The 71,221-nt window shown below is 38.4% G+C and overlaps 4 protein-coding genes across 9 annotated transcripts; 1 reads left to right on the forward strand and 3 right to left on the reverse strand.

Annotated features, from left to right (window-relative positions):
- Positions 1-279: 279 nt before the first annotated feature.
- LOC148063751 (serine/threonine-protein kinase tousled-like 1-B) lies at positions 280-14,551 on the forward strand. 4 transcript variants are annotated; one of them, XM_087810601.1, is made up of 22 exons: positions 280-759; positions 3,748-3,869; positions 4,643-4,711; positions 4,901-4,939; positions 5,055-5,130; positions 5,212-5,255; positions 5,351-5,434; positions 5,562-5,642; positions 5,780-5,872; positions 5,970-6,080; positions 6,171-6,307; positions 7,177-7,368; positions 7,476-7,542; positions 7,623-7,720; positions 7,798-7,879; positions 8,814-8,905; positions 8,984-9,073; positions 9,496-9,665; positions 10,667-10,802; positions 10,884-10,995; positions 11,070-11,177; positions 13,615-14,551. In XM_087810601.1, the coding sequence occupies exons 1-22, from the start codon at positions 636-638 to the stop codon at positions 13,762-13,764; spliced, it is 2,277 nt and encodes a 758-aa protein (XP_087666727.1). In that variant the 5' UTR covers positions 280-635; the 3' UTR covers positions 13,765-14,551. The 4 variants fall into 4 exon arrangements, with proteins under 4 accessions (XP_087666727.1, XP_087666729.1, XP_087666726.1 ...); XM_087810600.1 differs by having other exon boundaries at positions 281-759; positions 5,345-5,434; XM_087810603.1 differs by lacking the exon at positions 4,901-4,939.
- Positions 14,552-16,037: 1,486 nt separating this feature from the next.
- gorasp2 (golgi reassembly stacking protein 2) lies at positions 16,038-22,677 on the reverse strand. Its single transcript, XM_087811581.1, has 10 exons — positions 22,364-22,677; positions 21,885-21,965; positions 20,202-20,405; positions 19,561-19,647; positions 19,371-19,501; positions 19,169-19,304; positions 18,102-18,225; positions 17,925-18,032; positions 16,762-16,857; positions 16,038-16,693 (listed from the first exon to the last, which is right to left on the reverse strand). Exons 1-10 carry the CDS (start codon positions 22,424-22,426, stop codon positions 16,428-16,430), a joined length of 1,296 nt encoding a protein of 431 aa, XP_087667707.1. The 5' UTR covers positions 22,427-22,677; the 3' UTR covers positions 16,038-16,427.
- Positions 22,678-27,202: 4,525 nt separating this feature from the next.
- On the reverse strand, positions 27,203-45,888 carry LOC148063753 (glutamate decarboxylase 1-like). Of its 3 annotated transcripts, none has more exons than XM_087810341.1 (17): positions 45,556-45,888; positions 44,917-45,019; positions 43,419-43,475; positions 41,548-41,685; positions 40,134-40,376; positions 38,590-38,680; positions 33,587-33,699; positions 32,505-32,620; positions 32,324-32,403; positions 32,199-32,253; positions 31,996-32,112; positions 31,859-31,923; positions 30,673-30,751; positions 30,459-30,608; positions 30,269-30,376; positions 30,106-30,195; positions 27,203-28,589 (listed from the first exon to the last, which is right to left on the reverse strand). In XM_087810341.1, exons 2-17 carry the CDS (start codon positions 44,990-44,992, stop codon positions 28,416-28,418), a joined length of 1,752 nt encoding a protein of 583 aa, XP_087666467.1. In that variant the 5' UTR covers positions 44,993-45,019; positions 45,556-45,888; the 3' UTR covers positions 27,203-28,415. The 3 variants fall into 3 exon arrangements, with proteins under 3 accessions (XP_087666467.1, XP_087666465.1, XP_087666468.1); XM_087810339.1 differs by having other exon boundaries at positions 44,917-45,036; XM_087810342.1 differs by lacking the exon at positions 43,419-43,475 and having other exon boundaries at positions 44,917-45,036.
- Positions 45,889-47,697: 1,809 nt separating this feature from the next.
- Positions 47,698-50,618, reverse strand: erich2 (glutamate-rich 2). The gene is made up of 6 exons (XM_087811409.1): positions 50,477-50,618; positions 48,526-48,593; positions 48,345-48,460; positions 48,233-48,290; positions 48,094-48,165; positions 47,698-48,032 (listed from the first exon to the last, which is right to left on the reverse strand). Exons 2-6 carry the CDS (start codon positions 48,569-48,571, stop codon positions 47,932-47,934), a joined length of 393 nt encoding a protein of 130 aa, XP_087667535.1. The 5' UTR covers positions 48,572-48,593; positions 50,477-50,618; the 3' UTR covers positions 47,698-47,931.
- Positions 50,619-71,221: the final 20,603 nt, after the last annotated feature.

Here is a 71,221-nt window from a genome sequence, read left to right on the forward strand (position 1 = left end):
AATGTATATAAAAAAGGTGACCTTGAGTGTCTAGAATTATGAGATCAAATTAATTATTATTATAATTTAAAATGATATGTAAATCGAGTCAAAAATATGAAAATGTATTTTCTTAGACTATTAATAATAATAAAAAAATAAAAATAATAATAAACGTGTAATTGAGTCTATTGTTAAGGGGGGGGGGTTGGTTGTCTTCTTCTTCTTCTTCTCGGGCTCGGGAGGGCTGGTCTGCGGTCACCGCCGAGTCGACAGTTCCGGTTGCGCGTACAGCAGGTTGCAGGTGGTGAACTGATCGCGGATCAGCGTCTGTGTCACAACCAACAAAAAAAAAAAAAGAAAAAAACCACCCTGGTGTCCTCGCGATAGCCTCGCCTACCCGAGAGGATCAGCGCCTCTGCTCGCGGATGCTGGTCATCATCATCATCATGCGAAGGTTCCGCTGGACCGACGAGAGAAGACAGCACCGGTGCTGCTGCCGCCCCGCAGGACCCGCGGCCGGCGACGTCTGCTCCTAAAAAAGAAGACTGAAACTAGGAACTTTAACAAAAAAAAAAACGGGAAATGGACGCAGGTTCGGCGGTTCCGCCGTCAGCAGCAACGCGGAGGGCTTCTCTCGGCGGCAAAGTGGCTCCATGAGTGTCCAAAGTAACAGTGGAAGTGGTGGAAGTTTGGAGGCGACGCCATCTTGGTCGCTGCTCTCCTCGTCCCCGACGATCTCGCAACAACATATAACGGCGACCGCAAAGGGCAAGGAAGGTACGGCGAGCTCGCCCCGGGTCCAAAAACTGCGTGTTTGTCACATTTTTATTTTAAAACATTTTTGTTGTTTTTTTATAAGTTGGAAGTGAGAGAAATAAATGTGAAGTTCAGGGATGAAAGAAAAAAAAAAGCGTCAGCTGTCACCGGGAGTTGACGGGAGTAGCAGCGAAGCTATCATGTTCGCACAGCTAGCTTGTTCAACTTTCACTCCTTTTTCACTCCTTTTTCACGCTTTTTCACTCCTTTTTTTAACTCGTTTTCGTGACATTCTCGCCGCGGCGTCAGATATCCTTCCGTGATAGTTGCTGTGAACTTGAGGCTTGAGGAGGGTTTTGACTGAGACAAGAGAAAATAGTGCAGCCGGTTTGTTGATGCGAGAGCTTTAGTGACATGTTGGTCATGTTGTTACAATGTTATGACGCTCTTGGAGGCTCTGGTGGCGCATTTTTAGCGTGATTTCTATCCTGTTACGTAAACAAATAGATACATTGAACTTACTATAGGTGTTTGTATAATATTTTAAGTATTATTTATATTAAGTCAGTATAATTAGACAGGTATTGTTAAGATCATTTTACTGTGATAAATAACAAAAAGTTTTGGATTATTAAAACATATTTTATGGTCAACCTCCTCAATGCTAAGTCAATATATTAGGGATAACATAAGGGATACCACAAACACATTTGTTCGGGTCACCTTGACCCCTGAGATAACACAAGGGTTACATCAAACTTTCAAAATGTCATAACTTGCTTATTATTTACCCAATTTGAAAAAAAGGAGGTTGATATCATTAGAAAGCTTTCAAAACAAAGAAACTTTTATTATGTAATAATGATGTTAATAATCTTAATGTGAATTATTTGTGTAAACATGAACATTTGCTCTCAAAATATGCATTGAAAAATAGTCCAGATTACAAGTATAAAACAAGTGATAAGTTGTTTATATATACAATATTTGAAATAATAAAGTTATCTTTGTACTTTTATTGATTATATTCACAAGTCTAGCAAAGTGAAATAGAGCCAGATTACAAGCGACAAAAGACAAAATAAACTGGAAATCAATCAATTTAAAAGATGTATGGCAGACTCAGATACATGTATAATGTATAATATTACAGGGATTTCAAAGAATATTTTAATTGCCTTAATTTTTTTGCTAGGGAATTATGTCGAGTAAGATCTTGTTGTCAGAGATTTGTCGTGCTTGTACTTGGTCAATTCCAAAAATGTGATATTCTTAATACACTAGGATATGTGTTTTAAGTCATCGTTGTTGTTGTATAATGGGGTCGTTAACACTGTCAAACGGGGAATACAGCTGCTGGAGTCGACTGTATCCTCTCGTCCTCAGTCATTGCTGGGAATTCACAGGATTTCACTCTGCTTCCATCTTGTGACCGGACATTGTTATTCCCAAAATATGATTATTATCATGTTAAATTAAAAAAAAGCAATGTATACACATAACTTACTTACTTACTTACATTTTATTGAAATATAACCCATAAAATAAATGAATGATACAAATTAAATTGACTTAAGGAAACTTAAAGGTAGCACAAAAAAGAATAAAGTGGCATGTTAAATTGTACCGCATAATACAGACCTGAGAACTGATCCCACAGAAGGTCAAAATAATACTAAAAGAACTGAGCATGTAAAAATACTCTGATGGCTAGCTAAACATTTAATTACTTGTTAAACTCCAGATATTACTTGTTTAAGATCTTTGTTTGAGAACCTTTATTCTTTCTTCTCTTATTTGTCCTTTCTATGGGTAATGTTTTGGTGCTTTTATACCACATTTTAAAATTGAATATAAATAAAATACGACACAACCCTTTTTTATACCACGACTGAGGACGAGAGGATACAGCCTCCTCCAGCTGCTTTTAGCTGATGTTTGGACATATGTTTTACTTTCAGTTGTATTCATTCAAACAAAAAAGAGTGGAACAATCACAACATTTCACTAAAATTCAGCGTCCCCTGAAATATTTCCAGTATTGTGCAAATATTTTGAAAATATATCGTATCGAATCATTTCGTTGACCTGTGAGAAAATGTAACTGTGGCATAATGCATACATAAGTCAAAAAAATAATACAAAGGAAAAACGAATGTAATTTATATATTACATGTAAGAGAAAACTGACTTAAAATAGATGCAAACTTCCATATAATAAATTTGCAAAAACTAAAATATAGCACACACAAGAAAAGAGTGCAACAAGAAGGCAAAGCCCAACTATGTGTAGGGATGGCTTTTTAGATTAAAGAAATAACAAGCGAAAGAATGTTGCCTTTGTGTGGTTCTGTGTTTTCCTAGCTTAAGTGCTTTTAAATGTTCTACCTCGGCTTTTCAGGGCATGGCCCCTCTGTCGGAAACACATGTACAGACGACGGCCATTAAATGTCGAACAAGGAAACAAATGCAAGTAGCAACAGTCTGCAGGGAATGTTTGTCTCACTCCCTTGATATTTGGCTTCACAAAACAAGCTACGTATCCTCCTGTGAGTGAGCGAACATTTTGTAACTGATACACGATTTACTTTATCCACTAAGATGACGTGTGTTCGAAACGATAGGAATGTATGATATGATGACAGGTGTGTTTATCTCGGCCGCCAAATAGTCGGAGGCTGGTTTGCGTCGAGGCCGCCGTCTAATTAGAGAGCGATGCTTATTTTCGTGTAACTTGTATACACAGCCAAAAACTCCTCTCCCCCTCCTGCACTCTAGTGATAAGATGACCTTCTTCCTGCAGGAGGAACAACAATTACACAAGAGAATATTACACTGTAGAATAAAATGTGTATTATTTATGGTCAGATATTGAAGATCGCGACACTTTGCATCTACACTTCTTCATCTAGTGACTCAGCAATGTGTTTCTGGAGTCAGCGTATGGTTGTGTGTGTGTTGATTGCAAATGAACGTTTAACCTTGGATGTGCTTCATGCTCTTGTCCAGGCCCCATGGAAGAGCTGCACAGCCTGGATCCCAGGAGACAGGAGCTGCTGGAAGCCCGGTTCACCGGAGCCGTCAGTGGCAACACAGTGGGCAGCACCGGCAGCATGAGCGGAGGTGCCAAGGTAACGCATCTGTCGCCCTGAGTCTGAGCTCATCTTGGACAGGATTTAACATGTTGTTTAATTAAAAAATATAGTGCGGCTTTGAAGTATTACCAACGTTCTGGCAGATATTTAGCACCGGGTTACACATAATATTGTTTCTAGATCAATGAGTAAAACGAGAATGAATACAAAAGACTTAAGACTTTTTAATTTAAAAAAAAATCCTTTCATTTTTAAGTTACGTTATTCATCTAAGATGATGTTGGCTTTAATTAAGTACCTATTAAAAGTGGGTCTACAACAATAAATCATTTTATTTCTGATAACTGCTGGAAGGGCTTTGCTGTAATAGGTTTAGGAGGTGTTTGAATGGAGAGACTCGATTATACATGTCAAATAAATTGTAAACATTGACACAAACATTATATTAGCAGATTTTATTTTACAAATTTCTTTTATATCTTGGGGGGAGGGACTTTTAATTGCTTAAACTTATATTACATTTTCATCAAAAGTATGAATCCTCATTTCCGACTGATTTGTTTCCCAGGATGTTCATTAATAAACATTTGCTTGACTCAGCTGCAAGTCTCAGTTTACGCCTTTTAGAAATGACTTGCTTCCAAGAAGTAGGCTGCTGAAAAGAATGTAGGTTTTGTGGTTGGGAATCTGGGTTAACTGAACTCCAGAACCTCAGGTATTAATACGACCAAACCGGTTTTTGGCCGCTTTTCCAAGTATCTTAAATCAGAGAACCAATGCAAGTTGCTTTTTTTTCGTCTTTCGTGCAGGGTTTGGCCAATGATTCGTCAAACCACAGCTACGGAAGTCTCGGCTCGTCCAGTGACAAGGAGTCAGAGGTAAACCACTTCTGCAAGTTTGCATCAGTATCTCACCTCAAAACCAAGAGACAACATTACTTTCCCATCAACAGTAGAAAGTAATTACACACATAAAAAAAAAAAAAGGTTTTCCTGTCTGCCTTCAACGTCCTTCGTCTGCTGTGTGTCTCCAACTACTTTCCAACTCTCCTTCTTCTCTGTTCCTAGAGCTCTGACTTGAAAAGAGGGAGCTCCCCTGCCTACTCAGTATGTACTCTTCCTTCATGTTGCTGTTCTTTGTTGCTCATAGACACCACCAAATTGTTGTTCAGCAAAAATAATACTACACATCCACCTTATCCTCCTCCGTTTCCACCAACAGACTCCTGAGAAGAAGCATTCCGAAACATCACGGGGGAGGAAAAGGAAAGCTGACACTTACTCTGAAAGTAGTCAAGGTATTAAAGCTACTTTTATAGTTGCATGCATGATGATGATAGCACTGATGATGTAACTTCATTATTTCTCTTTTCTCTCAGGGAAAACACCCACCCGTGGACCCAAGATAAGCGACTATTTCGACGTGAGTTGTTAATCTCTCCGGTTTTGTGTTGTTCGGGTTCATCGTCAAGAACAAGAACAATCAGGCTGAACATGTTTGTCTTTGCAAAGTTCCAGGGTGGAAATGGCTCCAGTCCAGGTAGAGGCCTCCCGTCAGCTCGCCGATCTCCTCAGAACTCACACTCTGCTCCAGGCTCCATCGTGAGTATTTTGGCAGCCAGATAATAAAAAATGCAAAAAAAAAACGCCGGGAGTTCCTGAACTGTTTGTGCAGGTTGTGAGTCTTTGTATGTTATCACAAGGTGTAACTGAATCACTGTTTCTGCAGATCCGGCAGAACAGCTCCTCTCCCACAAGTCTGTGCTTCGGGGAACAGAATGCCAAATCGTCCTCCAGTAAATGTGTCCAGGTAACATGACACTCGAAGAAAACACTTTCCACAAGTGAATGAATCTTAACTTGAAGTTTGTGCAATGCTTCAATCTCGTAAAGATAATTCTAATTGGAATTTGTAAATCCAACGCATGCGTTTATGGACATTCACAGACGGACCTAACGGGTCTGAAGCTTGCTGCCCTTGAGAGCAACAAGAGTCTGGACTTGGAGAAGAAGGAGGGACGGATAGATGACCTGCTCAGGGTAAGTTGGCTTCTCAAAGTAGGAAAACTATATTCAAATAATTGAAAATATTAACCTGTAATATCTTAATTATTAATGCGATTCTTCCGCTCTGTAGGCTAACTGCGATCTCCGAAGGCAGATCGATGAACAGCAGAAACTTCTGGAGAAGTATAAAGAGAGGCTCAACAAGTGCATCACTATGAGCAAGAAGCTCCTCATAGAAAAGGTACCAGCATCAGGGTTTATTATTATGACCTCCATACTCAGGTTAAAGTCATGGAAATAAACCAGTTGCTTTTCCGGGTTTCCATTCAAGAGCACCCAGGAGAAGCAGTCCTGCCGTGAGAAGAGCATGCAGGACCGTCTCCGCCTCGGTCACTTCACCACTGTCAGGCACGGAGCGTCCTACACAGAGCAGTGGACTGACGGATATGCATTCCAGAACCTAATCAAGTAAGTCTGCTTTTGAGCTACATTCCAGTGGTTGTGTTAATGTTATTAAGGGTTATGTATTGGCAAAAATCTGGCGATACGATCTGTATCACAGTACAGGAGCAACGATACAATATGTTTTGATACTGCAAGATATATTTGTAGTATTCTCCATTTTTTAAAATAATATATCTTGGAAAATTGGTATCAAAAAAAGGTGTTATTCAGAAATCTGTATCTAAAATGAAGGCATCAGTATGGGTACTGAACATTTTCGATCGATAAACAGCCCTTTCCAAACATTTGCTTTGAAAGCTGCTGGATTTGACTGCATCCTCTTGTCCTCAGTCATCGCCAGGGGTTTCATCTTAAAGACTGCTGCCATCCAGCGGCCGGAAGTTTACAAACGCTACAAATATTTGCAAGTAAATACTTAATTTAGTTTGTATACTTAATACAAACTATATTTTAATATAGACTATAAAATAAATGTAATAAATACAAAATATAATTTGAAATGTATATATCCCTCAATCACAATCAGAAAACTTTTATTGCCACAACTCTGAAATTTGGTAGCATTACAGAATATAAAAAATGAAATATTAAGAAGGAAATAAAACATAATAAGTTATAATAAAATAAGAGACATTACCAAGATTCATATTCATATTTTACCTTTTATTTATTTACCCCAAAAGCTAATGCACTTTACAAGTACCTTCTCACCACAATTACCAAAAAACAATGTTGTAAATTGCTGCACAGCACAATGTCATTTTGCATTTAGCACCAAGAAACTGATACTCATGACTGAAATCTTGTATTTGTCATTAACGCTTTGGTAGATTAAGTGTCAACAAGCTTATATCTTATATAAATGCACACAGGCAACAAGAAGGCATTAACCAGCAGCGCGAGGACATAGAGCGGCAGAGGAAGCTCCTCGCCAAGAGGAAGCCTCCCAATCCAGCCTCGCCGTCGGTCTCTGTGGCTTCCACCTCCGAGCCCAAGCAGAGAAAAACCAAAGTTGTAAATGGCAATGATTCAGACCCCTTCCTCAAGCCCTCCCTGCCTCAGCTGTGAGTATCATGAAGAGTGGTGACACATTCTTCAACAAGTGTCACTTATATCTTGTTAAAAATAAAGTGTCTTAATAAAGGAAATCATGCTATTTTCATGCTGGCAGACTGACTTTAGCGGAGTACCACGAGCAGGAGGAAATCTTCAAGCTTCGCCTCGGTCATCTTAAGAAGGTCAGCGAGACAAACCAAACACTTGGATCACAAACTGTGTAAATAGAATAAGTTTCACATCTGTTTTTGGTTTTCATCAGGAGGAAGCTGAGATCCAGGCGGAGCTGGAGCGGTTGGAGCGGGTGAGGAACCTTCACATCAGAGAGCTGAAGAGGATAAACAACGAGGACAGCTCGGCGTAAGACACCATCACTGCTTCGTACAGCCATTTTGTTTTGGTTCTCCAACAATTTGACAATATGTCTGATGTGGCAGGTTCAAAGATCACCCCACCCTGAATGAACGGTACCTGCTGCTGCACCTGCTGGGCAGAGGAGGCTTCAGTGAAGTCTATAAGGTAAATCAAATGTCTGCTTCCATCTTTTACCTTCTCGTTTTTAAAATATCTTTATTTTTTATAATGAAAAGAAAGAATAAGGTCCTCTGTTTCTTTTTGTCAATGATATTTTGGATATTTTCTGAACTTTATAGCATTGAGCTCTTACTTATCATGTTTTGTGTTCAAATAAATACAGTATATAAAACGACATTTTTAACATTATTGACCTTTTTCTTGTAGAAAGAAGAAAATTCAACTTAAAATCATGATAAAGTTAGAGACACTGCATTGTTCCGTTGTCAAAATCTTCCATTCTTGTTTTGTTTCAAAAAAAATCTTTCAGATATTTCTTAAATACATCAAACTATGAAGTTATGTGGATTGATACGATTTAAAAAATTTATATTCCAAAAGAATCCTGCGACATTTAAAAGCCATTAATTAACTTTAATTAAAGCATTCAATGGCATTATAAAAACATTATTAAAAATGATAAATAGATAAAAATAATAATAAAAACAGTGATACAAAACATAAAAATAATTAATCATAATAGAATAATAAAATAAAATCACAATAATAAATATAATTATGCTAAATATATCAACAACTAAAAAAAATAACCGGTAGTAAAAGTAAACACATATGCTACAAAATAGTGAATATTGAAATGAATGACACTTTCCTCTAAATTACATTAATATCAAGTAAGAAATTAAATTTAAATTAAAAAAAGGAACCATCTTCCAGACTTTCTCCATGTTTGATAATTAAACTTCAAAATAAACATTTACTCTAGTGACTCACAATTGTTTAGTAAATAAAAATAACATTAGAAACCAAACACTAGACAAGAGTTCCGGTCACCAGACTAGACTGTATGACATTGAGACTGAAATCAACATTTGAAGGAGCTCAGGGATGATTCTCAGATGTTTTTTTTCTTTTCCAGGCGTTCGACCTGTTCGAGCAGCGCTACGCCGCCGTGAAAATCCACCAACTTAATAAGAACTGGAGAGAAGAAAAGAAGGAGAATTACCGCAAGTACGTGTCAATCTCTAAAGTGAAACTGCTTTCTTTTTTTTTCTTTTTTTAAACACACTGATTCTTCTTTATTGCTAGGCATGCATGTAGGGAGTACCGGATACACAAGCAGCTTGACCATCCCAGAATAGTCAAACTTTATGACTATTTCTCCCTGGACACTGACACGTGAGTGACCTTTCACCTCGACCATCTGTTCAGTTATATCCTCATGTGGTTTATCGTTCAGCAGTGGGCTAGTTTTGTTGTTGTTTATTTTACCCCAGCAATACAGTTTTAGCTTTTACCCCTGCTTCAAATAAAGCATGAGTTCTTTGTACTGAAGTGTCTACGTCAAGACTGTGCAAACACTCAAGTGTGTGTCATAAAATCAACAACAAGAACAATGGATAATGAGCTGACGCATTCCATTTAAATCATATCTGTACCGAACAACCTGTGATCATGTCAGTGGACTAAAAATAAAGTTGAAGATTATCAAGATTATCTTATTTATTGAGGGTTTAAAGAAAAAAAAACAATATTCATCTATACTTTCTGTATTGATAAGAGGGCAAACAAAAGTCCAAATGATCTGTGTTTCAAATCAGGTTCTGCACAGTGTTGGAGTTTTGTGAAGGAAACGACTTGGACTTCTACCTGAAACAAAACAAGCTGATGTCGGAGAAGGAGGCTCGCTCCATTGTCATGCAGATAGTCAGCGCCCTGCGTTACCTGAATGAGATCAAACCTCCCATCATCCACTACGACCTCAAGCCTGGTGAGTGAGCTGCGGCTCTGCAGTGTTTCCTATTCAATGATGTTCAGTGTATTTCCTGAACCGCCTCAGCTTGATAATCCCTGGGAAATAACAGTTTCTAATATAGCGTGTGTGTTTGAAAATCTGCTGATACCATACGTATCATGATACAGGGGGAAACGATGAGCAATACTGTAGTAACAAGGATATATTTGTAATATTGTCGAGTACTTGACTCTGGGGTTGCAGAATTTACTGACCACATGACTCTTGATGAAGTCGTAACTACTTTCATTTTTTTTTTAAACCAAAATATGTCCAAACATCAGCTTTAAAAGCCACTGGATTCAACTGTATCCTCTTGTCCTCAGTCATCGCCTGGATGTATGTAACAGTATTTAATTATCCCTTTAGCTGCAGAGGACCTAATGACTGCTGCACGAAAATAAACAAACATTGTGAATATTTGCACGTTTATTGTAAACTTGTTTTATTGTAATATTGTTATCAATACAATCAATAAGGCTGGTTATGTAAACTAGGTTTCTTCAGTGGCACAAACCGAAATGGTTCACTGGTACCGAGTATGGAAAAATGCTTCGTCTTTTGGCTCCAAGTTACGGTAACCATGAGAGATAATGCATGAAGAAAAAGGCATAAGTGACAAGGACCGGGAACATCAGATTGATTTGTCAGTGGTTAGAAAGTGGGTTTTTTTTGCACTGAAAAATGATTTATTGACTCTTGAAAGAAAAGAGCTTGGAGTGGAAAGGTACCAAAGCTGAAAAGGTTACTCGAGATTTGTGTCATGCGTGATTTCATTTTCCTTTTGTAAGAATTGATCTTAGAATTTATTAATGGAAAAGAGAATCATTCAGGAACCGTATCAAGTGAAGGTACCAGTATTGAAAATGTTCTTTTGATACAATACAGTATCGAGAAAAATAAATATTGCGATATATACTTCGTATCAACATTTTCTAAACCCCTAGTTTCTTACGACGTCCCTCTGATGCGCACAGGTAACATCTTATTGGTGGACGGAACGGCTTGTGGAGAAATCAAGATCACAGACTTCGGCTTGTCCAAAATCATGGACGACGACAACTACGGCGTCGATGGGATGGACCTCACGTCACAAGGAGCTGGAACCTACTGGTAATAAAAAAAGACTTGATTTGATCTGATTAATTGTCTGATAATGTACAAATAGTCGACTTAAAATGTGCTTGTGTTCAGGTACCTCCCACCAGAGTGTTTCGTGGTGGGTAAGGAGCCGCCGAAGATCTCCAACAAAGTAGATGTTTGGTCTGTCGGAGTGATTTTCTTCCAGTGCCTCTACGGGCGCAAGGTAAGTTCCTCATATCAAGGCTTTAAACCTTTATTTATTCGAGTTCTAGTGAGTGATTTTTCGTTTGTTTTCAGCCATTCGGTCATAACCAGTCCCAGCAGGACATCCTACAGGAGAACACCATCCTAAAAGCCACTGAGGTCCAATTCCCAGCTAAACCTCAGGCCAGCACAGAGGCAAAGGTACACACTTCTACTCCTGCCTTAAACTTGATGTCGCTACATCCCTTTTAAGAAAAGCGTAGGTTTAAAAACCCTCTGACCAAGTTTGAGTTGAGCACAGGCAGATAAAGACCAGAGGGACAAGTGGGGATGAGGGAGGACGAGTAAGATGGATTGAGTCGGAGGAGACTGACTTGCTGTGGCAACCCTTCATGGGAATTTCAAAAAGTCATCAGACGATTTGTTGGATATACCTTAACATAGTAACTTAGTATGGGTTTCAGGAAATATAGATGTACCTAATTATAAATCTATATTTTTTTCACAATACTCTATAGGTATTCAACAGCACTGTATCGGTTTTCTTCTCCTTTTTTTGGCCTTCAAATCATATTTTCTTTTTATCATAGTTATTTTAAGGTTTAAATTTTAACAAAGTGTGTAAAATAATTACATTTTTTAAATTACAATTATCATGCAAATATTCACAGCCTTTCTTAATTTCTGTGCAGCAATTAAACTTAGATGGCAGCAGTCATTACTGAGGACGAGAGGATACAGTCGTCTCCAGCAGATTTTAAAGCTTATGTTTGGACATATTTTAGTTACAAAAAAAAAAAAAATTAGTTAAGACTTCATCGAGAGTCATGTGGTCTGTAAATACTGCAACACCAGAGTCAAGTACTCGGACAATACTAAAAAAAATTCTATAATATCGCAATATGTTGTATCTTGTATTGCGATACGTATCGTTTTGCCACATTCTTGATAATACACCTACAGAGGGATCAAAAAAAGGTAATCTATCTACTGCTAAGTTGTTGAACCAAACATGTACCTGATTGAACCCTAGTATTCACCAATATTGATTGATAGAACTGTGTTTGTTTATTGGGAGATTAGTATCCAGTCATCACAGAGCAGGCGACAGAAGAACCAATTATTTGAAGGTTCTCCTCCCAGGCTTCTGTTTGACCTCGATGTAAAATGTGAAAGCTGTAAAACCGTCACTCATGGAATCACCTGATGTTACACAACTAGTAGGAGTCACCCTTGCGTAGTGTCGTGCGATCGCACAGACTCACACAAAAACGCAGCACACAGGAAATAAAGCTCCAGTGGTTTGGCAATCAAGTTTCATGTTGCTACAAGTTTTTCGATCGCAATGATTAATATAAAAACTATATCAGTTGAACTAGAGGGTCATAAGTAATGAACGCCAGATACAAGTTTCCTAAATAACAACTTTTTTACATGATAGTCTCTATTCTTTTTGCAGTAGAAATTGATTTCTATCTCTGAAAAAATGTAGTTTTTAGTGCCAGTACAGAGATGGTTTCCTCATTCAGACATACCTTGTATCCAAAGCTAGATGTTGTACATATAGTTGATTTTAAACACAAGGTACCAAATCCAGAATTAAACTGATGCCTTGGCATAAAGCTAGATAGTGTATTAACAATACATGAGCAATGATACGATAAATTGTGATATTATAGTATACTGTATATTAGTAGTATTGTCCAAGTACTTGACTCTGGTGTTGCAGAATTCACAGACCACATGACTCTTAACGAAGTCGTAACTGCTTTTATTTGTTTTGAAACAAAAAATATTTCCAAACATCAGCTTTAAAAGCTGCTGGAGTGGACTGTATCCTCTCGTCCTCAGTCATTGCCAGTGTAAGTATCATTTCAGTTCGCAACTTCCTTTTTAATCAGTTTTCAAGACTTCGACTCAATGATTTCAGGCATTTTTTACCATACAAAACATTTATACCAACAAAACAACACCCCAAAGGAATGTGCCCAGGCTACCTGTCGACGCCGCTGATTGGCTGAACCGTGTCCCAGTTTAATCAATACTTTTCCAAAAATCAATACAGCTTTTTATTTAGTGATCCCTTAAAATCGCTTAAAGGGTTTGTATTGCAGTGAACATTTACAAGTGAATTATTTTAAGAAAAACATTTCAGCCAATCAGCAGCGCCGTCACATGTAGCCCAGCCAGTCACGTGCGTCGTCAGACCAGGAAGTGACAAAATGAATAGATGCTTAGAAAACTTAAAAGACTTTTGTTGATACAAATGTTTTGTGCTTGAGTCGAAGTTTTTGTTCAGTCATAAAATAGGCAATAAAAAGATGTCATTACGTAGGGAGTGTCTGGACTGAAATGGTGTCTTTAGTTGCGGAAGCATGTAATGACTGCTGCCATCTAGCGGCCAGGAGTTTTATTGCAACGCAAAAAAATGAACAAATTGTACATTTAAATATGTTTTTGAAATATTAACAATTAAAATCAAATTTGAAAATTAAAAAAAACAATACAAAAATATTAATTTAAAACTGTGCAAATGGATGTTGGTTGTGAACCAGGTCGTCTCAGACATAAACACATCTTTAAGGAAACACGACTCAAAAGACGAGAAGATCAACATCATCTCCCTCTGACTCTGCAGGGCTTCATCCGTCGATGTCTGGCCTACAGAAAGGAGGACCGCTTCGACGTCCACCAGCTGTGCTCGGACTCGTACCTCCTGCCTCACATGAGACGCTCCAACTCCTCGGGCTCGCTGCAGCCCTCCACCACCTCTCTGCCCATCTTCTGACTGGCCCGAGGGTAGTCCACACCTCCAGCTTCTCCACGGGTTTCCTGCAAGAGCGAATGGACACTGGATTAAAGGAAACGATGAAGAAAAAAGGAAGTCAAATGATGAAATGAAAAACGAGATAGTTTGTGGATTTGGTGGATGGACTTGAACTCAAACGAGGCCTGTAGAAGAGCAGAGAAGGAGGGATTCATCATATGAAAGAAGCAAGAATGGGTTGGTTTTTTTTCTCCTCCTTCACGTGATCTTTCCCCTCCTCGCACGTCCCAGGACTTCACGGTGATGATCTGAACAACGTCCAGACGGAAGTTCTGGAGTCGATTTGCACTTCTCCAGATTAAGTGTTGACGAAACTGATGCGCTTCAAGACGGACTCGATCACTTCCTGTTACGATAAAGTTATTTTCATAGTCTTCCACCTGAGCGACAGGACCTGGACCTGCTTTTTTCTCCCCCCTATGTTTGGAGCCCACCTGGAGGTTTTACTCAGTTTGCTGCTATAATTGTTGTTTTTAAGTGTGAATGCTGACTTGAATCCTGGTTAGAGAGACGCCACCACCGCCCCCCCCCCCCCCCGCTGACTGAAACCTTCACCTCGGTTCTCCTGTCGCGTGGTCCTTCACGAGCGAGCGCACAAGTCCTCGACCTTCTCCGCCTGGATCTCCCGAGTGGACACGTCATGAATGCGTCGCCCTGTAAATAAAACGACATGTACATGTATGCGTTAATATTTAAGCTGATCACAGGAGTCGCCGGTGACGCATTAAAACAGCAGCAAGAAAACAAAGAGTCTGATGGTTGAGAGGAACGTGTGGAGCCTGGAGATGGATTTGAAATGTGAAAATAACCTTCGTGTGATTCATTGGCTCTTGGTCGCTGGTTATCACCCCGGATAACTGGGACGCAATCATAGCCTAACGAACTTTCTTGAGCAAATGAGTTTGCTGTTGAAGACGTGCACGATGATCCTTTGGGTTTATTACAAGGGAAAAGTAAATCCATATTTATCTAGTGAGACACGAGGGACACCCTGGAAAGGTGGCCTATTTGAGCATTGTGGAAAAGAGAGAAAAACATCAAATCGAAAGATTATTTTTTAGTCAAAGAAAGTGTTGCTCCAGTTAAAAAAAAAAAAAAAGAAAACTTTTTTTAAGAATAATAAATAAACGGATCTATACAAACCGTGGGAGGGAGGTTGAGGAGTTACTGTAGAGGCGACTCATGCTCAAGGGTAACATCCAGCGGGAGATTTGAACCCGGGACCATCTTTAAAAAAACGACTTATTCCGTCAAAAATGGTGCTTAACCAAAACAAAAACAAAATTTTTAATTAAACAGGCAAAAACAAGATTTAAAAGTTAAAAGTTGGAAGGGAATTGTAACCGATGAATTACCCAGCATGCATTGGGACTGTCTTTGGTTGTTGCTAAGCTAACAATGAAGTTCTGGTGACGAGTGGCTGTGAACATGTTTGTGTTAAATGTGACTTGAAGCTGGTGGTTCTTCACCTGCTCTTGTTCCTCTGATGATTTTATGACTTCCTGTCGCGTCCACAACCTCCTCCTGGTTTCTACGACCTGTTGTCGACATCAACAGGTGAAACTGATTCACGGTCAGTCTGGTGTTTCTTACTGGACACGCATGTGATCACGTGTTCTCTTCGTGGTCGCTTTTCCAGGATTCATAAAGCTTAAGGCAAGTAACATTTTAATTTATTTGGAATTCAATTGAAGACCAACTCGACAATAAACCAAAATTAAAAATTAAATCTAAAAAATTCTACATAAGGGACAATTTTTTACCTAAAATGTTATGTTTTGAATCATAAAATAATTGGTTACTTTCGCCATTTTTTATTTAGATTTTGTATCTTTATAGAACTATCTATAAATGTTTAAAATTATGCCAAGATTTGAAACTACCATATTTTATGTGTTAATTAAAATCCTGATTTAAGACACTTTAATGTCAATTAAGACCTTATTTGTGAATGTAAACCCTTTTAAAACCTAATGAACCTCGACTAAATACATCTTTAATAGTGTCGTTTTCTTAGATTAATATTTCCGTTTCATCCCGTCCAAGAACGGATCCGTGTAGCACTTCTTCATGGCCGTCTGACCGAGGAATGAGGCGTCAGAACTTCCTCCGGCTCTACTCCACGTACCCAACAGAGGACTGAGCTCCCTGATGAAAGGCAAGTGAACTCAACAACTCGGATGGTTATGTAGACGCATCACAACAGGAATAAACGAGGCGACAGACAACAAACGTCCCTTAAAATTAATTTGGCTTTATTGCTCGCACTGTACACGCTGTAGTCGTTTCCAATGAATGCGTCAGAAGAGTCGCCCGAGTCTTGAGTAACCATGGCAACCGTCTCCTATATACAGAAGGAGCTGTACAGTGGGTCAAAACCATGAAACAAAAAAAAAAGAAAAAAAGAAAAGTTAAATATGGAAGGATACGAGGTCTGGACCGGAAACACAAGCGGAGGATGCGTTTTCTGTCGTGAGTTTGTCGTGAACAGTCGTCTGGGTGGTCGTCATGACGATCAGGTAATAAAGACACTTCTTAAGATGCCAGCCGTCGGTCGCTCGTGGAAGAAGAGATGAAAAGGAGGAGTGGACCAGCATTGGTTTTGTCGGTGAGCGCGAACCCTCTTATGACGACGACGTCGCCTCGACTGGAGCGGGAGCTTCTGTGGCGAGGACGGGCAGGGGGACCGGCAGGGGGGCCGGCGTTACCGTGACGGAGGCGGCCGTGGGAGCGGCGGCGGCGGCGGCGGCGGCGCTGGACAGGAACTGGGTCATGTCGAGGGGCAGGAGTGGGTCCAGAGGGAGGGGCTTCAGAGGATTCAGACCTGGAAAGTGCAGGGGAGGGAAAGTGGGAAGGTTGAGGGGAGGAGAGGAAGCCAGTGCAGCGACCCCTGCAGGAGAAAAGGTAGATTTAGAAACACCACGACTAAAACACTGAACGGGTTAATAGAATTGTTACCTGCTATGTTCACTGGTGGTAGAGCTCCTGGTAATGTCATGGCACTTAGATCTGGCAGCGGCATAATATTAGGCAGGTTGTCAGGAAGGATTAGACCTGAAGGAAGAAACGTGTTTACTTTTGTCTGTACAAGTGAAAAATACGAGTAGAAAAAGTCTAAAATAAACAACTTTTTTAAATGCCTTGTGAAGTCACAGCAGTGCGAGTATCAACTCTACTCTGCTGACAGCGTAATGTAATGTAAACTAAAATATACCAGAAATAAATTAAACATCACTTCTAGGGCTGTGAGAAAATCAATACACTTAAATAACAATTTTTTTTCATGATATCGTTACAATATTCGCTATTAAATAAACTTTTTGTCTGTGCTTTCAAATATTTTTTTGTTTTATCATAATTATTCTTTTAATTTTAGATTTGGTTTTAGATTAATGTGTATAAAATATTAGTTTTATGAACTAGCTTATTCATGTTTTGTAGTTTTCCCTCCTAGAATATTTTTTAATTGTTGTATTTATCTTAACTTCAACCCATGCTTTACTGTTGCTTTTTAACCCGTCTTTTTCCTTAATCTCCTTAAAATTAAATGTATAATTATTTACAATTAACTTGAAATATTAACGGTGTTTGTTCATTTTTGTGATGCAATTAAACTTCTGGCCGCTAGATGGCAGCAGTCGTTACGTCCTCTGCCGCTAAAGGAACATTGAAATCTCGTGAGAGCCCAGTGATGACTGAGGATGAGAGGATACAGTCGACTCTAGCAGCTTTTAAAGCTGATGTTTGGACATATTTTGGTTTCTAGACAAATGAAAGCAGTTACGACTTCATCAAGAGTCATGTGGTCTGTAAATTCTGCAACACCAGAGTCAAGTACTGGACAATACTACAAATATATCCTTGTTACTACAGTATCACAATGGTAAAGTGATATGTATCGTATTGCCAGATTCTTGCCAATACACAACTCTAATTTCAACAGGTATTTCTACAGACAATGGAGTCTCAACAACCATAATATTGTTTGAGAAAATGAACCTCATTGAGGAGCTGAAAGTAAATCCAGGAGTCACATGACCAAACATCCCCATGACTCACTGTGTGTGTAATCCATACGGAAGGTCAACAAAGAAGATGGAGGAACGGAGTCTGGGACTCACCTGGTAACCTGGGGGCAGGGTTGAAGCTGGCGGCGGCAGGGTTGAGGGGGGTCAAGGGGCCGAGGGAGGGGCCGGTGGAGGAGGGGAGCAGCGGGACTGTGGGCAAACCTGCAAAAAAATGAAGCCGTGGATTGACACGTTGGACCGAACGACAACGATGGAAGGAGGTGAAGATACCTGTCTGCAGCTCGTTGGGGATGGTGGGCGGGGCCGTGTTGATGGACAGGTTGGCCATGGAGTCGCCCAGAGCGGAGGGGAGGAGAGGAGCAGAGGAGGGAGGAGTCACTGCTGACAACTGGACCTGTGGGAGGAGAGGAGGATCGATGGGGTCAAAGATCATGTGGAAAACAAACAGTTTTATTTTGTTACATTTATATAATTCATTACTAGTCTCTAAATATGAAGGGAGGGCTTTATGTTTTAGGATTTCTTTTAAAGATTTAAGTGAATATAAAATAAATATTTGGTAAAATGTCTTTTATATCGGCATTATTTAACTAAAATGTAAGTAAGTAGTAGTTATTTGTAAAGATCTTTCTAGACCAGGGTCTAGCGCTTTAACTATCAGAACAATATACAGTTAAATTTAAAATAAAAGTTTTATTTTCATGCGAGAATTCTGACCCGCTCTAGTAGAAGAACTCACATTTCTCCGATCCTTAAAACTCTTCACTGGCTGCCAGTTTCTTTCAGGATCAATTTTAAAATTCTGGTCCTTACATCAGTGATCTGATCCAGCCTTACACCCCAGCTCGGGCTCTGAGGTCTGTGGATCAGAATCTACTGATGGTTCCTGAACACGCTTCAGGACCAGAGGAGAGAAATCCTTCCAGGCTGTTGCTCCTAAGCTTTGGAACGATCTTCCTCTCACTCTGTGTTTGATGATCTACTGACTCCTTCAAGAAACATCTTAAGACGTTTTTATTTGTTCAGGCTTTTTTCTAATTTTCTGGAACTCCTGTTGTGTTATCAGTTTTATCTTGATCTTTAAAGTATATACTTTATTGAATATTGTTTTGATTGTTTAAGCGCTTTGTGACCCTGGTCTGGAAAAGCACTATACAAATAAATATGACTTAAAATATATAATTCAAAAGACACATAGAAAACAATAATAAAATAATAATTGTAGCATATTATTAGCTTGATTCTAGATATTTATTTTTATTTTATTTTATTATATATATGTTGAGTTTAATCGCCCACCGAACAGTAACGCGGCACCAAAAACCACGACGACAAACCTCAGTGAATCCGTCCTTCAGCGGACTGATGGGTTCGCTGCTGGGACTGTTTCCAGGAAAGCTGATCTTCTTTCCCTCCTCGAAAGGTCGAGTGGGGATCCGGTGCAGGTAACCGTACCCGATCCCGCACCCCAAACTGGAACAGAGGAGCAAACATTCTTATAGTCCACGCCCCTCTTCTGACCTTTAAAAAGACCCCGACCTGCCCTCTCCACCCCAGGAACTGTTGGGCGTGATGACCACCTCCCTGCAGTTGTCCGTGTCCGTGTTGTAGACGTAGAGCTTCAGCCCTTTACCCTCGTAGCTTTCTATCAGAGAGAACAAGTCCTCCGACTGCGGCGCAAAGATACGTTTTAGAAAAGACGTAACAAAGCGGTAACTCTCACAATCACCTCGTTCATGACGGTATCGGCTCCGATGATGTAGTCCGTGTGCGGCCGCAGGCCTGCAAGGGCCGCCGGGGAATTGGGTTCCACTTCCTGTACAGAACAGACAAGTTAAGAATCTTAAACATGATATGCATGAATGATACGATACTGTAGGAACAAGGATCATTTTCAAACAACATTACGTAGAAATACCTGTTGAAACTAGAGGCGTGTATTGGCAAGAATCTGACGATACGATACACATATCACTTTACCAGTGTGATACTGTAGTAACAAGGATATATTTGTAGTATTGTCGAGTACTTGACTCTGGTGTTGCAGAATTTACAGACCACATGACTCTTGACGAAGACGTAACTGCTTTCTTTTGTTTTGAAAACATCAGCTTTAAAAAAACGACTGTATCCTCTAGTCCTCAGTCATTGCCTGGATCTCCCAGAATTTCATTGTTACTTTAGATGCAGATAATAAGTAACTGCAGTTTAACTACAACACAAATTAACAATGTTAAACAATATATTAATATAATAAATTATTATTTAAAGCCAAATACATATTTATTTTGAAAAATAAAGTGCTGTTGAATATCAAGACAGGGACAAAATATAAATGTATTAAAAGTATTAGACTCGGGGATTACTAACCAGAACATGCCAAACGTTTTCATTGGCTCCCTCGAAGCTGCAGAAGCGAATAGAGACTCCGAGGAGACCCTGCCCCCCCCACAGGTTGCTGGGTGTGACGGTGGATTCCCGCAACTCCAGCGTCTTCGAAGAGTAGACCAGCATCTTGACCGGCTTCTCCACGCTGGCCTTGAGTAAGTCCTTGAGCGTGTCGTTATCCTTGTTCTGGGGAAAGAGGAAAAACGATGAGACCAGGTGAAAAACATGTTGAAAATCTAAATAAATATTCAAAATGAGGTGATTAGAAGTTCTACAAACTGATGATAAAGAGCTCAGAACATGATTTGATGAAAATTAATGATCTCTTAATATAAGGAAAAATGCTTTGATGTTGTTTGAAAATCAATCTAAGGTTAAATGTTACATTTCAAGGGTTTGGGAAACAAGATATTAAGGGTTGTAACTGATAATAAGTAAATTGAAAATAATTGTTGAACATGTAAAAGACTACATTTCAAATTCCATAGCAGTCATGTACAAAACCAAAGATATTTTGACGTCTACATTTACTTTACTGATTACCGAGACTGTGATTCCCTTGATGCGGCCAATGATGTAAATTGTTTTGTTAAATCGTTATCATTGTATTATCAAAGGATTTTGTTGTTTTCACATCTCCTCTATGTATTTTTTAAATAACGTTTTCATTGCTCAAAGTCCGTATTTACAAATCCATCGAGTTGAGTCGAGGACACTCACAAGAGACTTTATTTGTTATGTGAAAATTCAAATTATTTTTTAAGCAAAACACTGTTAAAGTTTCATCATATAGTTTTAGATCAGAGATGAGTGGAGAGATTAATGTAAATATGTGCGACCAAAAGCTAACTTTTCTCTGTATCCTCCCTCACTATTTTCTTCATCCATCTTTCAGTCTGTCTGAAACCCATTTCTCACACTTAGATTTACCCATTTATGCTCTATATTTACCTTTTAAAGATAATGGTTGTTTATTTTGTGGTCGTTTTTTCGGTAATCTGGCCAACCACAGAACGCTGAATGAGAAGCGTCCATCTTTAACCGCAGCACAACACAGAGACATCGGAGTCCTCGTAACTAAACACAACAACTCCGGTCAAGAACCAAATTTGAGCTTAACTTAGCGGCAATTTCATCGAAAGCCATTCAGAAGTAGAAAATAATATTTTAAATTTAAAATCGATCAGATGCGTCTGCCTTGTAATCCCCCTGCTTTAGATGTCATCTTAAAGATGTAAACTACCATCCCACAAAATATAACAATTCAATATAGACTTTTGGAAAAATTGATCATTTAATAATCATATTCTAACCGTCTTGGACATAAGACACTGTCAACGTTGAACAATTTATTATGCTGTAGTTGGCGTGAAGTTGACGGCATCTTATCAATCGTATAATTAGACGTTAAAAACGCCATTTTATTTTGTTCACGTCATCTCACTCTTGTCATTTTTGAAACTTGGCATCCCTGCATATTTTATGGCATACTATACATTGAATACGACTAGAAGCTAATCTTCTATACAGTTTATTTTCTGTTGCTTTGAATAATGTAATATAATTGAATATAAGCTGAACTCTAGGATGGGAGGGATGGAGGTGGAGGACGTCAGATTACTGTGAACCCCCTGACGGGGAAAATACGTCTATTCATGCACTTACCAGCCTGGTGTTATTGATGGAAACAATGAAGTCAAAGAATGGCTCCAGTCCAGCCCGATGTCCTGGTGAATTCTCCTGCACCTGCATGGAAATGTGAAAAAAAAATTACCTCCAATAATACATTTGACAGCTCCAAAAAAAATAGATTGACATCAAAAATGTTAAAGTAGAAAAAAAACACAAGCTTAGTGATAATAAAGTACCCATTCACAAAAACAAATACATTAACATAAATGAAAATCCATTGGGGTGGCTAGCTGTACATGCTAAGCTATTAGACAAATACTTCAACTACGCTGGTACAAACTAACCGAACAAAACGCTTTATAAAAAGCAAACATTCGTAATATAAATAAAAACAATCCACGTCTACAGGCCTGACTTTGCATCATCGCTTCTCCAGCACAACACTGGGCTGAAGAGAGATGCTAAGCTAGCTGCTAGCTGCTAACTGCAGGTCCTGCAGACAGGAAACTCACCCGGAGGACGTGATACCCCTCCGAGCCTCCGCCCGGGATCTCCATGCTCTGGGTGCCCCCCATGGTTGGAACTCTCTCAGGTCTTCTTTGAGATGTTTTATAGTGAGATGTCACCGGAAGCGACGAGACACCTGAATACTTGTACACACCGGGTACACGTCGTCAAATGACTAGCTAGGCGATGCGCATGCGCCGTGACGTGACGTGGCAAGAAATAAATAAATAAATAAAAATCGATGTATTATTCTATGGATAACGGTTTTTCCGGACGGTTTTTAATTTACGCTTTTTTTTTTGGTAAATGTCCCGTCTGTATCGTCTAATGTTTTTTTCGCATTCAGGTTCCGCTATTTATATATATATATACTGTTTTGCTTTAACGCGTCATACTAATAATAGTAACCACGTAACTTCTATCCTTTCTTAAATAACACAAATCAAAGCTGTTTGTTTATGCGTTGAACAAATCTCAAGAAAGTGTTCAGTGACGAATTAAAGCATTTAACTTGTTATTGTCTGTATTTTTATATGTATTCTGTTCTATGTTAATCTTTATATCCTTTGTGTCATTTACTTTTGATCATCTACGTTCTTTATTTTTGATGTATGTTCTTTTTACTTGTGCTTTGTTGTGCAATTTGTTTTTTTTCTCTTGTTTTTATAACGTCTGCTGCAATTTCCTGATGGAGATCTGCAGAAGGATTAATAAAGTAAATCTAATGTAATCCTTTTATTTCATTTATTCAAGCTAAATATTCTATGTTAATCTTTGTATCCCTTTCTTTGTGTTATTTCCATTATATGTTCTTTGTATTTGTATTTTCTCATTCCATTCATTCATTAATTCATTCATTCATCCATTCATCCGCCTTAAATTGCAACAGTTACTTTTTGCCTGACACTACTTATTTTTCTATTTTAGAACAGACGTACACTATTAAATCGTGAGTTTTACTTTATTCAGAAATATATATATATATATATATATATATATATATATATATATATATATATATATATATAAACAAGCAAAATCTATGAATTCTCAATTTTATTAATTATATTCTCTTCCTTATTTATTCATATGCATTTTGGCTAATTCTATAATTCCACACAGTTCTAAATCTTGCGTAAAAAATGGAATCTCTAAGCCAAATTATTTTCCATTTGTCATGTTTCATGGTGGACGATGGTGATAGAAATACAACACTTGGCAGATTATGTTGATAAACATTGAATCCTGAGTTCTCTTCATATATATTAAAAATACTGAGTTGCGCAGGCAGACAAGGCCACTAGATGGCAGTAAATGCAGGCGAGTAGAAATCAAATAATCTAAAGATCATAATAATAATTCGTGAAAAATAGATTTACATCATGCACGTCTTTTTTATGTGTCTTTGTTTTTTCACTGTAGCGTTCAATATATGCCCAGCTTAAATTACTTTATATTATTCAAATATAAACCACTAGATTGAATCCACAGACATTTACAGTAGATTCTCTTGTTTTGTTGTTTGTTTAACTAAATAAACTGTACTGCACTTGTGTATCTTCTGTGTTAAATTGCATATGTAATATTTATCTTAGAAGAATGTAATATTTTTTTATTCAAACTAAATCAAGAGTTACATTATAAGCTACATTATTGTCTTCATTGTAAGATACGTTATTAGCTACATTATTGTCTTCATTATTAGCTACATTATTAGCTACACTATTGTCTTCATTGTAAGCTACATTATTAGCTACATTATTGTCTTCATTATAAGCTTCATTATTAGCTACACTATTGTCTTCATTGTAAGCTACATTATTAGCTACATTATTGTCTTCATTGTAAGCTTCATTATTAGCTACATTATTGTCTTCATTATTAGCTACATAATTGTCTTCATTATAAGCTACATTATTAGCTACTTTACTGTCTTCATTGTAAGCTACATTATTAGCTACATTATTGTCTTCATTGTGAGCTACATTATTAGCTACATTATTGTCTTCATTATAAGCTACATTATTAGCTACATTATTGTCTTCATTATAAGCTACATTATTTGCTACATTATTGTCTTCATTATAAGCTACATTATTAGCTACATTATTGTCCTTATTATAAGCTACATTTTTAACTACATTATTGTCTTCATTATAAGCTACATTATTAACTACATTATTGTCTTCATTATAAGCTACATTATTAGTTACATTATTGTCTTCATTATAAGCTACATTATTAGCTACATTATTGTCTCCATTCTAAGCTACATTATTAACTACATTATTGTCTTCATTATAAGCTACATTATTAGCTACATTATTGTCTTCATTATAAGCTACATTATTAGCTACATTATTGTCTTCATTATAAGCTACATTATTGTCTTCATTATAAGCTACATTATTGTCTTATTGTAAGCTATATTATTAGCTACATTATTGTCTTCATTGTAAGCTACATTATTTGCTACATTATTGTCTTCATTATAAGCTACATTATTGTCTTATTGTAAGCTTTATTATTAGCTACATTATTGTCTTCATTGTAAGCTACATTATTTGCTACATTATTGTCTTCATTATAAGCTACATTCTTAGCAACATTATTGTCTTCATTATTAGCTACATTATTGTCTTTATTGTAAGCTATATTATAAGCTACATTATTAGCTACATTATCGTCTTCATTATAAGCTACATTATTAACTACATTATTGTCTTCATTATAAGCTACATTATTAGCTACATTATTGTCTTCATTATTAGCTACATTATTAGTTACATTATTGTCTTCATTATAAGCTACATTATTGTCTTCATTATAAGCTACATCATTAGCTACATTATTGTCTTCATTGTAAGCTACATTATTTGCTACATTATTGTCTTCATTGTAAGCTTCATTATTAGCTACATTATTGTCTTCATTATTAGCTACATTATTGTCTTCATTATAAGCTTCATTATTAGCTACATTATTGTCTTCATTATTAGCTACATAATTGTCTTCATTATAAGCTACATTATTAGCTACTTTACTGTCTTCATTGTAAGCTACATTATTAGCTTCATTATTGTCTTCATTGTGAGCTACATTATTAGCTACATTATTGTCTTCATTATAAGCTACATTATTAGCTACATTATTGTCTTCATTATAAGCTACATTATTTACTACATTATTGTCTTCATTATAAGCTACATTATTAGCTACACTATTGTCCTTATTATAAGCTACATTTTTAACTACATTATTGTCTTCATTATAAGCTACATTATTAACTACATTATTGTCTTCATTATAAGCTACATTATTAGTTACATTATTGTCTTCATTATAAGCTACATTATTAGCTACATTATTGTCTTCATTCTAAGCTACATTATTAACTACATTATTGTCTTCATTATAAGCTACATTATTAGCTACATTATTGTCTTCATTATATGCTACATTATTAGCTACATTATTGTCTTCATTATAAGCTACATTATTGTCTTATTGTAAGCTATATTATTAGCTACATTATTGTCTTCATTGTAAGCTACATTATTTGCTACATTATTGTCTTCATTATAAGCTACATTATTGTCTTCATTATTAGCTACATTATTGTCTTTATTGTAAGCTATATTATAAGCTACATTATTAGCTACATTATCGTCTTCATTATAAGCTACATTATTAACTACATTATTGTCTTCATTATAAGCTACATTATTAGCTACATTATTGTCTTCATTATTAGCTACATTATTAGTTACATTATTGTCTTCATTATAAGCTACATTATTGTCTTCATTATAAGCTACATCATTAGCTACATTATTGTCTTCATTGTAAGCTACATTATTTGCTACATTATTGTCTTCATTATTAGCTACATTATTGTCTTTATTGTAAGATACATTATTAGCTACATTATTGTCTTCATTATAAGCTATATTATTAGCTACATTATCGTCTTCATTATAAGCTACATTATTAGCTACATTATTGTCTTCATTATAAGCTACATTATTAGCTACATTATTGTCTTCATTATAATCTACATCATTAGCTACATTATTGTCTTCATTATAAGCTACATTATTAGCTACATTATTGTCTTCATTATAAGCTACATTCTTAGCAACATTATTGTCTTCATTATTAGCTACATTATTGTCTTTATTGTAAGCTACATTATTGTCTTCGTTGTAAGCTACATTATTAATTGTCACTCAAAACATTAATTGTTGCCATTACATTTTTGTTTGGCACATCTGAGTTTTGTCATACTATATAAGGTCCTTGGCAGAGGTGTGTGTTGTCATAGTGCTTCTCTGGTTAGTGTGTATTACCGCTGTTCCCTGAGTTTTTTTTTTTTTTTCGGTTAGCTTGTACTATTAAGGGAAAGGAGTACATGTTGTTGTGTAGTCGTCGTTGAGTTTGACTCGTCAAAGATGCTATAGTGTCATCGTAGTCGACAACAAACTTCAAATTCCAGATAGAAAAAGAAGCAGCATAAGCCGAACTAAACCAAATAATCAAATGAAAGTTGTGGTTGCAGTCGTGACATTTGTGTGTCCTACATACGAACATGTTACGAAACTCCAGGATCTCCATTTTAGTGCAGCGGAGCTGAATCGTATTAGAGAACCAATGCAGCCAAAGGGCCCCGGGAGGGGAATCACAGCGAGGGGGGGGGGGGGGATAGAGAGAGGAAAATGGACGAGAGTAACGAGGGAGGAGGGATAGAACAGAAGATCCATGCTGGAGAAGAGCCAGGATGACACACAGCTGGAGGCCAAACTACCCCCCGATGACGATTAGACTCATGAAAACAGACAAATATCTTCCTTTAATAGACTTTATTAAAGATCTTTTTCATTACGTTAAAGTGCCTCCTTTAAAACATCCCGGTCAGTCTTGAACACTTCGTTATGGATTAACGCCACGATTCCTCTCACGATCACATGGTCCCGTGTTACCATCAAAATACTCTTAAAACTCTTTATATAATACTGCAGTAGTACACATCCATTGACAACGCTGGGAAGAAAGAACGAAAGAGTGCAAATACGACAAAGAGGAGCTCTTCACACTGGATATTACACAGAGAAAAAACTCCCAGAAAATACACTGAAATACTGCTAATATGTATCACAGGTACTATGTTACAATAAATGCATCGGAATTCAAACGGTCCCGTTCTCGTTAATCTCAGAGAGACGACATTCTCGCATCTCTTCACAATCTCATCAGAAGGCCAGTCAAGTCGTCTCGACACATTCAGTCAGAGACTCACAATCACAGGAAAAGTAACACACAACGTCGATATTGCATCTCCGTCAAAGGGGGCGGGAGGGGGGGGTCAATAGGCAACATATATTTATATTTATATATATATATTATTTCTTTTTTACAAACATCTATCATCTATTCAGATGTGAAATGTGACACTTTCTTTGGCAGACCGATAAAATAAGACTCCCGCGATGACAACTTCTTCTCTTTTTTTTTTTTTAAACACGTTTTACGATAAAATACCTGAATTTGCATACAGTGGTTACAACTTTCTTTTAATGATAAACACAACACGTGATTGCATGAGACAAACGAGCCAGCGTTTCAACTGTTATTTCTATTTATACTCTTTTTAAAACTCTGAAAGGTTTGGGGGGGGGGAATATTGCACTAAATTGAACATGTTGTGCACATGAGGTCTAAATTAGCTTATATTTTTTTTAAAAACAAAATGCTACGCTAACACACGACACACACACACACACACACATATAAGTCCGGGAGCTTGGTCATAGTAAGAAGTGTATGTACAGAGGGAAGCGGCCGATGGTGTCGGCGCCTGTGATAGTTGTGTGCTTGTCCTCCCATCTACACATTCACTCACACATTCAGCCTCAAACACCGACAATAAGATCACACATTGGACACACACACACACACACACACCCACAAGTGTGTGTTTCCGACTATACATACTCGTCTAAAAGGTGGAACAATGCGGGACGAGTCGGGATCTTGCGGGATCTTGCGAGCGAAACGGATCTACATGTCCTGGCCCAGCCGCTCGATCTCGTCGATGAGGAAGTCGATGTCGGACTGGGTGACGGCCGGGTTGGAGACCACCATGCGGAAGAAGTTGACTTTGTTGCCCTGAGGCTGGTAGCCCACCATGGTGGTCCCGGACTCCATCATCATGGCCTTGACCTTTGGCGCCACCTGGAGGATCCACCAAGAACAAAAGAAACTGCTCAGGGATTTTTGTTTTTGGAAGCCGACGACGGTATTGATTATAGATTCTAACCGATGACCTGCATGATCTATTTCTGTTGTGACTTAATGGTGATGAGAACGAATTAATGATCATCGGATCAATAGTATTCATTGAATAAGTTAAATTGATTGTAATCACCAGCAGATACAATCATTAACAAACCATCTATGATTAACGCATGTGTTCAATCTAACGAGAAAGCCTACATTCAATCACCTAAATTTTTATAAGGAAAATGTTTTCTATATTTCTGTCTATAATTTCAACGGAATACAGACCAATAACAAATTTCTTTCAACATTTTACACTTTTTTGCTATTTTGATTATATAGTTATGATAAATAGTTAATAAAAGTAAAACCGTAAGATAAAAAATGAATTATAATGACACTTAAAATCAGGCAAAAATGTGTTGAATTCTTAGTGAAACCACACAAAATCCAAATAAGATTAAACAGCGAAATATAAAAGAAATTGAATTCAAGACCCAAAATCAAAGATTCAAAATCTTAAACCTGCCATATTTAATAATCTGAGACTTTCAAATGGTTGAAAAAAATCTAAATTTGTTTTAAACAATCAATGGATATAGAAAATGATGAATGAACTAATAAATCTTTTTTTAAGGATTCGAAAAACGTGGATTTAAACAGTATAGAGTATAACCGTGATAGAAAAGGATTACAAGGAAGACGCAACTGATTCAACGCTCTTAATTTGAAAGCCAAGCTTTTATTTCCTCATATTAAATGGGAATTTACCGTAAAGTTTAGCGAGAACTCTCCAGATTTAAGTTTGTTTCAAGAGTGAAGAATCCCGAGCGACGGCATTAGACAAGTGGTGCTTTAATGACAGATAGTTGTTGCTTCTGATCCAAATATCTGCTATTTAAAAACGTATTTTAATTTAAATATAAAACCACTACAACATTTGGTTTGAGAGCCATTCTCACACTACACGCCACACACGCTTATATTTACCAATTTAAAACTCTGTTTATTTATTTTATAATGATAATATAATGACATATGTAATGATATAATGATAATAAACCTTTTTCTTTTTTTTTGTGAATCCAGCCAATCACGGAAGGCCCCACGCAATATCAACCAATCAGAAGCAACGTAGGCGGTTCTATCTTTTTTATATTGTTATTACAGCAACACTTCCTCAATTATTTTTTTTTATGAAAGGTTTATACATATTTTATTTGAATAGTAAGGTTTATTTTATGTTTTTAAATGCTTTTTTTAATTATTATTTTTTAATTTTCTTTGATCGACTTTCCCTCTCAACAGTTACAATATATATTGTGGCCCCTGACAAAATGTATACGAAGATTATTGGCTGTATAAAAATAAATAGAAGGCATGTTATATCATGGAAAATAGTAAAAAAAAAACTGTGTTTGTTCCTCATTCAAATCCAGACACTAGTGCGAGGAAAGCAAGCGTTTCCTACCCGGTGGAGTTTTTCCCGGCGCTCCTCTCCCTCCGGCATCTCCCTCAGACTGGGCGGGATGTACCAGAAGCAGACGTTGGTGTGTTGCGGCTGCAGACGGTGAAAAAAACAACACGTTACACATCTTTTACGAAGAAGAACGAGGCGCACAAATCAAACTCACCACTCCGTTGAAGACCATCTGGTATCCCTCCCTGTCCTTGATCTTGTTGTACAGGTACTGGGACAGATCCAGACACTTGTCGATGTGCTGCTCGAACCCAATCGTCCCCTGTGGACGGACGCAAGTGTAAAGGTCAAGGTCAAGGTCAGACAAAATTTACCAGATTGTATATATATAAGAATATACAGACCTTAGCTTTCCACATGAGCCAGAACTTGAAGATGTCCACGTGGCGGCCGCACTGGATGGCTTTGTCTCCGGTGTCGTAGGTGACGTCGTACTGTTTGTCGGGTTGGAAGAGATATCCGGCGCACATGGAGTTACATCCCGCCAGGATCCCCTGAAGATTACAGAAAAAATAATTAGTCTCCTCTACGATGAAGATGACGTTGAAGCGTCTTCACCTTTTCTCGGACCAGGATGGCGGAGCACTGCAGAGGAACGCCCATCATCTTGTGAGGGTTCCATGTGACAGAGTTGGCCCTGAACAAAGGTTGGTTTTACTTCAAAAAACTGAGACAATAATTTGATTTTATATTGTGTTTTAAACAGTTAGTTTTCACTTGATTGGTTTCTAAACTATGTAATAATTACATCCGCCAAGGAGGTTATCCATTCCCGGGTTTACCTGTCTTTCCCGGTTGCTTAATAACTCAAAAACGGATTTCAATGCAATTTTTTTGGAAACAGACTTTAAGGGATTTTTTTATGGAGATCCAGGTTTTTTCTAATTATTCTTAGTAGAAAAATGTTAACTAGAACAACTTTTCATCGCCTACTATGTGTGTTTTAAGCGCAGTTTGCAAACTTTTAGCTCATTTGTTAGAAGTATATCAGTTCCATTGGAATATTTAATGTTTCAAATGTTGAAACTTGATTTTATTTTTTTGTTGAAATGTTGTATTTCTTTTACGCATTTAATTTTAATTGTTAATTTTACAAATGTATTAAATAATTTCATTATTGGTAATGTTGAAAAATGTAATTAATTAATCAAATTTAATTAAAAAAAATTAAATATTGAATATTTGTTGAATATTTTTTTAATAATTGAATTCAGTTATTTGTATATTAGAAAATGTTGGATTTGTCTTTCATTTGTTAAGTTGTTTATTTGTTTTTTAATATTTAATTAAAAAATAGAATATTCTCCAATTGAATGAATCCATTTTTTACACATAAGGATTTACATTCCTTTTCCAATAATTGTAAAATAAATGTAATAAATTAATCATTTTTGAATTTGTAGCCTTTTGAATTCAATATAAAAATGTACACTAGACAATACGAAGAGTTCTCAAATTTAATAATAATATTAAAATGTTAAATGTAACCATTCAATATTCCATACATTCTTATAAATAATATTTCAATTTGAATCTATTTTTTTTTTTTAATTATAAAGCTAAATTCAATGTAAGGTAATAATATTGTTTAAAGACAAGCAAGTACAATCTAATGTGTGTATATGATCTATGAAGATACTTTATTGTTTGGTAGTTTGTGCAGCAAACACTGTGATTATTGAAGTAAACATTCATCCCTCATAGAAACTCATGCTTTAATCTTTAAAAAAAAAATCCCACCGACCTCTCGACTCCATTGAGCTTGTGGCGATGCTTCCGTGACATCAGCAGCCCGCCGCCCCAGGCCCCCTTTGGAAAGACAACCCGAGCGTTACTAAGAACCTCTAGAGTACCTTGAAGTCGAGTCTCTCGGATACTTACGTCCACGTGGAGCCACAGGTTGTACTTCTCGCAGATGTCGGCGATCTCGTTGATGGGGTCGAAGGCGCCGTAGACGGTGGAGCCGGCGGTGGCGTTCACGAACAGCGGCACGTAACCCTGCGGGGGGGGGAGGGGGGGGGGGGGGGACGCCATCAGAGTTTAATGGATCAGATAAGATGGAGCAGAGAGGACGAGATCCTCACCTTCTGTTTGGCGTCGAGGATCTTGGCCTCCAGATCTGCAGGAATGACTCGACCCCTGAGAGAAGATCTCATTAACTACGAGAATGAACATTTCTTCTATAACATAAAGCAGATTTTGACGGTACCTCTCGTCCGTGCTCAGCAGGATCACGTTCTCAGATCCGAAACCCAGCGCGGCCCCCGCCTTCTTGATAGAGTAGTGGCTCTGCAAATAATCACGTACTTAAAAACTGTATTTTAACGCCAAATACTTTCATGTATTTTATGATATTTGGATACAAGCGTGTGTCGTGTTTGGTGTCGTACATGTTCGGACGTGAACAGCACCAGCCGGGGCGCGGCAGACATGCCCTTAGTCTTGACCTCCGGGAAGTACTTGTAACGCGCGATCATCACGCTGTACATGTTGGAAATGGCGCCCCCTGTCGGGTGAAAGGAACACGTCAGCACCCTGGACAGAGACCTTTTATAGAAATGACGTTTTTATTCTTCTCAGAAAACTATTGTTAACCATACAAACACATTCTATTAAGACATACAGTACAAGTATTAAAAAACAATATTAAAAAAAACAAAAACAAGAATGAGAAATGTTTTCAAAGCCAGTGTTGCAAACACAACAAAGGAATTCCTTATGTTGACATTACAGAATAATTGAATTATTATAATAATATGAATTAAATAAAATGAGATTCATCAAATAAAACAAAAAACAATGAATTAAAATAAGAGATATTACAATAAAGTGACATATATAGTTAATTAATACAATTAAAATAATATCAATTAAATAAAATGGAAATCCTAAAATAAAAACGATCAATGAAAATAAAATAAGAGATATTACAATTAAAGTGGCATTTAAATAGTTAATGAAAACAATTTAAATAAATAAAATAAAATAAGCAATAAAAAAACAATAAATTAAAAATAAAGTGGCATATAAATAATGAATGAATAAAATTAAAGTAAATCAAATAAAATGATATGAATAAAATAAATAAATAAATAATAATAATAAAGCACATGAATAATTAATGAATACAAATTAAATACAATTAAATAAAAAGTGATGATTAAAATAAAAACAATTAAAAAAATTAAAAATTAGGTGGCATAATAATAGTAAGTGAATACAATAAAAATTAAATTAAGATGTATAAAATAAAAATAAAACAATAAACTTAATTAAAATAAGAGAAATTAAAATAAAGTGGCATATAAAAAAATGAATGAATAAAATAAAAATAAAATAAAAATAATGGAACGGAATAAAATTAGATTCATGGTCAGGACAAAACCCTCAATCTGTGTGTGGGTGCGTGTACATGTGTGTGTCCGTGCATGTGTTTAATAACAATAACAAAGTAACGATAAAACTTTCTCACCCGGGGAGAAGATGCCGTCTCCCTCTCCGCTGGGCCAGCCGATCATCTCCCTCATTTTCTTCAGCGTCAGCTGCTCCATCAACACGAACACCGGTGCGATCTCATAGGTGAACCTGTCAATCAATCATGCCAGCGAGTCAGTGGCTGACGAACGCCCGCCTTGACAACCCCAAACAAACACTGCCGAGTCAGCAGAGCGCCGGCTCTTCATTACCGAGATAGGAGTGGAGGCAGCAAAACATTCATATTCAAACGTGTCCCGATGTCTTTAATTAAAGCACACAAAGAAGTGATGGCTATCTGTCATGGCTGCCACTCTCCCCGACGGGTCTGAATGAGGCCGACGTGACGTGTGCGACAGTCCCGGTGTCTGTGTGCGGCTGATAACAACGTGTGTAGATACAAGATTAAGAAATAATAGTCGGATAATTAAATCCATCTTTTTAGCAGAAAAACAAAAGATTTGGAGTCGAGGGAAAACGGCTCTGAAGCTGGAGGACTCGCCTGTGGAAGGTCAGAAAGGTAGAGTCGGCGTCAGAGAGTTGGACCACGAGTGCTGACGCACACCTTTTAAAACTGACCCCCTTTCTTTCCTAACCAGGCCGGTTACACAACGCCGCTGCACTTACATCACCCACGCTCCTGAAAGACGTACAAACTGTCCTCTTTTCCGACGCAACTTTAGTCCAGGGATGCTGGATTGTTGTTTAGAATCTATTTTCTTGCAAATTATACTTAATCTGTTATGATTAGACATGTAACGTGTGGACTGTATTATGTGGCCCATGATGTCAAAGAAGAACTGATTGTATAGAACATTTTTGAGATACAACTTGCTTAAGTTCTTTGTTTGTCCTTTTGGTAAACACAAATTTCACCTCAAAATAATTTGAGTGAATATTAAGTTCATATTGAGAGAATTGATCATTTTTTCTATTCAAATTTCTATGGTTTATTTTATTTTTTCATGCCTTTTTCCACGTTTCTTAAGCTTGTTTTTAAAGGTTTTTACAGCAGATTTCGGCTCCTCTCTTTTGGTTTGTCGGTCCAGTCACTGTATATAAGCCCCTAAGGACATTGAGGACATTGAGCATCAACATTAAATTAAAAATATACCATATACATTTATTTATATTCTTTTTTTACTTGTACTTACAAGTAAATACAATTCTGAAATAATATTCTTTCAATAGACCTTTAGAAATACTTGAATTTCACATTTTGATGTCTATATGCATGAAAGTTATGTCATCAAAATAAACATTTACATTTTTTAGCTAATATTTTAGTTATTTTTCAGAGCTGACCAGATGACTTGAGCTGGGAGGAAACATGGATGATCTTAACATTTTGCGATATTCTTTTCACAATACGGTGTTGACATTAAACAGCACTGTCTTTATTAATAATCTCTCAACAATTACATTTTATTTTTTATCTATAGTTCTTTATATGGTTTATATGACAATTAAATTGATTTGTAAATGTAAGATTTACATTCAAATATTATGTTTTTTTTTTACAATTGCAATGCAACTTCTCCGGCTCGATGGAAGAAATCATTACGTCCTCCTCCGGTAAATGAACGATTGACTCCCTGTGGTGACTGAGGACGAGAGGATACAGTCGACTCCAGCAGCTTTTAAAGCTGATGTTTGGACATATTTTGGTTTCAAAACTAATGAAAGCAGTTACAATTCGTCAAGAGTCCTCGACCATACTACACATATATCCTTGTTACTACAGTATCACAATATATCGTATCATTGTCCCCGTTTTGTGACATGTATCGTATCACAAGATTCTAGATTCTACTTCATGTACAGTAACAGTATCTAATCTAAATTTCCAAATGGTTGTCATTACAATAAAATAATCAGGTTAGACATGTTTGTGTTGATAAGAAAATCATCTGTGATACGAGAGAAAACCAGATGAATAAGAGTGTCAATGTAAAGATGAGTACGACGGTGAAACACTGAGGAGGAAAACAAAGGGAAAGGAAAAGACAAAGAGAAGAAAACGGACCAGACAGAACGGCGGAGCTCAATGATGGGGGGAACAAGAGAAACTGAACCTAAGTTTCCTTGTGTAATTACCCGTGATAAGAGATTTGAGCGGAACATTAGCTTCTTGTGCAGACGGCTGGATTATAGCTGCTTTTGGCAGAGGAACGACAGAATGGCCAAGAAAACAAACGCTCACATCATCTCATTTAAATCGACTAAATCTAATAAACGTATCTTTTTAATATGTTGTCAGTTCCTTAAAGGCAGATCTGATGAAAACGAATGCACCTTTTTAAAAATTCTCCTTCCTCCTCTGTGAGTCATTTCACGGTGTAATGACAATAATGGTGATCATTATCACAATCAGAGCCAATCATTGGTCTTTTCAGGGCGAAAATTACCCCTCAGTCACCTGCCCGTCTCCCGGGACGGCCCCTAAATGCCCTTATTATCATCATCAAGGGCACTCGACGTGTGACGCGAGCCTCCATTCTGAGCCTGTGTCTTTATATGACTAACCCGCCGACCCCCGACCAACTCGTCTCCGGGGGGACCTGGAAGCAACACAGAGCCCCCAAAAGGGCGGGGGGGGGACAATGGAGTCACAATGAGTCCTCCACCGGGAGCATTTTTTTTTTAAACGCCGCGACGGGGTTTGTGGCTCAGCCGGAGGACATAATGTGTCAGTGTGGTGGGGCCCAGCTGGTCTATCTGCTCAGAACCGGCGCACAATGAGTGAGCCGGGGCAATGGGCTGGAAAGTCTTGCCGCCGAAATCTGGGACAGACGTAGCGGGTGTGTTCGTGCCTCCCGGGAGGAACCCGTAGGATGAGACGGGAATGTTGTGAAGAGGGGAAAAAACACGACAAACGAGAGTTTAATGTTCATTGAGAGCCTGGTTTTAAAAGTATATATTGTTGGATACGATACGTGTTTAGGGAGGACATTTTTACACGTTCATGTTTGAAGCCTGTGCGGCTTATATATGTTGATATTCACACACTTCTTTGTATGATGCATATGTTAAATTGCATTTCTTTTAACTAGTTTTGTATTTTCTACACTGTTGTAGCATTCAGTCAGCAGCAACGATTGATGATGAAACAAGGGAGAGGGCTGTCCCAATTCGGGATAATTTTACCCCTAGCCTTTGACACTCCGTTTTAAGGGGTAGACGAACAGAAGGGGCTAAAGGGTATAATTGGGACGCAGCCTATGCATTCGATGAAGAAGTTCTTGTTGACCACCTCACAGCAAGAAGGTTGTAGGTTCACTTCCAGGTCGGGAGGGAACCAACTTGTGACCGTTCTGTGTAGAGTGTGTATGTTCTCCCCGTGTTGCGTGGGTTTACTCCAGGCACTCCGGTTTCCTCCCACAGTCCAAAAACATACTGAGGTTGATTGGGAACTTGGGGAAATTGTCCGTAGGTATGAGTGTGCGTGTGAATGGTTGTGTGACTTTGTGTGTCCTGCGACAGACTGGTGTCCTGTCCAGGGTGTCCCCCCGCCTTCCGCCCAATGAAACTGGGATAGGCTCCAGCCCCGCCCACCCACATAAGGGATGAAGTGATAGAAAATTAATGAAATCAATGTGGTCGAATGAAGCCAAAAAACTATATGTACATGTGGCGCATTACATATCTTCACTACACGTGTACATTATATGTGACAACATTCGAAGTAGTCCCCAGATGTACGCTCCTAGACACTGGTAACCCCGAGTCAGAGGCCCTGGTGACAAGTTGATTGCAAACCTCTGACCTGATCTCTTTTTCTTTCATACCCAATTATTTCATAAATCCATCCCCGTTTGTTTTTCTTCTTATGTCGGGAGGTAGACTGAAGTATGACCCGTTTTTCTTGTTTGAATCAAACCTGGTTTATGGCTAGTATTGGTGGTTTACGTGTATTTTCAAAATAAGTCCCAAAATGGAAATTAATTCGGTCACAGCAGGAAGCGGTCGAAACTGAGTCTGGTTCTGCTCGAGGTTTCTGCCCGTTTCAAGGACATTTTTTCCTCTTCACATTGTGATTCATTCATTGTTGATTCGCTGAAATCTGTTTTTCTTTTCTTCTTACAGATTTTTATTCAAACTTTAAAGTGTCTTGAGATAGTTTTCTTATAATTTGACAATTAAAATAAAGTTGCGTTGACTTTAAACAGGTAAAATCATATAGATCAGATGTGACATAATCACGTATTTATCATTAATTCTAAATAACTTAATACACAAATCAAATTATTGTGTTGAATTATGTATTATTATTATTCAGATATAAACTATAAAATAGATATGATAAAAATAAAATGTGATTCAAAATCCCACGAAACAAATATATAAAAAGTACAAAGTACCCATGTCAAAAAGGATTCAGGTATCTACCTACACTGATCTATTACCCTGGCTAGCTTGGAATAAAACGAGGACGATGAATCAACTGTGAATCCAAATTTAGTTTACATTCTATTTACATAAAGTGATGCATCAATATAATACAAGTTGTGACATAAATACATTTTTATTCTCGGGTAGGTTCATTTTTTTTTAAAGATTATTTGGTACTTAATTAAAGTAAATGTCATGAGAATCTATACCATACTATGACTCCTAAAAATCATTTGATTGATCATTAATGTCTGGATTCATCCACTGCCAAACCCTAACACCGCCTCTATCTGAGCATACTGCAAAATGAGTGGTTATTTACGGTGTGTGTGTGTGTGTGTGCCAGCTGTGGGTGGTACCCTTTATCAGAGTGGGCCACGACGTAGCTGTGACCTCAGATCAATATGCAATCTAACCCGCCCTCTGGCTGCACGCTCACATATGCAGCGCGGCCTCCAGGAATCAGTCAATACAGGACACACCAAACACTTTATGTAACCACCCTCAGAGGCCATTTTGGACCCCCGTGCGTATCATAAACATGGACTGAGGGCTGTTTCCGGTGGCCTTAAAAACACTTCTGTCCTTTCATGACACTGTCAGACTTACATGTTGGTGTTGGCCGTGGAGGTGAGCCACTCCCCGGCCAGACCGATGATGTCCAGGCCAGACGACAGCTGATTAAAGAAGCGAGGGTGACCTGAAAATAGAAAGAGACTGAACAGCCGGTGGCTATAGGAAGATAAACTCGTATCTTCTGGTGTAGCACAGTGATAGATGGTCCACAAAACCAGTGCCTTTTTTTTTACAATCCATTTCATGAGCTCTCAAGAGTATAAAGCTACATAGAAATGTATTTAACAGTATAAAGGTGGTCGATATAAGTGCATAAAATACGATACATATGGGCAACGATACGATAAATTGCGGTACTGTATGAACAAGTATATATTTGTAGTATTTTCCGAGTACTTGACTCTGTTGTCGCAGAATTTAAAGACCACATGACTCTTGACGAAGTCGTAACTGCTTTCATTAGTTTTGAAACAAAAATATATACGAGCATCTGCTTTAAAAGCTGATGGAGTTGAATGTATCCTCTCGTCCTCAGTCAATTCATTAAAAATGGTACTTCTTCTAACCAAAATATGCATTTTCCTGGTAAGATTTTTACCTTAATACTACACTTTTTTCAATCAAAATCCCACTGACATGGTTTCATTCAGTGGCATTCCAGGCGACAGATGACTCAAACCCTTGCAGGAGCCAAGGTCTCAAGCAAGTTCCCACACAAAACTCTCACTCTTTTTTGGTGAAGTTTGTCGCTATGAAAAGGAAAATATTTATCTAGATTTAAGCTCAATATTAAATATTTTTGTAGGTGACATGCATCTTGACTTATGAATGTATTTTAATATGAGATTTAAGAGTACATGCAGTGAGCTAACAGACTAAAAAGACTGGAACGCAAAGATGATAATCAAAGACAGTAAAACCTGAGTTCAGCCTGGTATAAAAATCTGTCTTGAGTTGTAGACACTGTGGCCCGTCATGATCTATAAAACCCCTGGGACAGCTTGAGTCTTGTCGTTCTTAGCAGCTTGTGTTAGGACCCCTCAGGCGACACTTGCTTTAATAAGACCAGGGAGGGGGAGGACGTCAGCGGAATTACCAAGGGGACAATAAATAACACGGCGCTCTTTAGGGCTGTACAGTAGCTGGCAAAAGGGCATTTTCGTGATCCCTGTCCGCTTTATTTTATAATACAGTTTATGCCATTAATTCAACTGGAATTTCACTGGTGACAATTGGAATTTTAAAGAGTCGTCATATAGAGGAGTTTGTGATTATATTCTGCCAATCAACATGAAATACTCTTTTTTTTATATAACGTTTTTAACATTTTACAGCTTATTATCATAATAATAGTTTTGGTAACAATGTCTTTAAAGTTAGATATGCAATAGGCCATATGGTCCAACAGTTATTGAATAAAAATGTAATTTTAAATCTATAAAACATTCTTGCAGTTCAAATGTTTTTTATCAACTTTGACAAACTTGCACACTAATATATATATAAGTATATATATATATATATATATATATATATATATATATATGTATATATATTCATATATACAGATGTCTTACCTGTCCTCACTCCATACTTGAGCGTGTCCCTGCAGTCCACCAGGATCTGCTCCAGGGACTCGGGTTGGTCCGACAGCTCCAGGTTGAAGCCCTCCATGCCCTCCAGCAGCTGATGCGGATGATGGAAGTCCAGGACTTTGGTGGAGCGGTCAAACGTCTTCTTGACATAGTTGGTCAGGATGTCGACCACCTCCAACAAAAACTGCAGCGTCGGTTCTTCCCCGTTTTTCGCCGGCAGCAGATCTGAAAAGTAAAATACGATTCATTAAGGTATAGTTGATCGAAAGATAAATTTAGAACACACCAGGATGCAATTATTATTGGAATATAATAGGAATAGAGTCATGAAGACAAAATCAAACGGTTCTTTAATTAAGAAAAAAATATCTGAATATAGGTTAAATTTTGCATCATAATCTTTGTGTTGCATGTCACTAAAACTCTATTACATCCCCCTAAAGCCAAACATCATTTTTCCTTCCATCTCAACCAAATTATGGAAGTTTGGATTCAAGAATAAAAAAACAAGTCATATCAACATATACTACATCTAGGTGTGCTTTCATTTACCATTTCATTTAATTTGGACCCAACAACTTCAAGCTACTGTTGGCCACATTACCTCTAAGTGTCTACATTTAGGCCCAGAGCCAGAAGTTTAACGATAAAATATTAAAATTGTAAGTATGCTTTCATATCATGGATAACTTTTGTAATACATATACATTTAAATACATGAGCAGATTCAGAGAGACATAACTTTTGCTTCATTTAGCAAAGCATTCAATGGGAATTTAATCGTTAAATGTCTCTACATCGAGACATAATGTACATCAGAGGTCCCCAACTATTATATTCATGGCCGACATTCATATAAGAAACCTTTTTTATACTAGTTTACAGGTTTATTAGTTGAGTAAACTTGAATGACACGAGTGTTTCAAGGGTCACAGTCTAATTTTACTTCAGAGAAGATACCATATTTCCTCAAAACCAAACGCACTTAAGACAGTAATAATCAATAGAACAGACATTATATACATTATTATTTGTTTCTGTGCAAGTTACAATACATTTATCCATCTTTAACCAAAACAATTTTACTTTTCTTTATTTAAATTAGATTTATTCACGAGTGAAGTATAAACTACTTTTTTTTTTTAATAATTTAATTATATATTTCCCCCAATCTATTCATCTTTTTTGGGGGGGGAATTTAGAGTAAAATTCGTTTCCAAAAGTAGCTCATCCGTTTCTAGTGAAGTGTAAGTGACACGTTTTTCAATAAAGTTACATTTAAATTCTCGTCTGACTTCCGCTATGAATCAAATTTCCTGTCAGAAACTGATGGCGGGATTTTTTTTTTTCTTTTTTTCAAGTTTGACACTCGAGGAAAGTAGACACGAAGCGTCACCTCTGGCGAACAGGTTGGAGAAGTCGGTCTCGGTTCGACGGAAGCGGGTGTCGCGGTCGCTGTTGTCGCACGAGAGCAGGTTCTTCTGGCCGGACAGGCGGCCCTTCTCGTCCAGGCTGTTGTTCTTCTGCAGGAACCCTAGAGTGTTACACGGCGAAGGGTGAGAATTATCTCCCAACACCTCCATCCTTACACCCGCAACCAAACACTAGAGAAAAAATATATTATTTTTAAAAAGAATTTTGGATACAAACCGATGATGACAAAGTTTATATACAGCGACTCCCTTCGCGTGTGGGCGTGGCCTTCTACGTCACACCCCACCACACGTTTTGAAACTATTGTGAAACTTTTTTTCTTTTTTTTTTTTTAATAAATGCGGATAAAATCCTTTAATTAGTGTTTCTTAAATCTTGTGTATGTACGGGAAAAATAAATAAACGTTATTTATTCCAAGTAGATTTATGTTAAAAAATGGCGATTTCACAACAAAAACGATCAACAAGTTGAAACAATGACTCGTTTAAAACTTTAACCAAATTAATCCCGATTTGTCATACACGTTAGGACATGGGCAGACTACCAGAGATTAACATTTCTCAATCAAAACATTTGTTATTTAGAAATCGCTTTAATTCGGAGTACTATTTTTTTTTTAATCCACGTGAGTGCTTTACCAGTGGGGGCGCTAGAGAGTTAGGCCATGAAATAAAATTCTATTTAACGCTATACTTTAGCAAAAATAAGAATTGTGCGGATTTCATTAACACTTAGATAACACTATAAACATTAACACGATATACGAATAATTATTAATTATATCATTATATCATGGAACTTGACAGTAATGACTTTTATTCAAGCCAAAATAATTATGAATTTATTCTATAATGCGATATTTGCCTTGTAACAAAGAAGATTTTTTGGGGGGGGGGGGCTATTTTGTTTTTCAAGCTTCTTTTGCTTGGACAGACGAATGAGTTGCAAACAAATGTGACTTAAGTGTCCAATAAAAAGGTGATGAATGATGTAAGAAATCACTAAAAATATATACACAATCACTACCGTTGTTCAGCACAGAACCTCCCATTCTCTTTTACATTTACTGAGGATTTAGTGGATCAGGATCACCAGTGACCCCCCCCCCCCCCTGTCCAGCCCCCCCCTTTCACACACTTCTGTTCCCAGACTGATCGGTCCAGTGATCAGGCCTGCGGTGATGATGTCCAGTCATCAGCCAATGAGAGGTTAATATAGTGGAGCCCCCTTTAACCTCTCTCGCTCCACACACACACACACTCACACACACACACGCACGCAGACACACAATGGATCCATCTTGCTTAATTGTGCGCAATGAAAAAGTCACTGTAAAAATGAGGTCAAAAAAATTCAATTAAGAGATTATTTTTTTTTCCTCACCCTCGTCTCTTGATGAATCTTAAATGAGATATTTAATATCAATAACTAGGGGTCGTTATGAAGCCGCGATCATTAAAATGTCATTATAGAAGAAAATGAAAAAATCTATTGTTTTCATATGATGTCACATCATTTTGATTTTTGTTGGTAAAGACACGGGGGGGCAGCGAGGGTGCCAGTTGGGGGGCTTGTCCTCCAGACCTGCAGGGTAATGTCCACTGACCTTTTGGAGGACGCAAACCCGCCTTGACAGCCGAGGATGCTCTTAATAACGGCCTAGTTTAGAAAGGCCTCGGTGGACTCCGTTAAAAATAGAACAATTGACGAGAAGGGAAAAATAGAAATTCAACGACCTTGACGGTTTGGGATAAAATATTTTAATGTAGGGAGTGAAGGAGAGAAAAAAAGAGAAGAAAGTCGCGGGTGACCGGGCGGATTCCCGCACTTACCACAGATCTTCATCCCCAGTTTCCGCGTGCACCCGTGCATCCACGCGTACTCGTTGGCTAAAAACAGAAAGTTTCTGAAGGTGAAGGTCACGATGTGTGTGGGAGATGGAAGCGGAATGGGCGCTCCAGGGTGGGCGTGTGAGACTCACGGAAGACCCTTTTTTTTTTTTTAGTTAAGGGTCATTTGTATTTTTCCGATCAGGCGACCACGGGAGTGAGTCTTTTAACATTTCCGAGTGAAGTTCAATCGATAGCAAGTGGCGGAGGATCCTCGCGGGCTCACACGCCCACGGCCGAGGGGCGGGAGTGGGCTTAACACCCGTGAAATGAGCTCACGGAGGAGGGCAGGAATTAATTGAGTCAGACTCGGGATGTGACGGGAGCGAGCTGCTGGTGTCTGTGGCCGGGGCGGACGCGCGCACGGGCACGAGCGCGGGCAATGATTGACAGGCAGAGATGGAGAGCGACTTCGGCGGGTGATAGTAATAATAATAGCAATAAAAACAGAAATGGACAAAAAGAAAGGCAAGAAAAACTTCCATGAAAAACAACAGATTCGAGAGAAGCGAAAGCGGAGAGCAACACACACTAACACACACACACCCACACACACACACGGGCACACACAATCTTCGAGCCGGCGGGTGTGTGATGAAGCGTGGCAGAGAGAGATAATGGCGGCATCGAGCAGCAGCGTAAATAAAAAAAAAACACACACAAAACAAACATTCTCTGAAATGTGCTTTTCGTACCTCACATCCCTTCCTCCCTTATTAACAACACAATGATTTTTTTTTTTTTAAATAAGCTTATTAATGTCTATACATTTATTTTCAAATTTGTTGAAATAAAAAAAATTATACAATGTGGTTTTCGCTTTAGGCGTTTTAAACATAATTACATTAATTTATGGATTCAATTAATACATGTTGTTGTATTAAATCGGTCAGTTCATACAATTATCATTTTCTATTTTTTGTTAAACGATCGTGTTATTTATTTAATAGTATTTACCGTAAAAATTCACTACTTTTTCTTTTGTCATTTATCGCAATTGTCGCGGTGACGCGGCTGCGGATTGATATGAATGTGCAACGAATAATAGATCATTAAATCAATTAATTAATTATTATTTTTAGGTCACTCATTGAAACAAAACGTTTTAATTTTTCTCAAAAAAAAACATCATCAAATGTGATTAATGTCAACGACAGAAAAACAATAAGAAAAAAAAAGATAAATGTCGTCATTTATTTGTGTGTTGTGTGGCAGGCTTGCTGTGATGGCTCTGTTTTTAACCGCAATGATTAACGACCAGAACCACACAGCAAATGGCCCGCCAAGAGGAGGGGAGAGGGAGCAGACAGAGGTGCGTGTGTGTGTGTCAGTGTGTGTGTGTGTGTGTGTGTGTGCGTTCTTGAGCAAGGCACATCCAGCAAAAGCAAAAGCCAATCCACCCTAAGGCGAAAAAAAAAGAAAAAAAAAAGTGAGGACCTACTTGTGGTCGCGGGTCTTAAATTGGCGGAGTTGGGGTCCTGCTCCCCACCCGAGGTCCTGGGTTCAGACGTGGCCATCGCTCCGTCCGTTTCTTATCTCCCAAACTGTGGGTATAATTCAGCTGCAGACAGTCAAAAGTTGAGCGTCGATATCGCAGCCGAACACACGCACGCAATGATGGATTTTTTCTTCTGCTCGTGTAAATGGAAGCGACGCACTTTGGAGACGCAGCGCGCACACGAGGACGATTGTCTCTGGAGATAACGCGCGCATACAAAAAAAAAAAAAAAAAGGTCCATCCATTTCGGAAATGATGTGCAATATTTCTTTAACTCATTTAGGCGTTAAACACTCCCCTGATACGAGACATTATGGATGAAATATACGTTTGACATTCGCCGCACAAGACCCCAAGATTCCTGTTGCGCATATTTCTACAACATCGGTATTTAAACTGAACGCACTTTATTTTAATCATGACGACACTTCATTTATTATAATGAAAAAAAACGGGTTTTATTAAGATCGATGTCACCGCTGACGTTTGTCAATCACTACTAAACGACGACATCTTAACAGGTGTATTTTTTTTTTCCCCATCTTGAAACTCGTGTTTTCATCGCGAAAAAAAGAATCTTACCGGAAACACAGGTTGTCGAGTCCAGAGATTTTTTTTAAGGAATCACCAAAAAAGAAAACACTCCAGTGGGTTCGGTGGCAGGAAAAGAGAATCCCAATGCCGGCAACTCGCCCCAGTCTCCCTGAAGAATATTTGTATGCCTTATTTATTTATATATATATATATATATATATGAGGGGCTTCGGCTGCCCATTGGTCTCTGCGCGCAGGCGTGAGTCACTGCTTTTCCTCCCTCTGACTGACTAATGAAGCCTCCCTGACAGACACTTTAAGAAGCCCCCTATCAGAAAAAAAGAAAAAAAAAAGGGGGGGAAAAGGAAAAACACCAGTGACGTCTGCGCTCTCACCCCCTTTCCGGGCTCCAAGGAAAAAAAGGTGTGCGAAGAGGGAGGCTGTGAATTGTATTCTGAGTGGGTTTTCGCACAAATTGACCTTGAGATGAAGAGCACAGTTTACGAGTTGAAATGACCTGATACTCATCTCTTTATCTGCAGGTCGTATTGATCGACTGCGAGGACCTGTGGAGGGGCTGCGAGGTGCTTTTCATGCTCTGCCAGGTTAGATTTGACAAAAACCCAGGACCACTATGCATCGTAATTTTACCCTTTTTTTTCCCCGTCGTGACCCCAAGTCTGTTCGCAACCTTGACATGGACAATAACACATCCAGGGAATCGCCCGGCGTCCTTCTTTGGACCGGCCATTATGTGCATTCAGCCACTGCAAATGATACAGCCGTTATCAGATCCCCGTGCACTTTCACGGCGCTCGCTGATGTGAAATAACTCAAAAATATCACACCCGCTGATGGCAAAGACGGACCCGTAGTGACTTACTGCCAGAGTGGCACATTTACAAGGCAGATGGCGACAACATAACGTAAACATTTACTCAGCGGAAAAGATAGTGGATCAACTTTAGCCTCTGAAAATGAATTATCAACATTTCCTTCCATACTTTCTTTTTTTTTAATCTTCGAGCTCATGCATCGAGAAACTGGAGATAGAGGATTATTTAGTCCTTCTCTGGCGCAGGAATATCAAGGGTTTCTTCTGGTCGAATTAAGATTGGAACAAGGCTGTTTCAAAGGATATTCTCATGCATTTAGACCTCAAAGGAAGACCATATACTATTATGACCCGAATTCTCATTTTAAATAACGCAATTGAGTACATTTTTAATTGTCAATCTATTGTCTATTTTAGATTAAAATCCTTCCAGGCTGTTGCTACTAAGCTTTGGAACATTTTTATTTGTTCAGGCTTTTCCTTGATTCTCTGTGAACTCCTGTGTTGTTATTAGTATTATCTTGACCTTTAAAGTATATACTTTATTGAATTTTGTTTTGATTGTTTAAGCGCTTTGGGACCCTGGTCTGGGAAAGCGCTATACAAATAACAATTACTTACTTACTTACTATAAATATACAAATTCAGAATAATTCAAAAGGAAATTTAAACGCTAGCTTAGCGACCAGTGCTGTGTCTCAAATAGTACTAGTACTTGCGTACTTAAACTTGGTATTATTAGTGCATAAGTGCGTCTCAATTCTTAGTATGCAAAATGTAGTGCTCCATGCACACTCAATTGTCAACTGAGTATGGATCGATGGATACTTTCTACCCTAAACGGCCGCCATCTTAGTGGCGTTGTAAATGGAAGTTACGTCACTACCACTCAAATGGAGGCGTCAAGAGAAAACGTTGAGAGCGAAACCCCCCTCAGTTAATATTTCATCTGAATACCGATGCAAGTTTTTCATGTCATATTTTTCGTTTTTCATATTTCTTGATCCAAACTTCCCAAACGTGCTCAGAGCAGGTGTCGACGATAGTTCCTACAGCTGGTTGTTCATCATTAAATAGTAGTAGAAGAAGAAGCTGTCGTGTCATTTCCGGTTAGTGTGTAGCTGCAGTGTTTGATTTGAGACATACTATCTGTGGAGAATTTGTGTACTAGTTAGTACGTACACTATCCTGATGCATTCTAACCGCCAGTGCACTAAGATAAGTATGCCATCAACTCGCTAGCATTTTTTAACTTCTTCTGAAAATAATTCTTACAGGTAAAGTTGAGCTTAATATAACCAGACTAACAAATACATCAAGATACCATTCCCTTATTGTATTTATTTAATGGAATACCTTTTTTTGGCATTTGAAATATTGATAGCAAGATCAGGTGCAACCCGGTAACATCCAAGAGTCTCTTTCTTCACAGAACATTTTATGAAGATTTGATTTGAAATCCATTCATTTTTGAGTTTATGCTTATTACATAGTTATTAAAGCAGACACACATACCATACCATGACCTCCTTGGCAGAGTTAGTTATAAATCAAAACCGTGTGTGTAGCAGTGACCAACACCGCTAATGCTAAACCAACTGTTTCTTCCCTTCATATTCGTCATCGTCTAATGATGAGGATGAGCCGCTGCTTGAAGATTCCTCTTGTTCATCGTTGTTGTCTTCGTTGTCTAAGAAGAAACGAGAAGTATTAGTAGGAGTAGTGTGTGTTTTCACTGGAGGGATCTTCACCTTGACGAAGTTTCTTCTGAATGAGCGTCAGGAACTCCCGGGCCTCAGGATAGTCCGGCTCAAAGACGAGGACTGAAGATCATAAAAACAAATGAAGTGATGAGAAGTTGAACAGGTTCATGGTGGAGACGACACTCACTCATCCGGCACAAGTTCCTGGCGAGGTTCATGTCTGGTTTCTTCACAGCTTGAAGAAACTGAAAAACACTGTCATCAGTCTGATCCAAAGTTGAAATAGTTTAAAAACTCACCTTTTGTATGAGTTCAACCGGAGCCTTTTGGTTTTTATCCAGGTCCTCCTCTAGGTGTCCTTCGTCTCCAATTTTAGCGACTTGCTCGAAAGGCTTAAGTGGGTATGTTGCTTTATCTGGACGTGACATGAAGTCCTTAGAAACATCGAAACGTCGAAAATGAGTTACATGACACGACTACCTGCTGACTTGATGCTGATGGTGTTCACAGCCTCGCCACAATCCATGTTCTTGTGCTACACTTTTAGCCTGAAAGTGAACAGAGTTAGTTATGGATTTGTTTCGCACGTTAAACCACTCAAACTTGTGTGTATGTGTAACAAAAATGCAAGATCTTAACCAGAGATTTTAGCAAAACTGTTAAATAGCTAATTTCTAATCAAACTCAAGGCCCGGGGGCCAAATCTAGCCCGCCAAGTCTTTTCATGTGGCCCGCCAGATGGTTGGCTCAAAATCAGGGAAGTTAAATGTTCCATGTTGATGACCTATAAAGATGCCAGTGTTTAACCTTTGTGTTGTCTCAGGGTCAAGGTGAGCAGGGGGTCCAAAAAACAAATTTGTTTGTGGTATCCCTCGTGTGATCTCAGGCTCAAGGTGACCCGAAGGTCCAAAAAACAAATTTGTTTGTGGTATCCCTCGTGTGATCTGGGTCAAGGTGACCCGAAGGTCTAAAAACAAATATGTTTGTGCTATCCCTTGTGTTATCTCAGGGTCAAGGTGACCTGAAGGTCCAAAAATAAATGTTTGTAGTATCCCTTGTGTGATCTTAGGGTCAAGGTGACCCGAAGGTCTAAAAACAAATATGTTTGTGGTATCCCTCATGTTTTATCAGGGTCAAGGTGAACCAGAGGTCCAAACAGAAAATATGTTTGTGGATATTTTGAACCCAGACAACACATTTGTTTTTTGGCCACCGGGTCACTCTGATCCAGAGATAACACAAGGGTTAACAAAAATATCCTTGTCCTTATGGATTGTATAGATAGTCAAACCTATGTCGTAGGAATTTGATGGGATGTTTTTCTAAAAAGAGGAGAAAACTGTTATTTAATATTTTGTGATTGTACATTTTGTTTGGATTGATAGAAGATTTTCGACACCACTAAAGTACTTTTTTAGAAAAATACATCAGGTGTGTATTAAGGAGGCTACAATAGTTGTGGGCAACTTTCTTTGAATGGATGAAAACATAGACGGCTCTGCTGAAGGGACCGACAAATGCTTAGCAATCGCTCCTCAGCAGTTGGCCGTAGGCAGACACAAACTTGTGTTGATGGATCAGAAAGTGGAAGGATAATAGCTCCTGAGATCGTGCCACGATTTGGGGCGCCCTCCGCCATCATTTAAGAGGATTTAGCAACTGCCCTTGGGGTGTGGGAGTGAAAGCGGAGGAAGAGTCTGCTTTGTAAGTCTCCTTATAGTTGTTGGAAAGAATAAAACAACGCCTTTTTATAATTAGAAAGTCTTTAGTCATCACTTTTGACTCGTGCGTCAGGTGAACGGAAGCACCATTCTCAGATATTGACCATTCACCAGATGGAAACTCATACTTAAACGAGCCTCTTCAGCACAATGATACGACTGTTCAGCAACCTGTTGGGAAAAGAGATTTCTTTCTTTTCGAGTCCTACCTTTGTTTATCTGTCTTGATGCTCGAGGGATTATAGATTCATCTGACATTCAAGTTAAATGTGTCTTTTATTATGGGTGTTTTCTGGTCTATAATCTGACCAACAAAGGCACAAACAAACAACACATGAGCAAAAAAAGGACAATACTATGTCAGAAAAGATCAAATTAGAGTAAAAAATACTCTGTATAGATTTTGTTGAAGTTGTTGTTTAAGTTTCTATAATATTAAAAGATTAAAATATGTTTGAATCAGAAAAATAATACGCGAAAATAGAATTTCCAAATAAAAAAAACAAAAAAAACAGTTGTTTATTCAAAAAAAAATGTTTTTAGAAACATATTAAATGTCATTAAATAACAAGGTTGAATTAGCCAATTATTCAAACACAATTTAAACTTTGTATTTAAATAACTTCAAGTGAATTATCCATCTATGTTTCACTATTGTTTGTTAGATAAAGTACAATAAAGCTAACTGCTAATGAGCTAACAGAGCTTACCCGTCACGGATGTTGTCATCGAAATAATAACTAACTAACTAACTAACTAACTAGTGACACAACAGGTGGTTGTTCACAATAACCGCATTTTAAAGTTCAATTTGTTGACTTCACTTTTCTGCTTCGGAGCGGTGGAGCTCGATGCGAGTCGTTGCCTGGCAACCCAGACGACAACAATGACCGTATATGGAGCTGCTCGATGAGATGCCTTCAGGGACTGTAGGAAATATTTCTAAAAACTCGAGTTCAGTCATTGTGGGAAAAGCTATGACTTAAAAAGTGTACTATTTAACTGTAATAATTTAAATATTATCAGGTAATGTAAAGATAAATATATTTTTTAAATACAATCTTACAATGCAGAAGGGATTTTTTCGAAAATGGCAAAGTTTTATTTCATATTTTATAATCTATGCTCACACATATCTTTTATCAATCTCAACACCCACCTTATCCTTTAATATTTTACTTTTATTTTATATTCTATATATATATATATTGTATATTTATTTCTGTATTTTGTTTTGTTTGTATAAATATTATAGTTATTTTATTTCTATTTATTTTTCCTGTGTGTTATTTTCAGAAAAGTTTTCCCAAAATATCTCTCGAAGTTCAAAATGGTTTCATTCTTATCAACAATTATTAAGTTTATTTCCTTGTATTTGGGTAATTTCTGACTTTGTGTATTGTTTTGTGTATCAAGTCAAGTCTTCCAGTTACTATTCAAACATCACACTATTATTAAAATGTGGTTGAAATATTGCAAAATACAGCATTTAATATGTGAATAAACTAAACACTTGGTTGCCGGTTCGCTTCCAGGTCGAGAGGGATTCAACTTGTGACCTTTCTGTGTTGAGTGTGTATGTTCTCCTTGTGTTGCGTGGGTTTACTCCGGGCACTCCGGTTTCCTCCCACAGTCCAAAAACATACAGAGGTTGATCGGGAATTTGGGAGAATTGTGACCGTATGGTAGGAGTGTGTGCGCGAATGGTTGTGTGTCTTTTGGTGTGTCCTGAGACAGACTGGTGTCCTGTCCAGGGTGTCCCCTGCCTCTCGCCCGAAGAAACTGGGATAGGCTCCAGCCCCCCGCAGACTATAAGGGATTAAGCGGCATAGAAGATAAATTAATAAACTTTCTTCCCTTATGAAGTATGTCTTAACTGGATTTCGGTTAATTTGTCCCAGTTTTGGAATATTCTAAAAGTTCTACTAAATTACAGTAATGTTGCGTATATATATACATTTAATCTTGGAGGGAATTTGTTTTTTAAAATCAAAACTCAAGGCATTTCAACCTCATTTTAATCATTTGTCAAGTAATAAGTGGCTGTAACTGCTACATTAGCTGTGCATACAGAGCTCGCACTGCTAATAAAAGGATGAATGGTTCAAATAAGTGTGTGTGTGTGTGTGTGTGTGTGTGTGTGTGTGTGTGTGTGTGTGTGTGTGTGTGTGTGTGTGTGTGTGTGTGTGTGTGTGTGTGTGTGTGTGTGTGTGTGTGTGTGTGTGTGTGTGTGTGTGTGTGTGTGTGTGTGTGTCTAATGGCGTTCCAGCCTTCAACACTTTTGCTTCACGGCTCTTACTTTCTGTCAGAATTGAGGGTCAGGTTTCAGACCCGCCTCACGGGCGATCGGTCATCTGACTGACGGGGTCGAATAATCGTGCAGCTCATGATCGCGAAAAAAATAAAAATAATTAGGATTATCGAAAACACACACGCTTTCCTCCCACTCCGGCTTTCTTTTTTTAAAAACGTCTGAAACGCACACACACACACACAATAACGTCAATTAGCCAGTGCGACGGAGGCGCTCGGACTGAACGTTCCCCCGAGAACTCGTTCACTTACGCCGACGATCCAGTCAAGCATGTTGCGAGGCGGAGAGAGAATGAGGTTGTGTGTTCATTAAGGTACACAGTGGAGGTGCTAGTCGTTCGTATCTGGACTCGTGGCTGCAGGAAACATCAAGTCACCAACCATAAGTATATAGACAAGACAATAGAAAGCAATGGAAGGACACAATAATGGATCGTCGTCTACTGGAGATAAGATTGACGTATCAGTCAGTGTCAGTCGTCGCTCTCTTTAACTCCAAATACAATGTTTATTTCCTTGAATTTAAACTGTACACACTGTTATCTTTAACTCCAAATAAAATGTTGATTTCCCTGAATTTAAACTGTACACACGGTTATATTCCGAGACATTTCCTACTCGCAGTACCTCAAACAAATTCAGTAGAAAAAGTCAATGAGTATCTCGACCAGTCGGTGTTGCTTGATTCATTGATTCATTTGTTTAGCATTTTGCGAAACTGTTTCTTACAGAAATTGGGTGCGACAAATATTCTCTACCGTACGTGATAAATGGTGTCAAAAGTAGGATATGAGATGTTGATGGTGGATCAAAACTCAAAAATAGTTTGCAGGATGAAACAATAAATATATTTAATAAGGACTCTTGAACATACCGTTTTTAAACTCAATCACAAAACAGGCCATAAATCCTAACATAATATAACTTTGAGAAAGTATACTGTATGTAAGCAAGTAAGTAAGTCATTTTTATTTATATAGCGCTTTTCCAGACCAGGGTCACAAAGCGCTATGTCTACTAAACTTGTTTGTCAAAATGTCCGTATCAAAACCATCTGGGGGTTTTTCTACCTTAAAATTCCTTTTCTTTGACGTCGGTTTTCCTGTTATTGAAGGTCTCTGTACAATACTGTAGAAAATATCAGTTCCTTATCTTATCTTAAACAATGGCATCTTTATAAGTCACCATTTCACCATTACCTTTGATTTAAGGCAACCTTCTGGCCGACCACATAAAAATAACTATTAGTTTGACACAGTGGCTTTAACAGAAAGTACCAAAATCTACGACGCCAACTCTTTTATTTTTACCCAGAAACACAAGTATAAATCCACCTTGAACCAATTTCCGAAATAATTACCAATGTTTTTAATCTTTTCTTTCTAATAGAATGATTTTGCATTTGAACTTCCTGATGAGGTTATAAATAAATACCTGCCATGTGATTCTATTTAAGTAAAACCGTCAGTTCTCGAGCTCTAATTCAAGTCAATATCAAAGGGTTTTCACATTAAAATTTCATAGAACAGCTTTATTTTCCCTGAGAGAGTCTTTTTCAATTAAGGACCAGTTCCTGAGGACATAGAATGAGTGTGTCGGCTGATTGTCAAGAGCAATGTTCTGAGAGAGACGTCCCAACTATTAAGACCGAATCACAAGACGAACGGATCGAGAGCCTCCCACAGGGCGCCATGACGATGACCGTGAATATAAGGACATCACAAAGAGAGATGGAGGACGAAATGCCCTCGTAGTTCCTTGAATAAATGACCCAGTCCCTGCTTTTATCGGAACTTAATTAGGAGTCTAATGGTGCTCATATTTCCTACGCACTTTATTGCTTCGCCCTATTTTCTGTCAACCGACTCCACAATATTATTTTTATCATGGCGGACATGTTGGATTTATACACGATTCAGCAGAATTAACTAGTGTTTTGATCAACAATACAAGATATTTCTGTTGTTTAATAAACAAGTTTTTAAAAATGTATTAGCCCTCGTGTTATCACTGGGTCAAGGTGACCTGGTCGCTCGAAAACAAATGTGTTTGTGGTATTCCTTGTATTGTATCTGGGTCAAGGTCTCGAAAACAAATTTGTTTGTGGTATTCCTTGTATTGTCTCTGGGTAAAGGTATCGAAAACAAATGTGTTTGTGGTATTCCTTGTATTGTCTCTGGGTAAAGGTATCGAAAACAAATGAGTTTGTGATATTCCTTGTGTTGTCTCTGGGTCAAGGTCTCGAAAACAAATGTGTTTGTGATATTCCCTACGTTGTCTCTGGGTCAAGGTCTCAAAAACAAATGTGTTTGTGGTATTCCTTGTGTTATCTCTGGGTCAAGGTCTCGAGAACAAATGTATTTGTGGTATTCCCTTTGTTGTCTTTAGGTCAAGGTCTCGAAAACAAATTTGTTTGTGGTATTCCTTGTATTGTCTCTGGGTAAAGGTATCGAAAACAAATGTGTTTGTGGTATTCCTTGTATTGTCTCTGGGTAAAGGTATCGAAAACAAATGAGTTTGTGGTATTCCTTGTATTGTCTCTGGGTCAAGGTCTAGAAAACAATTGTGTTTGTGATATTCTTTGTGTTGTCTCTGGGTCAAGGTCTTGAAAACAAATGTGTTTGTGGAATTCCTTGTATTTTCTCTGGGTCAAGGTCTCGAAAACAAATGTATTTGTGGTATTCCTTGTGTTATCTCTGGGTCAAGGACTCGAATACAAATTTGTTTGTGGTATTCCTCGTGTTTTCTCTGGGTCAAGGTCTCGAAAACAAATATGTTTGTGGTATTCCTTGTAAGTAAGTAAGTAAGTCATTTGTATTTATATAGCACTTTTCCAGACCAGGGTGTTGTCTCTGGGTCAAGGTCTCGAAAACAAATGTGTTTGTGGTATTCCTTGTGTTGTCTCTGGGTCAAGGTCTCGAAAACAAATGTGTTTGCGGAATTCCTTGTGTTGTTTCTGGGTCAAGGTGACCCGGTGGCTCGAAAACAAATGCGGTCGTGGTATTCCTTGTGTTGTCTCTGGGTCAAGGTGACCCGATGGCTCGAAAACAAATGTCTTTGTGGTATCTCTTGTGTTGCCCCAGGGTCAAGGCGAACGACCTTTACCACTGCCTATTTATTTCCGGAAACAACAGTGCGCGTTCACCTTGACCCAGAGGCAACACAAGGGATACTACAAACCCATTTGTTCGGTACTCCAGGTCACCTTGACCCAGAGACAACACAAGACTCAACCTGTACCATTCATTTGACATTTTGTGTAACTCAAAGGTAGTATTAGAAATATTGTCTACTTCTTCTTCTTCTTCTTTTTGCTTAAAATGTCCTTCACACTCCCAAATGGAGTCAATTAAGCCAAAGAATAAGCCATTATTGTCACAATTCTAACTAACAATACTTTGAAAACATCCTCCAATCATTTGAAATGACGTGTCAATCAAAACCCAATGTCATTTGTCCCGCCTTCTCCTTTGTTATTTTTGTAGAGCCATAAGGAAACTCTTGTAAATTGCTTTAAGGAATGGGTTAAATTTTGGATATAAAGAAATTAAAAAGGGCAGCTTGCTCACACCGTTCTGAAGAACATCTACCCCGTCTTCAAATCCAAATAAAAAACCAGGAGTTGATGAATTAGAGCTTAAAGTTATGAATACAATATCTTTGAAGACAGTGTAGAGCGGCCATATTTCATCCATCACCACAACAGATGGGGTTCACACACACACACACACACACACACATTTACAGGCAAACACACACCTGCCAAAGAAGTTTGATGGGGAAATATATTCCACACAGACGACATGATAACAGAGTCATTTCACACTCCAGTGATCTCCAGCACATTCTCTCAGTGTGTGTGTGTGTGTGTGTGTGTGTGTTGTACCGACGCTCACACACACACTTCCATATGATGGGACCGCAGGACATCTCTGACACAAAACCCTGCAGGATCCTTCAACGTTTTGACGCGAGGCATGTCCTCGGGGCCGACGGAACACTCTGTTCTCGCCGCGGCGTCATTAATAACCATCGGCATTAACAATGGCGACACCGGTTGTTTGGGTAATGACTCCGCGTGTCTACATGGGTCGTGTGTGTGTCTTCGCTGTGGCTTCGTGTTCTGGGCGAAGCATCGGGTGCGAACGTGGCGGCGGATGACGATCCGTCCCTGTGCCTCGGCAGCCTCTGGCAGGATAATAATAAATGCAAATTACAATCAGAGGCGCAGATCGCGCCTGGAGAGGATAATTGCTCCATTATGTCCGTGTGTGTGTGTGTGTGTGTAGGTGTGTGTTTGTCATGGACGTATGTGTGTAGCGCTTGTATAACAAAGAGAGAGAGGAGCTGCCAAAACGGCAGGTGCTGACGTCATAATCGGCTTCCATGGAGGTGTGAACGGCATCGATGGACGCTTTCCACTCCGAGGGCCAAGTTCGGCTGTGAACGTGTCGTAACATGGACACGGATCAGGGTCACCAGAGCACCCGAGATGCCCCCCTGTTCAAGTGAGAGAATGTTGATAAGATTTCACGCCCCATGCAGGCCCCTGCCAAGCAGCTCGTTTTCACCCCGTATTGTTATTCTTAAAATTATGTTTATCTCCTGTGTTTCAATATTGCTCTTGATATATGAGACATTCAAGTGTGTCCAGGAGTTCTTCGGAAGAACGCTGCTGCAGCTCGGTCTTGACACCTTCAAATAATTCCTGGATCCAGATGGTAGTCTGGAAAAAAAACAAATTGTAATATCTCTACCCATACTTTATGTCTTTTTTTAAAAAAGGAAATCCTGATCGTAACACACTGCTGCCGCTCTATTCTTCACACCTTCAAAAGATTCCTGGATCCAGATGGTAGTCCTGAACACAACCAAATTGTAATATCTGTACCCATATATCTTTTTTTAAAGGAAAAAATCCTGATAGTAACACAGTGCTGCAGCTCTATACTTCACATCTTCAAAGGATTCCTGGATCCAGATGGTAGTCTGGAAAAAGACCAAAGTTTAATATCTGTATCCAGTTGACTTTTCTTTGAGCAAATTGTTCTGAACGTAACAAACTGCTGCAGCTTTATCTTGACAACTTCAAATGCTTCCTGGATCCAGATGGTAGTCTGGAAGACAACCAAAGTTTAATATCTGTATATAGTTGACTTTTGTTTGTGCATATTGTTCTGAACATAACACTGCTGCAGCTTTATCTTGACAACTTCAAACACTTCCTGGATCAAGATGGTAGTCTGGAACACAGTAAAAATATAATATCTCTACCCATATGTCCTTTTTTAAAGAAATAAATCCTGATAGTAACACACTACTGCAGCTCTATACTTCACACCTTCAAAAGATTCCTGGATCCAGATGGTAATCTGGAAAAAAAAATAAAGTAAAATAAATATACATATATATTATATTTTGATATGGGAGAAAAGTGAGTAATAATTGGTGGTACAACAAAAGTTTAATATATGTACCCGGATGATTTTTAAAAAAGTTAATTGTCTTTAACGTTACACACTGCTGCAGCTCTATTTTAATACCTTCAAATAATCCCTGGATCCAGATGGTAATCTGTACACAACCAAAGTGTAATATCCCTACCCAGATGTCTTTTTTAAAGAAGAAAATCCTGATAGTAACACAGTGCTGCGGCTCTATTCTTCACACCTTCAAAAGATTCCTGGATCCAGATGGTAATCTAAAACACAGCCAAAGTGTCATCATCTGTATCCATATGTCTTTTTTTAAAGAAACATTTCCTGAACGTAACACACTGATGCAGATCTAGCACCTATTCTTGACACCTTCAAATAATTCCTGGATCCAGGTGGTAATCTGGAAGACCACCAAAGTTTAATATCTGTATCTAGATTACTTTTGTTTGAGCATATTGTTATGAACGTAACACACTGCTGTAGCTCCATTTTGACACCTTCAAATAATTCCTGGGTCCAGATGGTAGTCTGGGAAAAGACCAAAGTTTAATTACTGTATCCAGATGACTTTTGTTTGAGCAAATTGTTCTGAAAGTAACACACTGCTGCAGCTCTATCTTGAAAACTTCAAAGGATTCCTGGATCCAGAATGTAATCTGTACACAACCATTATGTAATATCTCTACCAAGATGTATTTCTTAAAATAGAAAAATCCTGATGGTAACACCCAGCTGCAGCCCTATACTTCACACCTTCAAAGGATTCCTGGATCCAGATGGTAATCTGAAACACAACCAAATTGTAATATCTGTACCCAGATGATGATTTGATAAGTTAATTGGCTTTAACCTTACACCCTGCTGCAGCTCTATCTTAAAACCTTTAAATAATCCCTTGATCCAGATGGTTATCTGTACACAACCAAAGTGTAATATTTCTACCCAGGTGTCTTTTTTTGAAGAAAAAAATTCTCATAGTAACCCACTGCTGAGGCTCTATACTTCATACCTTCAAAGGATTCCTGGATCCGGATGGTAATCTGGAAGACAACCAAAGTTCAATATCTGTACCCAGATGACTTTTGTTTGAACAAATTGTTCTGAAAGTAACACACTGCTGCTGCTTTATCTTAACAACTTCAAATGCTTCCTGGATCCAGATGGTAATCTGTAACACAACCATTGTGTAATCATCTGTACCCAGATCTTTGTACCCAGATGGTTATCATAATGATACCCATTATCATCATTTCCCTTTAAATGTATTAAGATTTAATTGATTTACAACTTTTAAGGTTCTTTGCTGAGAATCAAACATATTAACGCTGGAACTTCAGTAATACGGGTAGCTACAAGTGATTCGTTTCAAATAAGCGTGACATTTAATTACGTTTAGAGGTGTCAAAGTCAATCACACAAGGGTGAACAATTTAGAGACTATCGACATTTTAGCTCCTTAGGGGCCACTTTAAGGTCATTCAATTAAAGCTGGTATCTTTAGTGTTGAAAGAGGTAAAATGCATTAAACTGTATTTAAAAAAACAAAAAACATTTATGCCCACCCAACAGTTTAACTGACCCGTAACACTCACTGTCCCAGAAAATCAAATCTTAAATAAGAGGGAACATTTCCGGAAACTGGACACAAACAAGCGATTCCTTTCGGTTTCAAATGTTGAGTAAACAAGTCGTTTCCAGCTCGTGGACCCAATGTTCCGTCATCTCACCCATAACACAGAGATCACGCCGCTCCTCCGCCACGCTCCGGCGCACACGTATATGGATGTTGCTCCATGCGGCGGACGCTGCGAATGATTCCGAAAAGATCACTGGACGGTCTCCGTGACATTTTGGCGGAAGCTTTGATTCATAAGCCGCGAGTTTAGGGGGTGAAAGATAAACGTGAGGACTGTGAAGACGTACGCACTGTTTACTCACGGGTATAAATCACCCTCCGAATAGATAATATTCAAACGATGTATTTCCAGAGTCTATTTAACAGAAGAGAACTTTGGCCGCTGGGCTCGGTTCTGCATGTGGGTGGGTGAGCGAGACCCCCCATCATAATCATCATCATCTCTGGCTCCATAAGCACCCTTTCACTCACTCTCTGTTTTTCTGCCACACAGCTTCACTGACGGACGCAGCCCATCTGTCTCTCCGTCAGTCCATTCATCATTTCCTCACTCATCAACTCTGTATTTCCTCTTCTCATGCCATCTCTCCATCCTTGTCTCTTCCTCTATCATTACTGTTTTTCAGCAGCTTCTTCCCTCCATTCACTCGTCCGCCTCTCATTTTTGTGTCGCCGTTTCTCTTTTTTTACCCCGGATGTGGCTTTTTTTGCCTCTCGTTTGTCCAGAGAAGAAGATATTATCTGTGAAGATCCTGCTAATGTGTCTCACTCAAATGAGCCAGCGACTCTGCTTCACACCCCGAAATCTTGATGATGCTTCGCAAAATTCCAATGGAGTTAGCGATTAGCAAAATTGCCGCCGTACCAAAATATGATTTCATCTGAATCATATCAGCTGCTTGAAAATGAGTTATTTGTTCATTTAAACTGTGTAAATGTGTACTTTATGGTGGTCTGTGATCAGCGCTGAGATGCAGATGGATTTACTGAATGATGGGTAGTTCATATGTAGCTAAGATATCAAAAGTTCATAAAGATCCAATTCAGTGTACATCATGGATGATGACATCATTCTCTGAACACTGTCATCCGTGAACAGAGAAGCAGATGGAGTACAAATGCTCCTCCCATGATGCAACACTCCATCCATCCATCCATCCATCCATCCATCCATCTACTGTATTGTGTCTTCTTGTTTTTGACTTCCAGGAACTGCTGAATCTGGTTCTCTTGAGGTTTCTGCTTTAAAGAGGGTGTTGGTGAAATCAGGGTTTTTTTTGCATTGTTTAATCTTCTAATGAAGTAAATTGAGAATATTTTTTATTCTATGGCCATCGATAGTATCCTTTAAGTAAGGGATTTTGTACATTTTGTCACAAAGATACATAATTGTTTCGTTCCAAAGCACAGAACGACCATTAGCTGTAAATTGCTTTTTCTAATTTGTATCAAAACAAACTTGAAATTTATATGTAACAAGATGAAGTAGTGATTTGAACTGATGAACTGCATTTGTTTTTGAGGCCTGTTGACATTTTTGTATTGCTTAAAAAATAGTTTAGAATGAGAGTCCCACTCAAAAAATATTAAACAACCACTTTCCAACTCATTTTCTAACTCAATCAGGAATCATTCTGTCTTGGTCTGAAGCGGATTAAACACAAAATGACGTATTTGTCCAAAGATGGCGAGCGTCCAATTTTCTTGTCTATTATAAGATAATCCTGGAGTCTGAGGATGTTTTAAAGCAGCTTTGTCCAGATAATTAACTCCATAAATCTTCAGGTTGAAATTTTAGGTGGTCAATATTTACGCTCCCATTGAAAAAGCAACCTGACTGAGAAACAGGGGGAACGTTTTAAATCTTTCTCTAGCTCGCCGGTTTGATTCTCAGGTCCTTGTTCGTCCCGAGAATTTTCTCCTGTCTTAGGTGCCCTCTATGGTGCCTTTAGCTTTATTTTGTTCATTATCTGTTCAGATTGAATTGTACCTTTTGGTGCAAGTGCAGGTGTATGTTTGGGTAGTACTACTGCAGATGCAAACATGTCATTATTAAGGTTGTGTACTGGCAGGAATCAGGCGATACGATACCCATGATACACGGGTCAACAATATGCTATATCGCCATATATTGTGATACTGTAGGAACAAGTATATATTTGTAGTATTGTCCGAGTACTTGCATTAACAACTTAGCCCATCAGCATACGGCGAAGTTGGACAGGTCTACACTTGTTTGGAAGTTCCGCGATCTTATAAGAAAAAACTGGGACAAGATGAAAAGTACTTACAATATGTTGCTTTAGCAAAGTGGGTTGAAGAGATGAGTGTTTGGACCGGCAGGATGCGTCGCCATAGCAACCGAGCCAAGCAAGCTGCACAGTTCACAGACAGAGGAGACGTAAACATCAACGAGACATAGAAGTACAAATTGACAACTTTACATAACGTGACACAGATTTGTCAAAGTGCACATTTAATAAATGCTTGATTTATAAAATAAAAAATGATAAACTATCGCACGTTATCGTACCTTACTAATAATGGAGTCGACAGTATCCTCTCGTCCTCAGTCATCACCGGGATCTCGTTGGATTTCATTGTTTCTTTAACTGCGGAGGACGTGATGACTGATGCCATGTAAAAAATGAACAAACCTTTTGAATATTTGCATGTTAATTGTAAATCATAAGAAAACAAAACATTAAAACGACTTTGACAAAATAAATAATATTGATACAGTGCTGCTGGAAATCGATACCTTACCGTGAATTTTTTTTTTTTTCTCACACCCTTACGTAAAGCACAACATTAGAATCTCACCCTCAAGGTCGACAGAGAAACCTGTAGGTCGTCACACCTTGCATTATTCCTTTGCAGTTTTTTTTTTTTTTAATTTTATCTCCCTCTACCTTCGTCCTTGTCGCTTGATGAGGTTGTTTGACTGACAGTTGATGCATCCATTTGAGACACTCGTGAAGGATATATGGAGGCCTCGGCACAGCCACCCCGGCGCGTCAGGGCTGTAGCCGGTCGGGTCCAGGACGCCGGAGAAGATTTATTCCGGGGCATGATTATGATACCATAACACAAGGTGCCATAAAGAAAACGCTGTCAGCTAAATGAAGAACAGAGCGTCGAAATGTGCTTCGCCATTATGTGATCAATCAGAGCTGTCAAGCTTAGTGAGCTGTCACTGTCAGCTGTTGCTTATTCCTTCCTCTGCCTCTCGTCTACCAGATCCTCCATGTTGTTTCGGTCACCACCCCCCCACTGGTGACCACCAGCCTGATAGCGAACCTCATGTGAGCGCAGATAAGACACGTTGACCACATGCTGGCCGAGACCACGCGCCCGGACCCCCTTTAATATTTCTCCGACCAGAAGAAAGGGAGGCATGCATCATTCTGACAGAGCCAGAATACAGAGAGACATCCCTCCGTTATCTGCACACACACACTTGTCAGAGATTTATAGTACACGGCTGCCCTCACACACATTCTCTCTTCGCCGACGCTCCCCTTTCGTATTCAAACAAACCTGTACATCCGTCGAATACGGCGGAATAAAATAAGATTCAGTCGAGGAATTCAGAGGTAAATCACGGTGAAAGGGGGGAGGGAAAGAGCAGAATTGAAGGCTTGTTTTTGGAAATAAATAGCTTACCGTCGACATAAAGAAAAAGCTGACAGCCCATACATGAGTCTCTAATGGGAGTCGGTTAAATCTTTAACACAGTCCATTTACCCATATGATTTATAGGAGCAACAACTTCAGGCCGGCTCCTGTTTATCCCTCGTCAAAGTCTCGCAGTCGACGGCACTTTTCCGTTCGATTGTGATTCATCGGCCCCTCAAGATGGATGGAAACGTGACCCCATTAATGGCTCCATATGGGAGGTTAAAGTAAGACGCTAAGTCTGTGATGATGAAGATGCAGACTATCTTTGAATGGAGCGAGTGAGTTGAGGGTCACGACAGGTGAAGGTGGACGAGGCTGACTTGACGTAGCAGCTCCTGACAGGAAATTTCCAATGATGAAGAGAAAAAAACGTTAGTCATGTTAGGTCAGGTTTGGTCAGGTTTGGTAGATTATCCATGACTATGTTGTTTCATCAAGGATTTTCTTTGTTATTATAACTTTACTTGACTTTTGGTGGATCATCGTCATCAAATGACAAAGTGTTGCTCATCCTTTGTTTCAATGGTGTTTTCCTGGCACTCCTTTTTGATCCAAATCAGTCATGGAGACTCTTTTTTTATGAGATTTAAAGCATTTGCCCTTTTCTTTCACAATTTTTTTATTCATTTTGGGAAAAGGAAAATGGTTCTATCTTTGTATCGTGTTAATTTTACTGATTAGTGTTGGCTTCTCTTGTTATTCTAAAGTGTTTTCCCACTGACTTGTTGTCTATTTTATACCAGGAATAAAATAAAAAATCGACTTCATGATTCGTAACTTGTTATTATAAGCTCGACCAAGACTCAACACGCATCAATAAAGTCCTATACTTTTGTTAAAATAACATTTTTACTTCCAAACAAAACTCTTAATACTGATTGATTGGCAACCATCTTTCAAAAAGAATCGTACAATCTCTAAAATAAAAAAGTAAAGTAAAAATCTCTATTCTGTGGTTTCCATTTGTCATTTGACTCCCTGTGGCGCTAAATGTCATACGCTTCTATAAAAAGAGTATGTCGTGTTTTCGGTTGACGGAAATGAGTGCTTCTCTTTTTTCTTCTGTGCTGCTTGATCAGTCTCTACAGAGTAGACGTTGTCGGGGTTAGACCTCTATATCGGTGTGATCCGAAGTTAAGGAATCCAGATTTGTATTGTATTTAAAGTGAAATTTGTGTTGTTGAATAAAACCCCATCACATAGTCCAGCATATTTAACTATAGTTTAAGAAGCTGCAGTCAGGAAATGTCAATATATTTGCTCACACTGATACAAAAGGTGATTTTATTTAAGCAGAAGATGGTGCCAACAAAACAGTGAACTCCCATGATGCCTTTCTACACACTGCTCTATTAAAACGACTGATTGGTCGCTACAACTTTCAGAGCTATTCATGGTCAGGCTCCTCCTTACATCACTGATCTGATCCAGCCTTACACCCCAGCTCGGGCTCTGAGGTCTGTGGATCAGAATCTACTTATGGTTCCACGCACACGACTCAGTACCAGAGGAGAGAAATCCTTCCAGACTGTTGCTCCTAAGCTTTGGAACGATCTTCCTCTCCCTCTGTGTTTGATGATCTACTGACTCCTTCAAGAAACATCTTAAGACGTTTCTATTTGTTCAGGCTTTTCCTTGAATTTTTGGAACTCCTGTGTTGTTCTCAGTATTATCTTGATCTTTAAAATATATACTTTATTGAATATTGTTTTGATTGTTTAAGCGCTTTGTGACCCTGGTCTGGAAAAAGTGCTATATAAATAAATATTACTTACTTACTTACTTACTTACAATACTGTACTCAATACTCAATTCAACTTAGGTTGCGATGTCAACAGATCGACAGCTGTAATTGGTTGGCTGGGCGGCAAAGCAATATGGGAGCTGTTCGGATCCCTCTTACTGATAGCACTGTCGAGAGTGATGGCGTGTTATATGTAATGTTGAGTTTGCAAGTTCAATAATTATGTTGTTATTTTAAAAATGTTTATTATTAAATGGTTACTTAATGCAGGATGATTTTCCGAGTGTAAACCTCATGATAAAGAGGCACCACTACATTTTTATTAAAATATAATGTCTATAATGCTAATATGAAGTTATTATCCAAAGATTTGGGCATTTAGAGGGACCTGTTAAAATAAGGTAGGTTTTAATTGACGTGACAATTGTGTGACCTCAATGTTTGTTGTTTTTGTGTGTTTATTTCATGATCTCTGGTGGACGACGGTAGTTCCACGGACATGTTTCTCTGCACCTCAACCAAGACCCGATCGTCTATTCACAGCCCATCCATCATATCTGAGAATATACTGTATCGATCGGAAAAGTCAACCATCAAAACCTGCTTCTCTCTTTCACCTGACGATCATTTTGGTATGCAGAGGAGGTCGGCGCTCGCCGTACGACAAGACGCACATCATACACACACACACACACACACACACTCGCCCTTCAATACAGACCTATAATTTGCCAGATGCAGCGAATGGCTGGTTACTATGGCAACTACAATCCAGGAGTTTTTTTTTTCTCAAATTTGGCGAAAAAAAAGGCTGAGTACACACACACACAAGATAAAGTGCACACACGCACACACACTCACAGAGAGAGTCATGACTGAGGCGGTGAAAGGGCGAATGAATTAAAAAGCTCTTAGATGTCAAGAGTACGGCGATGATTTTCATGTGCAGGTGGTTTTTGTGCGACAAAAAAAAACGCACACAAAAGCATCAGTCAAACAAAAGCTGCCGAGACCAAAACATGCGAAAAGAGTGAAGAAGACAGCACACACACACACACACACACACACACACACACAAGGATGCACTAATGGGAGTCGACGGCGACCAAATGTTAATGAAATTTAGGCAAATGCCAGTCGGAGACGCTTCATCTCGTAATTACAGCTCCGCCATTTTCAAAAAGTCACAACCTTCTGCTCGACCAGGAGCTGATATTTCTAAAATAAACCCCCCAAGTCATCAGCGACACCCGAAAAATACGTGTTCGCGGCGAGCCAATGACAGGAGGGCTGGGGGATTATCCTCACGCCCACGCACGCACACACACACACACACACACACACACTGCATCTGCTCAGGGCTGATAAGAGAAATTGTCCTCCCCTCAAAGGATCAAGCAGAAGGAGAACACGACACAGAGGGAAGCGGTGGTGAAGTGAGGGGGTCGGCGAAGGGGGGGTAGGCGGCTGAAAGTTGAGTGTCAGCTACAAAAAGCGTGAGGTGGAAACTGTTTTGTTTAGAGCTGGTGTGTGTGTGTGTGTGTGTGTGTGTAGGAGCTTCTCCGGGCCTCTATTAAACAGGTAAATGGCAGCAAATCAATGAACAGCATGTCGACAAAAACACACAACTTAACACACACTCCTGATCTGATTTAGTAGAAATGTCACTGTCGGTTGTTGAGGTTGTTGTTGTTGGCTCCCTATTTGAAGAGGTTTTCCAGGAGGAGGCGTCACTGATCAAGTGTTTGATCTGTGTTTGTACTACATTAGCAAAGTTCATGTTACGTTCAATTCCTGTAACACATGAAATATTTCATATCTCGGGCGTAAAATCAAGTTTAATATTGTCTTTTTAGGCTTTTTTGCGATCATCTTTTAGGGGTGTTTGTTGAAAAGAAACTGCCGATACAATACGTATCACGATACAATCTATAGCGATACTGTAGGAACAAGGATATATTTGTAGTATTGTCGAGTACTTGACTCTGGTGTTGCAGAATTTACAGACCACATGACTCTCGACAAAGTCGTAACTGCTTTAAAATGCTTTAAAAGATGCTGGAGTCGACTGTATCCTCTCGTCCTCAGTCATCGGCTGGATCTCACAGGACTTCATTGTTTCTTGAGCTTCTGAGGATGTAATAACCGCTGCCATCTAGTGACCAGAAGTTCAATTCCAACACAAATATGAACAAAAAAACACAAATATTTGCATGTTAATTGCAAAATAAATAATCAAATGATTCTATTATTTACACTTTATTGAAATATAAACAACAAAATAACTATTATAATAATAAAGAATGGTTTGAAAGCATAAAAAAGAAAGATACAGCTCTGTTGAATATTGATACAGTATCAATAAAAATAAATGATCATGATATTTTCGGACATAGACATACTCCAATAACGACATAATCTATACATTTAATAGAAAACATTCAATTGTTGTATTGTTGTAAAAAAAAAAACACTTGTGTTATCTCAGTGTCAAGGTGACCCTAAGGCCTGAGTACAAATGTGTTTGTGGTATCCCTTGTGTTGCCTTTGGGTCCAGAAGAACGACCTCCACCACTGCATATGTATTCCTGAAAGCCGATGTATTCGGGCCTACGGGTCACTTTGACCCTGAGGTAACACAAGTATTAATAACAACAAAAAAAAATGTAATAATGTAATTCATCGGCGATTGTATATATATATTCCTTGTATATATTCGAAATGGGATTTTACAAGCTTCGGAAAAAATGTTCATTAAAAAGAAGAACATATTTTATGTAACTCAAACTATTTAAATGAATCCTTTTTTTAATCCCCTTTCAAGACTCTGGGCGTCAAGTTGACGGATTTAGCTTTAAATACTTGATTAATGTGAAATAAATCCGAACAAATGATCTTGACTCGCCCTTCACGACTGATCCGGGACCAGCGTAGGAGTCTTTACGCACGTCTAAATGACGACTCACCGGACCGCGTCATCGACGGGAACGCCATCCTCCCCCCCCTTCACCTCGTACCATTTTTAAATTCACATCCCGTCTTCTCTCCATGGGCGTTCCATGCCAGCCAATGGGAGCGCAGCACTGAGAGGGAACATGTAATAAATCTGCATGGCTTTAATGTTCGGTGACGTCATCATTTTTTTTCCCACCGTCATAAACTTGGATTCAAATCTCAGTAATCCGTTCACTCCTATGGAAGTGAGAGGAAAACAAAGCGCGTTTAGTTAGTGTAATTGCCCGTGAGTCAGAGATGAAGAATCATGGAAGTGTGTGTGTGTGTGTGTGTGAGGAAAGTGCTGTATAAACAGAGGAGATGGATGAGTCTATTACAGCAGCAGCTAATCCAGCTATTAGGAAGTGGAGGAACGTGATGGAAAAAAAAAGGATACACGAGTTGGTCTAATGGCTCTAAATACTGACTTAAACGGAGTGGAGGAGAATTTTTTAGAGATCATTACAGATGTTGACCCCCCTGGAGTTATGGACCTCCTGCTCGCTTTTCCTTCTCCTCCACTGATGACAGGAGTCGAGAACAAACGCCTTCGACTGTCAATCAAAACACATCTGTCAAAAACAACCTTAATAATGTTTGGGTTTTTGGTTTGATATTGAATTATTTTTGACCCACATCGATGTGTCTTAACACTTGACTGACGTCTTCATGTATATTTTATCATTAAAATCATAGTTTTTAACAAGTGGTTGAATTTTGAAATCACATATAAGGGCAGAGGTCACTTAAATGGGCCAAATTATAATAAACATTGACTGTAATGAGCTTTAAAATTATTATTATCTTCCCATTCAACCCACGTTTGACTCTTTTCAGAATTATTTTGCGCAATTTTTGTTTATGTTTTTTGCTATTCTATCCATCCTGTGTAAACTAAAATGCAAATTCCTACTACAGGTACTACAGTCAGGAAAATAATTGTATATTATTAATATATACTTGGTTAATAAAAGTGTTTCTGATTGTGAAAACTAAACAAGTGTTTTAAAAAAAAAAATGTAGAAAAAAATACCAGTTACAAGGAAAAATTAAAACATTAAAATCCAAAATCTTGGATTAGGGGTCACAGGGGGGCCAGAGGCTATCCTAGATACAATGGGCTAGAGATGGGGGACACCCTGGACAGGACGCCAGTCTTCACAGGTCACACAAAGACACACAACCCTTCACACACACACTCATACCTACAGACAATTTCCCCCAAGTTCCCAATCAACCTCTGTATGTTTTTGGACTGAGGGAGGAAACCGGAGTTCCCGGAGTAAACTGGGAACTTCAGGTTCGGGGCCGTTTTATGTGTCTGTCGTATATAATATAATATTATTAATAAATTAGGTCCTACAAGTTTAATGTAGTTTAAGGTTTAGAAATGAATAACAAAAATAAAATCTATAAAAAACATGATCATTCATCATCGTTTTCTTAGCTTCGCTCTGATGTCATTTTGACCACTTTAATGAAGCCTAAGGGTCGCATTTGGCCCCTGGGCCAGGTCTTTTTAGTTTAGATTCGTAATCAGAAGAAGAAAAACTTTTATTGCCAGTGTTGTACACAGTACATAGGGTTTATTGTATTGGTGGTGACGGTTTAGGATAAAAAGAATAAAATACATATAAATTAAATGAAATAAGGTGAATATAATTAAATTAAAGATGTTAAATTAAAGGAAATTCAAACATTTTGCAGATTTCTTCAGCAGGTTAAAAGAATTTAAAAAAGGTCTGATTTGCTCACACCAAGATCACGTATTTCAACACATGATGTGACGATATATGTCCCACTTCCTGTGCGACGATGACAACTTCCTGCACCTCGTTCCTCCATCAAAACTCTCAAGGTCAGAAAAGTGTGGAGCTGTTAGTCATTAACCACAGGTTGAGGCCAACATGGAAGGCCTTGGTCACGACGACTCGCAGTGGATTTTTTAAAAAATAATCGTCAAAGGCCTTCATAATCGCTGACGGGGTAGAAAGGCGAGGATGAAGGCGAGAGGGACGGAGACCCTCACGCCTTCACATGGGTTTTTGTACGTGACGCCATGTGACGCCACAGGAACTCCTTATAAGGACTTGGTGAGAAAATGTTTTTTTTTAATCCAAGATGGTGTAAATCTGGAAATGTACTGTTGCTCGTGCGTCACTCTTTTTTGTGCGTCCTCTCCGATGATGACGAGCGGCTCAAGTCGCACATCCATCTTGGCGACCGGATTGGTCCAGGCTGACAGCTCCACGTTAGCCAATCAGAGAGCAGGGTGTTGCATCCACGGTGGTGGAGATGAGTCTCCTCTCGAGGCCTGGAGAAGACATGGTAAACAACTAGGACAGTCGTGACACACACACACACTCACACACACACACACACACACACACACACGCTAACTGTTGTGGACAGGCCTTCGCTTCCCATTAGATTCACTGTTGCCTGGAGGTTGAAGTAAAAATACTCCGCCACAAAGAAGCGACCAAAACAACACCAGCGCTCGTCTGTGTGTGTGTCGGGGTCACCGTGCTTTTCTACGGCCATTTTCTCTGACATCAATATTATATAAAGGTAATTTTAGTTCATTTTTAATTAAACTCCACTGGATAATCAGAACCAAACTAAAAAAACAACATGTTTTGATGTGAAAAGTATTTTTTTTAGTGGTTGAATTTGTATTTTAAATATCTTCACACACTCTTTTCAAAGCCTGTGGATGCAAGTGCAAATCCTCAATATAGATTTTTTTGACAACAAAAAATACCTTTTTTTTTTATTGTTCTTCTATTATTGAAGATATTTTAAAACTATTCGACTCAGGTTGACACTAAAAGATGGTGACACAAATGTTCAACTCATCCTGTTGGAATGGTTTTTTTGCTGGTCTTTAAATGTTTATTAAAATTTTATTTTTCCTAATTTGTGATCTTATGTTGCCCCCTTGTGGCTGTAAGACACCGAATGGACGAGTCAACTCATATTATTTGATCTTTAAAACAACGTGTTAAGTGTATCCTCAGGGGCCACATTTTACATAGTGCATTTTATATGGCTTTTGTGAAGGGCCGTCAAGCAAATAAAATTTAAACAAAGGATCCAAATGCATGAATGGGGAAACAAAATATTTGATCTAATAAAATCCAGCTAAAATGTTAAAACGTATTAACATGATATAGTATACGTATCATTCCAATATTTGAAAGACCTTCATGGCTTCCAAGAAAACATATTAAAACACATTTGTTTCGGGGCCACCGGGTCACCTTGACCCAGAGACAACACAAGGGTTATATCTTGATGAGGGGCAATAAATACTCACAAAAATTACCAAAAATAACTCCTAAAACAAGAACCATATAGCTATACTTGTTGTACTTGTACTATATTTGTTGTACTAATAATGAGTAATAAAATTATAACAAAATAAAAGTGCAATTATTCCATCTTAACTATATAATCAAAGCTATTTAAATGATGACATTTGATGTCATGTTCCTCAACCATCTGACATTGAACAAATATGGAGTCCCTTGCTTCTCTCTACAAATGGAGGGCCTCCGAATATCATGTCACTGGCCGCAAATGGCCCACAGGCCACATGTTTTAAACCCATTTTTCAAAAGCAATTCAGTTGATCAACTTTTAAAAG

This window comes from Callionymus lyra, chromosome 16 (genome assembly GCF_982586985.1).
Source record: "Callionymus lyra chromosome 16, fCalLyr1.hap1.1, whole genome shotgun sequence".
Classification (NCBI taxonomy): domain Eukaryota; kingdom Metazoa; phylum Chordata; class Actinopteri; order Syngnathiformes; family Callionymidae; genus Callionymus; species Callionymus lyra.

What these genes read in the sequence shown, in the direction of transcription:
- LOC148063753 (XM_087810341.1), bottom strand. Translation starts at nt 44,992, where the DNA reads ATGGCCACGTCTGAACCCAGGACCTCGGGTGGGGAGCAGGACCCCAAC. An exon ending in ACCTGTGGCTCCACGTGGAC is followed by an intron (nt 31,924 to 31,995) that starts GTAAGTATCCGA and finishes GTCTTTCCAAAG; the next exon opens with GGGGCCTGGGGCGGCGGGCT. An exon ending in GGCTCATGTGGAAAGCTAAG is followed by an intron (nt 30,377 to 30,458) that starts GTCTGTATATTC and finishes GTCCGTCCACAG; the next exon opens with GGGACGATTGGGTTCGAGCA.
- erich2 (XM_087811409.1), bottom strand. Translation starts at nt 48,571, where the DNA reads ATGGATTGTGGCGAGGCTGTGAACACCATCAGCATCAAGTCAGCAG. An exon ending in CGGTTGAACTCATACAAAAG is followed by an intron (nt 48,291 to 48,344) that starts GTGAGTTTTTAA and finishes AGTGTTTTTCAG; the next exon opens with TTTCTTCAAGCTGTGAAGAA. An exon ending in TCAGAAGAAACTTCGTCAAG is followed by an intron (nt 48,033 to 48,093) that starts GTGAAGATCCCT and finishes GTTTCTTCTTAG; the next exon opens with ACAACGAAGACAACAACGAT.
- gorasp2 (XM_087811581.1), bottom strand. Translation starts at nt 22,426, where the DNA reads ATGGGGGGCACCCAGAGCATGGAGATCCCGGGCGGAGGCTCGGAGGGG. An exon ending in CCATCAATAACACCAGGCTG is followed by an intron (nt 20,406 to 21,884) that starts GTAAGTGCATGA and finishes CTCTTTCCCCAG; the next exon opens with AACAAGGATAACGACACGCT. An exon ending in AAAACGTTTGGCATGTTCTG is followed by an intron (nt 19,648 to 20,201) that starts GTTAGTAATCCC and finishes TGTTCTGTACAG; the next exon opens with GAAGTGGAACCCAATTCCCC.
- LOC148063751 (XM_087810600.1), top strand. Translation starts at nt 636, where the DNA reads ATGAGTGTCCAAAGTAACAGTGGAAGTGGTGGAAGTTTGGAGGCGACG. An exon ending in TTACTCTGAAAGTAGTCAAG is followed by an intron (nt 5,131 to 5,211) that starts GTATTAAAGCTA and finishes CTTTTCTCTCAG; the next exon opens with GGAAAACACCCACCCGTGGA. An exon ending in CAAGGAGCTGGAACCTACTG is followed by an intron (nt 10,803 to 10,883) that starts GTAATAAAAAAA and finishes GCTTGTGTTCAG; the next exon opens with GTACCTCCCACCAGAGTGTT.